Here is a 71,482-nt window from a genome sequence, read left to right on the forward strand (position 1 = left end):
TAAGAAACTCTCACATTAATTTCCAATAATTTAGTGAGTAAATTACTTATGTGTGCCAATCCATCAAAGTTCTCTCTCTCTCTCTCTCTATATATATATATATATATATAATTTTTTTTCCTAGAGCTCTCTTATAATTACATATGTACGAGAGTGAATAAACTATTAATTATTAGTTCCGTTCCCACATTCAACTGCGGGATTTAATTTATAGATTAAACCTAGTCAAATATGTCTTTTTGAACCGAGGGAGTGGAGCGTTTTTCTGCATTTTAGTTTTCGGTTTTTATGGAATTCTCTCTGCATTTTAGTTGCAAATTAGATTATATGACTTGTACCGTTATACGACTTTTTTTTAGGAGAAAAAAGAAAAGACTAAGAAGAAGAATAGAGAAGGTTGTTAAAGTTGACAAATTTTCTGAAATTTGAGTTGGTCAAATACTATCATCTCAGGCGCAGTCGCCATATAATTGAACTTCAACGAAACCACTTTAGCCTATTTCGAGAAGCTGAAAAGAAAAGTAGAAGTTTTCCTCGCCTAAAGAAATTTTCTTCGTCTTATTCTTCTCGACTCAAATCTCCTGTCTAATTTTAATATTTTAATTAATATTTAACTAATTATATTATAACACGTCGTGTAAAAATTTTAAATTTTTTTTAACTAATTTTTTTAATTATCATAAAATAATGTGGTGTGATTTAATCAGTTAGACACCATTTAAAACACTAAAAATTAAACAAATGATTTCGATCCATTATTCTCATTATTTTCAAAGTCAAAGCTTAATAGTTTTTCTTGAGCTTTGTCAATTTGTGTGGCTCTTGCCCAACCAATAACTCTCCTCTCTCTTTTTTCTCTTTTTTATTTTTACGTTTTTTTTTTCTCAACATGCGTGCTAAATTGCTAACCATTCATTTGGAATAATTTGACGTCCTATTTAATATTTAATTCCAACGTTTTATTCTTAAAAGAATAAGAAGAAGAAGAAAGTTTTCAAACTTCCACAATTTTGATTGTTGTCATGGTGATAGGTAGCCTTATTGTGATATTTGATGTGTGACTTTCTTTGTGTTCCTTAACGCGGTAATGCTAAAATGCAAAATAATGCTAGCTTCAACTCAGCGTCATTAGTCAAAGATCACCACACATTATTAGAAAATGAGTCTCACGATATAAAATTTTACAAAAATTAAAGGATATTGGGTCTAATTCAACATAATAAAACCGACTTGTTAGGTAAGGATTGTCCTCACCTTATTAAGCGGATCATCCAATATCTCCAGCCAATGTGGGATTCTAATATGCCCCCTCATGCACAGCGTGGACCATGACAAACCGCTATGAATAAGTCGATATTGAGGGACCCAACATTGTAAAACTGAGCTTGCTCTGATACCATTTTATAGAAATCAAAGGATATTAGGCCTAACTCAACCTAACAAAACCGGCTTGTTAGGTGAGGATTGCTCTCACCTTATTAAGTGGATCATGTCAATATCTCCAGTTAATATGGGATTCTAATATAAAATTTACTTACATATATCGCCTACTCTTTATTAGTTACCACTATCGGTAACTCCACACATTTCCCTAAAATGCTTTGAACTTGACTGCTAATAAAATATAGTAAAATTCATTGTTACACCTTAATTTTTGTTTTTTTCATTTTTGCATAATACATCCCGACCTTTTAATTTTGTCACGTGCATCACATGAATCTTAAAGTTAGTAACAATTGAATTTGATAGACGACAACCTTATTAATTGACGGATTGGAACACGATATTCACACATGACATGGTTTGAAAAGTGCTGAGCATTTGTCTTTATGTGTGAATTCCATGTTTCAAACTGTTAATTTTGATAATGCTCCTTAGTTATTGGATCTCAATTTGCACTGATTTTAAATTTAAGAGCGCAACTGGTCAAAATTGTAATTTTGAGGCGTATTATGTAAAAAAAAAAAAAAAAAAAAAAAAAAAAATTGTAAAGGACAACAGTGTAATTTACTTAATTTTAATAGAAGTCGAGTTGAAAGCATTTTAGAAAAATGTTTGGTATGCTTCTCTTTTTTTTAACGTCTCTCATCCATTCCATTAACGGATGGAGTAGAATGGCATATTTTTTTTAGTTCAAAGACTAATTTTGATACAATTGTCAACAAATATTACACTGTATCAAAAAGGTTAAAGAAAAAGAATCTAGACGTTTGGTTTAAAGATTCAAAATTATTTTTTATTTACGTGTGTTTTTTATAAGAAAAAATACTGTAACAAATCACGAACTATAATTTAAATCATGACACGAATACACAAACTAAACGCTTACCTTTCATGATTTTAATTATACTATATTATTTATTTAAGGCCCCGCGAAACAATTTGCATGTGATCTTCCCACGGTAAGGCCACAGGAAACTTCGAAGTAGTTCACAGTTTTTTTTTTTCATTGCATTGTCATTTTTTAAAAGGTTAACGGAACTGCAATGTTTGGAATTAGTTTACAGTTGATTCGATTGCATATTAATTGAGCCAAAATCCAGTCAACTGTTCTCTATTATGTGGGTTTTTTAATTAATTATTATTATTATTATTATTATTATTTTGCGTTGAGTGTCTTTACTTTAGTTATTAGCAATATCTATAAGATATTAATTAGTCCAGTTGTCAGATACATTTCGTGAATAAAAATCTTATAATAGGGGCTCTATATCTGGCTAATCATTAGACATTAGCTTAAGTTAAACCTAAGCATGTAAATAATCTCAACCGGCCTAAGCTCCGAGCCTTAGATTTCTACATTTGTCGTAAATAAATTGGACAGAATCAAAGATCCTGTTGGTAAAGTATTAAAGTAAGAAAAAAATTATCTTGGATATATATCTTGTTATTTTATGGATCATCAACTTTATGCGCATCCTCTATGTCGTTTGGTCTTTGCTTGTCGTTAAAGGACAATATTTAAAAATGATGCAAAATCTTTCGGAGAAGGAGATCAAACTGCCATTGTAAAGATCTCCTGATCATGACATCTATTATCCCATTGAGCGGTTGAAAAATCCAAGGTAAATGGAATGGTAATGAATATAATATTGCACTACTAGACATTTATATGTATATATATATACACACACACATATGCATGTATGTGTGTATGTATATAATCAAATATTGTACCACTTGTGTATTTAATTCAATCGACGACAGCTGTGTGACATATAATTGAAGGTGACAGAAAGTAAACCATATACTGGATATGATCGACTTATTAATTTATTTGTACAAAAGAATAACATTTAAGAGTCATGACTCTCAATTGACCTTTTTATTTATTGATGATTATTGATTATATATATATATTGATGTATAGGCTAGTAGAGAGTGATTACGACCTTTCAAATCATGATTCTGAATTCTAGTTCAGAATCAATATTTGTTTACAGTGATTCTGAATCATGATTTTAAATCATAATTCAAGATCAGTGTTTGGTTTGGATGATTCTGAATCATGATTTTAAAATCACCATTCATCTTGATTCAAGGTGATTCAAACCCCTGATTCTGAATCATTGTTTCATAATCATGATTTGAACCCAAAATCATAAATCATGGTTCATGCTAAATGAACTCTTAACGAATCAGCATACTAAACGAACCCTTAATGAATTATATGTGTCCAATAATGAGATTTTTGCAATAAGAAATGAAAAAAAAAAAAATTTGTAGAGTTTTAACTCGAACTGTTAAATATGTATTTGCTTCTATAAGTTTTGTATATTCTTATATTTTGATGTAAAGTTTACTAAATTTAATATTTAGAAACACGCACTATAATATCTTCAAGAAAAAAGAAAAAAGAAAGACTACAACAAGATAAAACTTCAATAATGAATTTTTTCGTCCTGCTCTGTTTTATTTCAATCCTCTATTATTTTATTTATGAATCGACAATTTTAAATACCGAATGTTAAGCTATACGTTAAAAAAAAAAAAAAAAAAAGATCACGTGTAGTGGCTGATTTGCCTCTTTTCATCCAAAGAAACAATATGATCCAAGCGAATGACAGTTTTTATTTTTATTTTTTTGTTTGACACGCCAATGATCAAGGGTTCTGTTATTATAACAGAAGGTTGCTTAGATACTTGGAACTAGAGCCGGTAATATGGGTTACGACACGACTCAAAAATGACACGAATTTTACGGGTTATGATTGAAAAAAAAAATGTTCGGGTCAGAATTGGGTCGACCTGAAATTGACACGAAAAACACGGGTCAATTTCGGGTTGGACCCGCCTAACCCGAACACGACACGAAACTCGTAAAAAATTAAAAAATACATAGATTTTTCATTTCATATTTTAAATTTTATTATGAACTTGTGATATCATGATAGTTATACTCAAATCTTATACTATTATTTTCTTAATTTCAATGGATGTTAATGTAATTTAGTGTGTTATGAATTTTAAGTTATTTTTAATATGTAAAAAACTAATAAAAGTATACAATTTTCATGTCAATTTTGGGTTCCCGGGTCAATTTCGTGTCACGGGTCATTTTCGGATCGTGTCGTGTCAATTCGTAAAGTGATCGTGTCGTGTTCGTGTTGCGGTTTTTAAAAAATTTCGTGTCACGGGTCATATTCGGGTTGACTGTAAATTTAAAAAGAAATGATTAAAATACGACACGAACACGATACGTGACACGAATTGTCACCCCTACGTAGAACTTTTGTTGCTTGACGTTTATTAATGAAAAAGTTTCTCTGGTAAGTTAGTTTCATTGATAATATTAATTTTTTATCGCTCAATCAAATTAAAATTATATTATATTAAAAATATATATATAATTTTTAATATATATTTAACAGTTAAAAATTAAAAATTTATTTATAATTTTTGTTTTTCCGTCTTACTGAGAAACTCCTTAGGAGATCTTTCTCAATGGTTGCACCAAAAAAAACTAACTTTAAAGTGACGAAACTCCCTGGGAGATCTTTCTCAATCGTTGCACCAAAAAAAAAACTAACTTTAAAGTGACAGTTGATGTTGACGTAATCATATTGATCAAGTTTGAGTGCTCGACTTTACTTAAATTAAGAAAATGCTTTCTTTGTGTTGTCTAATAATTATGGCGTCTTTGGCATTACACTGTCCTTTGAAACACTCCATAGGTCGGATATATGGCCTAAAGTGAACCCATGTTGTTCATGCCTTGTCGAGGAAGAAATAAAGCTCTCCAATTTTAAAGTTTGATGGATCCGTTTAATTTGTTAATTCGAGTTTTTAATTGAAGTTAAGATGTGATTTTATGTAATAATTTTTTACTATAGTAAAAAAGTTAGATGTAATTGTTTCTGAGTGCTTTTCACTGTAACAAAACTCGAATCGGTGAAATAAACAGGATCATACTTTTTTTGGCTTTCTCATAAATCTGAATTCAAGCAACGTGATTGACTAGAGATTGCCATAAGAAATTAGTAACATGAGTTCCTTGTAATTGATTAATTATACATATACAATCTGGTCGATTAACTAGGTGACATTATGTTAGTGCATAATCATAATTTACTATGTAAATAGGTAAGTATACAAACTTAAGCTTATTAAAACTTCGCATTTATGAAACAAATTCAGCAACATTTCAATATATTTTTGATAATCAAACTGCCAACGAACAAAAATAGAAATCCTAACAGGATACATATCTCTCTCAACCAAAACCGGCAAGCACTTTATTTCAAGCTTTATGGATGCGTTTTTAATTCCATAAATATTTAGACCAATACTTTTCTGAAAAGAATAAATTTTGGTGGTTAAACAGCCGGGTTAGCTTTATACATACACGCGTGGTTTTTACAAAAAAGGTGGAGGAAGAATAAAATTATATTATAAACAAAGAAAATAAAGGACAAGACTATATCAAAAAAATAAACTATTTAAGTATTAAAGACCCAAAATAGATGGTAGTTGTAAAGGCTCCGACTTCTAAGAGTTTGGTTGGTTGGAGAATAAGCAAAACATAAAATAAAAAGAGAGAGATAATATACATGTAACGTTAGAAATTAAACTCTAATCCTTTATAATAGTAGAGAGCATAAACGAAGAAAAAGGACATTGAAAGATGACATACATATAAAATTTACAATGATTTTATATTTCATTTGAGTATTATCTTATGTACAAAATTATCTCAAAATCTCTTATAATTATTTGAGTGTGAAACTTTGGCCCCGTTCATTTTACCGATTCGAATTTAAAATTTGAGTTTTATTACAGTAAAAAACTATCAGAAACAGTCACATTTAACATTTTTGTTACAATAAAAAGTTCTCACATAAAATCACATCTCAACTCGAATTAAAAACTCAAATCAGCGAACTAAACAGACTCTTTAATTATTGTCATGATAATTATTACCTATGCATAGATATTCGCATGTTTATGTTTGTATGTTTTACTTTTTGCGATAGAATTAGATTTTTTGTGCTTGACACAACTCAACAACATGTAAACCGTTCATTAATGACAAAGGACGTCGGGAAAAGAAAGCATTCATAATGCTAAGATTCATTTTTCCTGTAAAACTAAATCCATACGATCAGTTGAGAACTATTAAGGTAGAATGTATATTATTTTATGTCTCGTTTATTTTATTAATTTAAATTTTTAATTTTAGTTTTGTTACAGTTAAAATTTTTTATAAAAAGTCACATTTAATTTTTTTATTACAATAAAAAATTTTGACATAAAATCACATTTCAATTTAAATTCGCGAACTGATCGAGGTCTTAATTGCAAATTGAGATTTTTTTAAATGATTATTTTGGGATTACAACTTAATTCTTTCCTCAGACTGTTCCCAATCTGAATGACGGGACCATAATGAAGCCAACCAGCACGCTGATTGTGATTATTATTTATAGTTTATTTCACCACCTCGGCGACAACGTACGTTAATATTTTCTTTTTTTATATATTTTTTTATATTTAACAAAAGACAATACCAGAGTATATATCAAATGCAAATTCACTATAGTTTTATTGTGGGGGGCCAAACCAATTAAAATGGTCATCAAGAAATTAATATCATATGTTACACTGGACTATGACTAGGATAAGGATAATTTATCCCAGTTCCATATTTGGTGCAATGGCCCGTTTAGTTCGCTGATTTAAATTTTTAATTCGAGTTCAGATGTGACTTTATGTGAGAGTTTTTTACTGTAGTAAAAAAGTTAGATGTGACTGTTTCTGAGAGCATTTTACTGCAGCAAAACTCGAACTCTAAACTTGAATCGGTGAAATGAACGGAACCTACTGATAACTCGTAACTGATCCAAAAATTCCAAAATAATCCAAATCAGGTGGGATAAATAATCCCAAAAAAAGGGCGGGATAATCAATCCAAAGCCTTGGATTATAATATTTCTCTAACTCACCCTAACACACACAGCCAGCAGCCCCACCTCCAGTGCCAAAGTCATCGTTGCGCCCCACGTTCCGTTGTCAAAGTCGTTGTCGCACGACCAAGCCCAACATCGCCGGCCCCCCTTGCCAGATCTCCGTCACCCACGGCAACCTAAGCCTAAATCTCCACCGCCCATGACCTGTAGGTCCCCTAATCTCCATCGTTGGTGACCCCATTTTCAGCGACGAAGCCAAAAATTTTGCTAAGGGGGCTAATAATTATGCCAAATATTTAACCAAAATAAATAGTTATTGGACAATACAATTGTCCCCAATATCTTTCCATACCTAAAAAGATATACTTTATCGTAGGCGCCATTGAATATATATTTTTTAATATGTACAAATAAATTTTCATTCATCCATTCATTTGTCTTTATCATTGTCTTTGGTACGTCCTAACAATATTAGTGCTTAAACACTTTATCTTTTTTTAATTTAATCCTGTAATGCACCAAACACATGCTAGGATTCAACAAAATACTAAGTCAAATCAAATCCTAACTCCATAATCCAATCCAGCCAAGCGCCCAAACCAAGTAAAATGGTCACCAAGCAATTAATATCGTAAAGTTAATTGCTTAAAGGAGCTATTTCTTTCTTTCTTTCTGTCATTTTAACGGCATTGTTTTAAAACTTGACCCGGATCGAACGTGGTCATAATTGCATTGAGAGGATCACTGCCACAAACATTTGCAAAAGAGAGGATCATTTTCCAACTCTAAAAAGTGTGCATTATGTCTCTGAGGGCATGCTTATGTTAAAATAAATAAATAAATAAATGGTGTATACATATAGATATATATGTGTTTATTAGAAATAGACACTGTCCGTTAATTTTATCGATTCGAGTTTAAAATTTAAGTTTTATTACAGTAAAAAGCTATCAGAAACAGTCACATCTAACTTTTTTACTATAATAAAAAGCTCTCACATAAAATCACATCTCAATTCAAATTAAAAATTCAAATTAACGAATTAAATGACCCCTAAACTAGCATTTTTTGTTTAGAGAGAGGCATAATTTTTTATGCAATAAAAGGCATAAGTTGGTGCTTTTGCTTTCATGATCGTTCACATGTTGGAGAATTAAATCATTAATAGGAATTGGCCAATTGGGGGCCCCAAAACGCCCAAAGTGTCTAAAATTTATAATCACATGGGATGGTTGTCGTTAGGGTGAACTGCCAGCTAGCCAGTTAGTAATATGTTTTAGCTTTTGGAAGCACATAACGCAGTTTTAGGGGTTGTTTGGTTAGAAGATTTGTACCCTGATTTGAATCATAGTTCATGATTTGTTATAGTATTTTCTCTCACAAAAATTACACGTAAATTAAAAATAATTCTAATCCACGAACCAAACATCTCTTTAGTCTTTTAGCATTATTATTGCTCTTGATTTTGATTTATTTCTGCCATAACGTTGATTTAATAAATTTCAAATTTCAAAACTCATTACTCATTATTTATTGTTAAGAATTATTTCTTGTTTTGATGCTTAATAACAATGACTTAATGTGAATATTTATTTACATATAGGAGCATGTGCAGACTCCCCATATTTTCTCTAAGAAGAGCTCCATATTCATTGTACATAAATTGCATTAGCTGTACTTTGATGTAAAAAAGAAACACCTCATTTATTAAAATAATACAAATGGCAACACCACAATTAAATAAAATACCTATAATTCCTTAAAAAAAAATAATAATAAAGAGATCCATTTATGATTAACTTCTGCCCCGCCACTTCTTCTTGCCTTTTCTTTTTTGTAGTTACCACTTATTGTCATAACTATAGGTGCGTTTGGAATTTATTCTAAAATAATTTTTATTTTTTGTTTGAAAATAAAAATGAAAACGTTTTTAATTTAGACAGAAATTATTTTTAAAAATACGTTTAATAATTTTATGAAGAGATTGTTTTCAATATAAAAAAATTCATTAATGTCTCTCTCTCTCTCTCTCTACTCGAGAGAGGAGAAAACAGAAACAAAAAATGAAAGTCATTTTTCATTTTTCTTCCATTTTACACTAAATTAAAAAATCGTTTTCATTTATGTTTTTTGTCTTTAATTGTGCCAAATACCGTTTCTCTCCCGTTTTTATTTTTTCTTTCCTAAAAAACGTGAAAAATAAAAATAAAAACAACTCCAAACACAGCCTATAATTCGACCTACTGTTAAAAATGGAGTACAAATATGTTGTCTTTATCTGTTCCTACAATAATTATTTATTATACCATTTAATTTATAATATGACCACATAAATAAGAATAAAATATTAAAAATACTTGAACAATTCATAAAATGTCAAAATTTAATTTGAAAGACAACTACCAAATCAGAAATATTGAAGTATTACACAACCAATCTTGATTCATGTCAAAAGAGTTTAAATCTGCTATTCTCTCATTTGTCCGTATTAGTGGTTGTTCCTCCACTAATTATCTGCCATGTAATTAAACATGCCTTCATATGAGTTGCAACAAACCCACGAGAAGATTTGCATGCATGGACTGTCGTTTGTTAATTTATGATGTCGTTTAGTTGTAAAGAGTGGATTCAGACGCTCCTTCATTCTAAAGAAAGAAAGCAACAAGCCGCCAAACCAACGTGGCTGACGACGGCAGCATAGCCAAAATGACGTTAGTCCCTACATCTTTCCTCGACCCCAAAAAAAGAAAGAAATCACAAAAAAAAAAAAGGGAAAAAAAAACTCCATAACAATAATCATTACAAACATAATTCCCTAAAAACATCCAAACACTTTTGTTTTTTTTTCAAGTTAATTCATGAACAATGCTATTAGACACCGATAGTGTTAAGCACCCACTCATTAATAGAATGTAGGTCCTGCAATTACTCAAAAACGGAGTCTACTTTCTATTAGTGGTAGTGCGTGGCCGTAAGCATTTTTCCTAATCCTTTTCGGGTTCGGAGTGATGATCATCGGCCATGGATTGCCTGGTGTAAATACGGTGTCGCCTTTCTCTGGAGTAGATGACCCAGAAGATGAGGGACATCATAACAGCCGTGGAAACCATGAGCAAGCCAACGTAGATCCATTTGCTGTAACGTTGAAGAGCAGGGCAATGTTGGGAGTAGATTTGGCTGAAAGTTTCTCTAGCGAAAGTGCAGTCTTGTAGCTCCACAAGGAAAGGCCCGTAGCTGTGCAACGCAATGCTCATGCTCACTCCACTGCTCATTTGGCTGTAGAAATTTGGAGTCAAACGACCTGTCGTCGTGCAAACCCCATTGGCTGCCACCTGGCACACATACTTCTCCCACACCTATATATATATATATATATATATAGAAAAGGAAAATGATATGTTTATGTAATCATTTCCGTGATAGATATCATGAAAATATAGTTTCATAATACATCCTAGAACTAAAATATAATTTGTTAGGAGTCAAAAAAAGAGGGGGGGACGGAGGGACAAAGCAGTAATTGTTATTTTATTCGAATTTTAACACATATATTAATGATAAAATTTTTCCAGATGTTTATTATTATTGCTCTGAATGAAATATAGCGATTAATTTTAAGCTTTTTTTTTTTCCATGCTTAATCAAGGTCTATGGTGTCATGCCATTCTTGAGTTTAAAAAAAAAAAAAAAGTATAACTAAGTTAATGTTCTTTAGGATGGGAGCACTGTCGTCGTCCCCATTGGCTGCCACCTGGCACACATACTTCTCCCACACCTATATATATATATATATATATATAGAAAAGGAAAATGATATGTTTATGTAATCATTTCCGTGATAGATATCATGAAAATATAGTTTCATAATACATCCTAGAACTAAAATATAATTTGTTAGGAGTCAAAAAAAGAGGGGGGGACGGAGGGACAAAGCAGTAATTGTTATTTTATTCGAATTTTAACACATATATTAATGATAAAATTTTTCCAGATGTTTATTATTATTGCTCTGAATGAAATATAGCGATTAATTTTAAGCTTTTTTTTTTTCCATGCTTAATCAAGGTCTATGGTGTCATGCCATTCTTGAGTTTAAAAAAAAAAAAAAAGTATAACTAAGTTAATGTTCTTTAGGATGGGAGCAAAATTGGTGCAACTAATCTAAATTTATCCAAGTTTTTCGTGAGGCAGGTTACTTCTCACACAAAATTACACAACCAAGGTAATGAGATCTTCATTCTCCTAGGATCTAGCAAAAGACAAAAAGGCCTCCAAGTCCTTTGCAATCTAGCTCTTGTTTGTATAAGCAAGTGGGCATATTCTTTTTAACTTTTTAGCAATGAAAAGCTAACCTCTTGTCATTATACTATAATATAATGTTTCATCCAAGAGTTTCCATGTAATTTAGGCAAGGCTGAGCTCTACTAAATGAGTGTGTACCTGTGTAGCATTGTTCATGTCCACTTCACCAGCAGTGCATACTCGATCAGTCAAGTCATGGTGGTAAGGGTTGCAAAGGATTGGCACCAGTGGACCAGACTGGTTGAAGTAAAACGGAACGAATTGTGGGGCGAAATTGATGTTAGACACGTTGGTGATAACCTCGTTGATCAATTCGACTATCTGCAATGTAACTTCCTTGCTTCGCAGTACTGTTTCTTGCGCCATTGTCTTGTCCACGCAGGGCATGATTTCATCTAAGGCTGTGTGAGCAGTGGGGTTCAGCACCCATTGGTCCATTGCGACACAAGTATCCCCAGCCACACTAGTGTATTAAAGAAGACACTTTAATCAGTCACATAGAAATGGTAAGCTCTCAGTGAAACTAACTGTCAGTTTACCAATCCATCCTAAAAACTTAAGCTGTTAAGAGGTGGGCCAACAATCGTTGTATACTTTAACACTCCCCCTCACGTGTGGGCTAGACAATGGGCAATCGTGTCGGTAAATTAATTAGAAAGCCCAACACGTGAATATTTAAACCCGAGATATATTAAATACCCAACACATGATGACAATTTAAATGGGGATAAAGAGTGTAATTATGGGGGGTTTGAACTCAAGACCTCCCGCTCTGATACCATGTTAGTTTAACAATTCATCCCAAAAGCTTAAGCTGTTAGGAAGTTGGCCAATAATAGTTTTATACTTTAACACTAACCAAACCTTTAACCTAACTTATGCTATTATAAAGGATCAATCTGATTTTTAGTCCCCAAACTTAGGAGGGAGTCCCAGTTTCGTCCTTGACATACAAAATGTATCATAACCAGCTCTCTATCTCTAAAATTGTCTCGTTGAAGTCTTTCGGTTAAGAATCCGTTAAAAGTAGATGGAAAATGGCATGTGAGAATCTTGACCAAAATGGGAGAAACGAGATTATTCCTATTAAAAGACTTACGTATGAAGAATAAGGAATGTGCCGCACAGAATGAATGTTCCAGCAACAATAATCCATCCGGTGATCACAAGGCTGAGACAATTGTGTGAATCAAATACCATGAGAAAAGAATAGTAGAAACAGTTTAATAATAATAATAATAACAATAACAATTATAATTATAATAAGCTTACTCACATGTAGACCAGAATTTGCATCCCAAAAAGTGAAAATACTGGCGAAAAAAATCAGAATTCAGAAATGAGAAAAACACTAAAACGAATGTAAAAATGAAGCATTGTAAGGATATCAAAGGTGCTTACAAAGTCCCAGAAATATCAATACAAGCATGATGGCAGCTACTATGATGAGCGCCAACCTCCTGTATGAGCAAAACAAACATATCAATATTATAATCAAAATGTTGTTAATTAAGAAGAAACACAAATGATGGAAGGCTTCATAGTCCTCCACTCACACAGAATCTAAGAGATCCCTCATGTCATCTGCATTCTCTGCTGTTTTGTCAGCGACGTTGCTTGCAGAAGAATTTATCTTTATTTGGATCTGGTCAATATCAGTCTGAACATTGGCAGGTAGAAAGATTTGGTCCACTCCAAGCTGCTTAGCTTGAGAAAGATAATCCGACACATTCCTTAGTTCCCCAACTGTAAAATCCGCCTGACTTACGACGTAGTCCAGCGTATTCGTTGTGCTATGATGAAACTTATCCTGACCCGCATACAACACAATGCAGCCAGCGCTGCGACCACAAAGTTACACATTGAGAATCATCCAAACATGTGAAGAAATTCAAAAAGTAATGAGGGAGAGAGATGTACACTGCGGCAATGGAGAAGAGAATGAGGCAAATAAGAGAAAGAGTGTACGCTGTTCCCGAATAGCCATAAGACCGTCTTCCACAACAGAAGTGGCAAAGACAGATGAGAGATAAGCACAATCCAAAGGCCACAAACCAGATGGCAGCAATGGCAAACAATGGGACTGCAGTGAAACCAACAGACTGCATGCAAAAAAAGATTTCGTGATGAGGAATAACACTCAACAAATGGAAATAAACAGTCTAAATTGAACACTAATTGAAAAGTTAAAAAGTAAGACCCGTACAGGATGTTAGTGAGACGAATGCATAATCCGAGTTTTTTTTTTTTTTTTTTTTTTAAATATTTAAGGGATCACTCGAACTACCTTGCTCGAATGCAGCACTAATGGTGAGTTACAATATTGCATACTATCAATAACTATGATGAATGATTATGATTCAGCTAATGTACTAAGTTTGAGGGCTTTTCTATCATTTAGCTATTTTTGACGAAGATACTTGGAATCAATTGTCTAGATGATTTATGTTGGAAACATTTCAAGAAAAATCACAACTTGGTAAGCAGCTTTTGAGATTTCAATCGTGTATGCTTATGAGTTCCCAAGTCAAGACTTCAAGAATGCCCCTCTCTCCTTAATTTCACATGTACTTTTTGTTACATTACTAATAAGAGAAATACTAAGATCACTCTCTATCAGTGGAATTCACGTGTCAAACAATAAATACAAATAACATATAGTGACAAAGAGAGTGATACTAGCATTTCTACACCTCCTCAACTACCGGCATTGCATTGATAGACCAAAATTAATTTGACTATCAAGTATAAACTTAGTCCTGGTTCAGCTGAAATTAACCCCCAAAAAAAAAAAAAAAAAAAAAAACCCTATAAAAGACACGTTGAGCGTTTTATATGGCAAATATCAAACGAATGTGTAATGTACTTACTGCCCAGTAATGGCGTTCACTGATATTCCATCCTCCAATGTACCGTTTGAAGCCATTAAGAGGGTCTTTCCTCTGTGTCCTCTCCGCAGCTAAAACAAGTGAATAGTATTGAACAGGTTGGAAATCGGGTCCCTCCACAAAAGACATTTTGGTCCCCCACAAATAATCATGTTGCTTCTCCGATAATTCCCACTCTAAGAAAAACCAGAAAGAAAATAAACAAGAAAATAATCAAAGGGGAAAGCACTTGACAGAATTTTCCATGAAATGTGAAACAGTAGTACTACCCAAATGGAGAAGTTCTAAAACTACAATTTTGAACATTTGTTGGTTTTACTGGGAGCAAAAAAAGAACATTGCCCAAAGTGAAGAAAACGTGAGGTTTGAGTACTTATAAGAGCAGTGTACCTGAAGATGGTGTGAGTGATGTTTGTGGGGCGTGTGGAAAGTGGGAGTTTCCATCCGAGAAGGAAAGTGATGAAGCTTGAGAAAGGAAAAGGAGAAGTGGAAGCAGAAGTGAGAAGGGGAGTGACATGTAACATGACATTATCACACTTACTCAGAGGAGAGAGAGAGAGAGAGAGAGAGAGAGTGGCATGTGGTAACGGTTGGGGAAGTGGGAATAGGGAGGGAAGAGTAGCGTTGGATACTCATTTCCCACGGTCAATTTTTCTTTTTTAGTGCTGTTTGTAGGTCCTGTGTCCCAATTTTTTCTACCAAAATACCCTTACCGAACTTCTTATTTTTCAATTTTCAAAACAAAAAAAACTTTTATGCATAATGGATGATCGAATTTCTGGCCGTTCTTTATTTTTCATTCAAGTCATATGTACAAATGAATCTACTCTCAGTTCTTTCAAGCTCAAGTCTCATCTCATTTATTATATGTCATTTTACTTAGTGGTCATTACATATCGTATGTTGTTTGACGTAATCTTATAACATATTTTGTCTATCTACTGCATGTTGTTAGAGTTAAATAGCATTTGAAGTAAGGATTCGTGTTATAGTTTGTGACTCATTATAATATTTTTTTTCATAAAAAATACACGTAAATTAAAAATAATTATAAACTCATAAATCAAACGTTCACTCAGTAATCATTAATAATATCTTTTCAATTAAAGTGCTATTTATTCTCTTTTTCTTTTAAAAATTAGTTAATGAGCTAAAAAAACATATATATTCACTAGAAAATATAGTAGTCATTAATAATATATTTTCAATTAAAGTACTATTTGTTCTCTTTTCTTTTAAAAATTAGTTAATGAGCAAAAAAATATGATCTCGTTCACTTTGCGGATTCGAGTTTTTAATTCGAGCTGATATGTGATATTTTTTTAGAGCTTTTCACTGTAGAAGAAAAAGTTATATGTGACATTTTCTGAGAACTTTTTACTGTAAAAATTTAAAACTGAAAACTCAAATCGGTGAAATGAACGAGGTCTATATATATTCACTAGAAATTTCTTATCTCATTGTAGAATGCCTTTTGTGTTTTTGAGAATTTTTGAACAATCATCAGGTATTCATTAGGTTTATGCTAATAAAAATATACCCTACTCATACACGCAGATGAAAAAAGATAATATACTCTTTCTGGAGGGAAAAATGGTTTCTAGCTCAGCCACAAGTACAGTTCCTCGTGTGAAACTGAGACGTGGAGATATCACAATTTTCAACTCCGCCGAAAGGTCCTTTTAGCCTGAGGAGCAGTGCAAAAAATAATTCATGGGAAAGATGTCTAGTCTGCTCATTCAGAGAAGCATTTCAAAAGAGCAATTGATCAGCAAAGTCGCTGGGTCCCATAAACCGTGTCTGCCAGTGGCTCTCTCCCCAATAAACTTGAAAATCTCAGCCACTTTCCTCGGTTGTCTGCCCTTTATTTACTTCCCGCCAATCCCTCTCTTTTTTTATTTTTATTTTTAAATTTCTACAATATATATATTTTTTAAAACAATGAATCGGTGTCAAAGTGTCCGTTTAATTCATTAATTTGAATTTTTAATTTAAGTTGAGATATATTTATAAGTTTTTTATTATAGTAAAAAATTAGATGTTACTGCTTCTAAAATTTTTTTACTGTAATAAAACACAAATTGATGAAAAAAACGGTACTAAAATATCTCTAATTTAACAGTTAGATTTATATCATAAATTATTTATTATACATATTTTTTTTATTTTGATATGTTGCTGATCAAATTTAACAGTTGTAAAGGCCCCGTTTACTTCGCTGATTCGAGTTTAGAATTCAAACAGTAAAAAGCTCTCACAAACAATCACATCTAACTTTTTTGTTACAGTAAAAAGCTCTCACATAAAGTCACATCTCAACTCGAATTCTAAACTCGAATCAGCGAAGTGAACGGGACCAAAACATATATTATAAGTAGAAAACTCTAACACAGAAGCTCGATCTTTATTTCTTAAAAGATAATAATTGTAGAGTTTTTTTTTTTATGATAGGAGGACCTTAAAAAAATTTGTTGGTAGAAGTTTGTTTTAAAAGTTGTGATATGTTTTAAAAAAAAAGTATTTTGGCTATGTTTATTTCACCAATTTGAGTTTAGAATTCGAGTTTTATTACAATAAAAAGCTCTCATAAACAGTCACATTTAACTTTTTTACTACAGTAAAAAACTCTCGCATAAAATCATATCTCAACTCGAATCAGCGAACTAAACGGGTCATTTATATAATTTCATTTTGATTTGATTTTAATAAGATTTAACAATAAAAAAGTACACTACAGATTTAATGCCCTAATATAAAAGTGCCAACTAAGTTTAGAGACTTTCTCCGGTGTTCTTTTCTTTTTGATAATATTGATATTTTTTATTTTTTAGCCGTCAGATATGTATCATAATCTATCTATTTTACATATTTTTTCAATTTAACTAAAAAAATAAAAAATAACGGTATTTTCAAAAAAATGAACACCAAAAAAACTCCTATAAGTTTAATAATAATGGCACAACGGATTACTAATTAAAAAGCATCAATATTGATTATACGTTGAATTTTTATTTTTAGTTTCAAAATTTTATTTTTAAATAATATTTTTCATAGTAATAGTTTTTAACTTTAAAGTTAAAATTCAAGAGAGAGAGTTTTCTTCTTTTGTTTTTTGATTGGATCATGAGAGGTAATTCCGAAATAACTCACGATTCAAAATTGTTAAAAAATTGAACTCGTAAACTAAACATGAAAAGTACTTTGATTAATTTCACAAATTCCCCATTTTTTGTATTTTGATTCAACATGCCCATTAAAATTTAAAATAGATTCATTTTAACCCATAAAGTATGAAAGGTGATTCAAACTATTTCTTATAATGGTATTTCATACCTGCCTTATAAATTATTAGTTTTATGACAATTTAGGCTTTATGTAGATGAGTTGTAGCCTAAAATTCGAAATGAGGATGAGTTTTCGAAGTTAGCTCACCCTCGCGAGATCGCAAGCCTTTGTCCTGACCATTATAGAGATAGAAGACCGGGCCGGGCCCATCTTGAATCTTGATACAATGTCAGGCTAGGTCGGTCTTGCACGATATTGTTCGAGACATGGGCTAGACTATCATTTCTCAGCCTATGGGTCAGCCAAGCAAGGCCCATGAAAATTCATGGGTCATGTCGTACTAGCATGAACAGGCTCAACATGGGCCAGAATGAGTTGGCACGTGTAAAGCCCACTTGATTCGGCCCATATAGGCTCACAATGGGCTAACTCATGAAAGGTCCATTGTAGCCCAATTTCATATATATATATATATATATATATAAAATTATATTTTTTTTTTGCATTGTTCACTCGTGGGTGAACACAGCCTTGGATAAGCCTTCCGCAAGGCTTGGCATATCAAGGTTTTTATGTTTGTTGTTTGTTTGATTTTTATCTAGTAATTTTGTAAATATCTTATGTATGATTATTCTAACTATACTCATTTTTTCTTACCGAGATTTTGTCCTACTGAGTTTTTCTTAGAAAGGATTTTAATGAGAGAAGTAATTAACTATTCATACTTTTATTAACTTGTTTAGAAATTTAAAAACAAAAATTTTAAAAATTTAAAAATTAAAGACTAAGATGGACTGGCTCATCTAAACCCACAATGGGCCAAGATGAACCTACCCATCCTAACTCATTGATGGGCTCAAATGGGTGGGCCTGTTCACGGCCCAACCTGACCCACAGAAAATTGGCACATGGTGGGGCTGGGCCGAAGGTTGCTTTTATATGGCCCGACCCACCAAAATTATAAGTTGGCCTGGCCCACTACCCACACGGGCCTAAGTAGAATGGGCCGGCCATTATAGCACGTGTGTCGCTCAGGGCATAAGGAGCATGATGACTCGACGTCATCTTCACCTTCCTTCGGCTCATCACCGGTAGTCTGCTTAGGGTTCCAAACTCAACGGTAACAATTAAACACGAGAGTTGCGCTCGTTAAAATACTAGGGTCAAGTGGACATACGATAATAAATAATAATTTAGGAGGTAAAGTGACGTAAAATAATAATTTAGGAGTAATTATAGAGTATAAGTAATATCATGTCATCATCTGTCTTAGTTTTATAAATATATGGAGAATTTTGAATGAGCCTTTTCAAAATTTTGAGGATATATCAAAACAAAATAGAAAATTCAGGAAGTATTTATAAAAATTAATCCAAAGAGCTAGCATAACTTAATAATCCAAAAACTAACTATACTAAAAATGCTTCATTTCAAAGAATTTAACAAAAGAAGGAGGCGTCCACGGCGAGAGTCCAAGCCAGAGTGTGTTTGTCAAAAAGTATTACAAACAAATATTAATAAAATGCTCCAGTCCAAACATAGTTTTTGCTTTTATTTTTTTTATTGGCCAATGGAGTACTGGAGCATGACCTTTGGATTGTCTGGGATATAATGAACATTATTAATTATAATTTAACATCTCAAACGGAAGTTTTCAAATTACAGACTAGTTTCTAAACAGTACTAGTACTCATTATTATGGGCTACAGGCTCCTATGATGATCAACTTGTTGAATAATAATCTATAGCCGCCTCGTACGTTTGGTTAATTTTGTATTCAGTTTTTTTTTTTTTTTTTTCCGGACAATGTTTAGAAGATGTTTAGTTGGAGGATTCAAACAATAATTTAAATTATAGTTCATGGTTCGTTACAGTGTTTTTTCTCACAAAAAATACACGTAAATTGAAAATGATTCTAATCACATGATTCTAATCCACGAATCAAACTCTCCTTAGTTATAACTTATAATCGATCAGCTTGATATATTGATACGTTGAAGCAATTAAAAAGGACGTAACACAAGTGTCGATTTGTTATACGATGAAGCTATGTGATGATAATGATCATAGGATCCATATGAATGATATATATATACAATAATTTAAATTATAGTTCATGGTTCGTTATAATATTTGTTCTCATAAAAAATACACGTAAATTAAAAATAATTATAATCACATGATTCTAATCCATGAATTAAACATCTCCTTAATTATAACTTATAATCGATTAGCTTGATATATTGATACGTTGAAGCAATTAAAAAGGACGTAACACAAGTGTCGATTTGTTATACGATGAAGCTATGTGATGATAATGATCATAGGATCCATATGAATGATATATATATATATAAAAAGGACGTAACACAAGTGTCGATTTGTTATACGATGAAGCTATGTGATGATAATGATCATAGGATCCATATGAATGATATATATATACAATAATTTAAATTATAGTTCATGGTTCGTTATAATATTTGTTCTCATAAAAAATACACGTAAATTAAAAATAATTATAATCACATGATTCTAATCCATGAATTAAACATCTCCTTAATTATAACTTATAATCGATTAGCTTGATATATTGATACGTTGAAGCAATTAAAAAGGACGTAACACAAGTGTCGATTTGTTATACGATGAAGCTATGTGATGATAATGATCATAGGATCCATATGAATGATATATATATATATATAGCAGCCGAGTAGCATTATCACGTGCTTAATTCGAAAAATATATTCCTATAACCAAACAATAAAAAATGAAACAATGAAGAACAATTACATGTAGAGATGACCGTGCATATATATCGCTACATTGTGTATTTATTAATTTATATACGCAGTCTGTAAGAGAATTGTACGCCCCGTTTAGTTTACTGATTTAAATTTTTAATTCGAGTTAAGATGTAATTTTATATGAAAGTTTTTTACTGTAATAAAAAAGTTAAATGTGACTGTTTTTTAAAAAAAATTTATTGTAACAAAACTCAAATTAGTGAAATAACCGGGACAAATGAAAGTCTTGAGTTTGTCATGCCGCATGCGTATAAAGTTGATCTTGATTCGTTGCTTGTAACAAACTTATTTTACATTAAAAATATTTAGAATTCAAATCACCAATCTAATTTTTATGTACACAATATATCTAATTAATCACATCATTTAAAAATTAAAAACGTTTTTAATTGACTTTTTTTTATAGCTGTTTAAATGATAGGTCGTTTCAATCTCACATTTTGGACCCGTTTAGTTCGTTGATTTGAGTTTTTAATTTGAGTTGAGATGTGACTTTATGTGATAATTTTTTACTATAGCAAAAAAGTTAGATATGACTATTTATGAGAGTTTTTTACTGTAACAAAACTCGAATTCTAAACTCGAATCGGTGAAATGAACGGACTCTTTATTTATTAGTTGTGTATTCTCTTTGTCTTTTTAGATGTATTCCCTTTTCTCTCGACAGAAAAAAAAAAAAGATAAAAGGAGAGAAATTATATAATATGTATAATTTTTAATGTCTTGAATAATATCTAACCAATCATATAATATAAAATTATTTAATAAATAAACATAAAATTTAAATTAAAAAATATTTTAATTTTTAAAATATTAATATAACATAATATAATTAGTTAGACATTATTTTAAACATTAAAATTAGACAGATAATTTAAATATCTAAATCCCAAATATATGGTCGGACGTGTAACATGCATGCATGTATGTATAGCGTGCCGAACAACTACGTATGCGTTTTTTAAAAATATAAGGAATTATATTTTATTATTATAATAATTATTATTATCAATATTATAAACCAATGTTCCTTCTCCCTCCCCTAGTCTCTCTAAACTTCAAGATTGTTTTTGCGGCTACCATCAGAAATTTAACTACAGAATTCTTATAAAAAAAAAAGGAAATTTAACTACAGAACGAATAAGTATTAATTAATTAAGGTTTTATTTATTTCACTAATTTGAGTTTTTAATTTTAATTTTATTACAGTAAATTTTTTTTAAAAATAATCACATTTAATTTTTTTATTATAATTAAAATTTTTTACACAAAATTACGTAATCTTAATTTAAATTAAAAATTTAAATAGACAAATTGAACCTGAACCTAACCTAATTATATTGTGATGACAATTACTTGCGTGGTTATGATTACTACTTCAAATGCGCTGATATTTTCAACCAAAAGTTGATTAATCATTGCAAAGTTTCACGCTAACTTTTTTTTTTTTTTTGACGGAAGTTTTACGCTAACTTTAACATATTCAATTTTGTTCTCTCAATGTTAAATATAAAGAATACGAGAACATTTTTAAAATATACTAATTATAAATAAAAAGTAAAGGACATTATTTTCGCGTGTTGTAAATTGTAATGACATGTTTTTGATAGTTACGAGTTGTAACATGTTGGTTATATTTTTGTTATTTTCCAGCAAACAAATAAATAGTATTTGTTATATTCTCATTTCCAAATCAATTATCTATAGTGATTCCATGTTCCCTTACGAGTGTTTATTTAGTTGATGATGAGCTCGTCATAGACTGTAATGTAATCACTTCATTAGCCACATGTTGTAACGACCCGCACCCCCAATTCTTTGGAACTTGCTTTAATTTTCAGAATTCTCACGGTTCTGGTTGGTGTGGTTCTTAAAGGCTTCATTTTGGTGGGTTTATTTTTTCTTACGTTTATTTAAGTGGTACTTAACACAAATGGCACCTTTGACACATCCACCTATGGTGGTAGGTGGAGTGATTCCATTGTTAACAATTAATGCAATCTCAGGTCTAGGCATAATGCCAAAAAATGATAAGTTGTGCAGTCTCACGTCCCCTGAAGATGAAGATGGGTCCTGATTTATAAGGAATGACAACACCTCCTAATGGTATGAAGTCTTTTGGGGTGAAGCCCAAAAGTAAAACCATGCGGGCTCAGGCCCAAAGCGGATAATATCATGCTAGGTGGGGGTGCGGGTCATTACGTATGGTATCAGAGCCTCTACCCAACTGGAAATGTGGCCAACGAGGACGTTGGGCTCCCATGAGGAGGGGTGATTGTGACAACCATAAATCCTTTGAGGCACAATGCCAATAAAGGGTAAGTTGTGCAGTCTCACATCGTCTGAGGATGAAGATGAGTCATGATTTATAAAGAATGACATCACCTCCTAATGATATGAGGCATTTTGGAGTGAAGCTCAAAAGTAAAATCGTGCAAATTCAAACTCAAAACGGATAATATCATACCACGTACACTTACATTTGTTTTTGTCCTTAAGTTAATTATCGGACTATTATTACTACTAAAATTTGAATATACAAAAATTTCTTTCCCAACTAATTAAACTGAGAATCAAACGGTAATTCCACTTGAAGCTCAAGTCGTTATATTGCTTGCTATTAGCCTTATTCTTTACCCATTCCTTAAAATATACAGTCGCTATTACCTTTGTTCTGATTTATATAAAAATAAAAAAGATGTTTTTCTTTTTTTTTTTTGCATGCATGCAATAAAAATAATAAAGGTTCATTCCACAGATAACAAAAATTTTAAAATAATATTAGAATAGCAAAATTTATATCGATAAAATAATAACTTTATAAATATATAGTATAAAATTTGATATTATGATGATAATTATTTTGTCATTTTTTATTTTCATAATAGTTTAAAAGTTTTGATAAATTTCAACTTAACGTATAAAACTTTTCCATGTATTATTATCTCAAAAATAACTGTAGCTAAGTAGCTAGGAAAATCTGGGCTTAAGCTCCTGATTCGTACAGCCCAGCTATGTTTGGGTTGGGTTCGTAAATGCTTCAGTCTAAACAACGTGGTACAAACGACAAACAAAGAGACCTCAATTCATTTGAAAATAAAATTGAAAAAGAATTTGGTTTGAAAAAAAAAAAAAAAAAATATATATATATATATATAAACCTGAGACCTTTTTTTTTTCCTCCTCGAAATCATTGTAGTTTTATGTATAGATAAAACTTGTATAAACCCAACCATCTTTACTTCAATCAATTTTTTTTTTGTCCGCCGTTTATTTTTTTCTCTCATGGTTGTTTCAAATATGAATTCATTTGATAAAGGTCCTCTTAACTTTATAACCTAATTCGCCTTCAAACTCTGAAAGACTAGGACGTGTTCGGCTATCTAAAAAACTCAAAAAAAAGACAATTTGAGTTTTAATTTTATTCAAGTTCATATTCTTTTAAGTTTGAATTCGAGTTCGAACTCGAGTTTGAACTCGAGGAGTTTGAGACTAAAACTCGAGTTCAAGTGTCTCATTCAACTCGAGTTCAGAAACTCGAACTCAAATTAATGAACATTATTTTTTCTATTCTTAAAAATGTTATAACTTTTTTGTTTTAATCCTGATTGAGATGATTTTTTTCTATGCGTTGACAACGAAAAGACGAATAAAACCCCACCCATATATCCTATTAAAATTTTCATCACCATTGAGTTTTTATTAAAATACTATATAAATACAAATTTAAGTTTTGACTAACTCAAACACAAACTAAAAAAAAGATTCTTATCTCAAACCATAACTCAAATGTACACAACCAAACACAAACTCAAGTTACAACTTCAACTCAAGTTATAACTCAAATTTAACTCAAAAACTACACTCAAGCACACTTTAAAAGAACAAACCCAAAACTAACTTGAGTTGCAGTTGTAACTTGAGTGTAGTTCTTTTGGAGTGTGACTTGAGTGTAATTTTTGAGTTGAATTTGAGTTATAACTTGAATAAAGTTAAGTAAAGTTGAATAAAGTTGGAACTTAAAAGAACGTGAACTTTAATAAAATTGTAACTTGAATTTAAATTTTTTTTTAGTTTTGTTGCAAAAGAACAACGATTTATGTTGAACTATAACATATATAATGTTGCATTATATATATATAACTATTTTCAAAATAGTATATATAATGTCACATTATATTTATAATTATTTGATATAATTTAGAGGGTGAACTAAACTATTTTCAAAATTTAGAATCATGTCGAACAATGGTATATATTTAATGGATTTAGTGGAGGTTTATAATTAATCCTTATTAAGTATTGTATTAGATTAGAAACGACGACCCTTAAAATAAAAGGGTAAATAAAAACGACGAACTTAAAGGGCAAAAGAAGAAAAACGGGTGGTCAGTAAAGTCGTCCCAGATTCGATCAACCTTGTAGATCTTCCGAAATAAAGGGCAATTTAGTCATTTCGATAATTAGGGCTGGCTCCCTATATAAGCTTCACAGCATCGCCCTCTTGCTTTCTGCTGGACAGCTAGGGTTTTTTGCGCTCGTTGCCTCCGTTTTGCGTCTTCGGCTTGGATCAGTCTACCTCAAAACCCTAACAATGGCGGAACAGGTTTTCCATCTCTTTCTTTCTGATACTTCTGAACACGCTCATTCTCTCTCCATGGGAAACTAGATTCCGATCCATACAACTCTTTCTGAAATTTTGTTCATTTTTTGTTTTGCAGACGGAGAAGGCATTCCTTAAGCAGCCCAAGGTGTTCCTCTGGTAAGCAATTATATGATTCTTATTGACTCATTTCTATGTTCACTTAAAAGTTTCTAAGAAAAACCTCTTAAGAATCGAGAAAATGTCTGAGGAATTCAAGAATTAGGCTTTTCGGTATTTTGAAATCTAGGAAGTGATCTTTTAGTGTCTGATTTTGGGATTCGAACTTGTGTATTTGCTGTTAAACTTTGTAGCTCGAAGAAGCCTTTGAAGGGAAGGAATCCTGGAAAAGGAGGAAACAGATTCTGGAAGAACGTCGGATTGGGGTTTAAGACACCCAGGGACGCTATTGAAGGTGTGAAATGAGTATTTTTTTGGTTGAATTGTTAGTATTTGTTTTTCAATAGTACCTGTACAGATTAATTCAGTCTTCTTTTTCTTCAGATGTATTGACTTATAGATTTTCTATCTTAATTCGGGAATGTGATACTAGAAATTGTAGAGATCACACATATGCTATATAGTGGTTGCCTGACAATTTGTTAGATAAGGAGTATAATGTACGTATTCTAGGGATGGTTACTCAAGAAGAGTTTTGGTATTTGCGATTCTGAATGGATATTGCCTTTTTTTTAGATGGTATTTTCAATGGTTTGCCATCGTATTGCTGTTTTATTAGATAGCTTTTCTATTCGGAGAAAAATATGGCTTTTGTAAGGTAGTCCCCATTTATTTCTTTAACCACTGTGTCAATGTAACAATATTGGCGTCCTAGTCTTCACTTGTTATTTTTTCATTGTTCTGCTTGGATCTTGGTTTGTTTGTTTATTTGTTATTCTGTTTCGTTTCATTGTATACCCAAAATTGTGGTTATACGAAATGTGGGATTACTCTCTACAGAATGTTCTTTTAGGATATGTTTACAGAATGGTATTTAAGTAGAATATGTGCTACAACAGTAAAATGATCCTGTAATCGAACGTGGTCTTTTCTATCAATATATAGTTTGTGTTAGTTTGAATGCTATGTGCATTAGTTAGTTGCTGTTGTTATTTTTTTTTGGCTCTTGTCCTGGACAAGTCCCCCCTTTTTTTTTAAGGTAAAATGTAACAAGAAATATTTTTGTGGCCAATCCTTGCAGCTACATACATTGATAAGAAGTGTCCTTTCACCGGAACTGTCTCTATTAGGGGTCGTATTTTGGCTGGCACTTGCCACAGTGCTAAGATGATCAGGACAATCATTGTTCGCCGCAACTACCTCCACTTTGTTAAGAAATATCAAAGGTTAGATTTGTTAACCTTCCTGAAATGTGTGCTCTTCCCTTTTCTTTTGACAACAGTGTGGTAATTTTTAACATATGTCACCTATTAGATACGAGAAAAGGCACTCCAACATTCCAGCACATGTTTCCCCATGCTTCCGTGTGAAGGAGGGAGACCATGTCATCATTGGTCAATGCAGGCAAGATCTTATGCTTGGCTATGTCATTTAACCTTGTTTACAACGTCAAGCTCCATCCTTAGCTGACGTTTCTACCTATTAACTTTGTTTTAACAATATTGCAGGCCATTGTCAAAGACAGTGAGGTTTAATGTGTTGAAAGTTATTCCAGCTGGGTCTTCTGGTGGTGGCAAGAAGGCATTCACAGGAATCTAATTCCATTGCTATAGATATTTCTGTTAGCGCTATATTTGAGTGAGAACGACATTAGATTGGGGCGAACTTTTTTTTCCCCTCCTTTTTTGTTGTGTTCTTAGTTAATCTTTGTATGGTTGAGTTTGAACTTTATGAACTGAGTTCTTGAATTTTGCAATGCAAAACTAGTTTTTTTCTCTTGCATGATGGTACACTCTGCTTTGGTGTTGTATCGGCAAATTTGCGGTAATGGTATTACAGTATGTTACGGGCGTGCAGTTTCTCTTATACGTACCCGTTTTGGTTTATATGCTATCGATGAACTGAGTAGGAAATTCCTTCATCCGAGTCAACTTGTGATTTGGGCCGAGCTTTGGTAACTCCAGGGCCGGCTCAATGTAGGTGTTGATTTTATAGCTGGTATCGTGGGTTATGATGCTGGGCCTGGGTGACCCAAAAAGAAAAAAAAAACGTCGTGGGAGTTTATTCTACGAGGCATTGATGTGCTTTTAAAGTGGAAGGACACGTTGTTATTTGCCCTGGAAGGACACGCTTTTCAGAGGAACTAAGGTCTCGTTCACTTCACTGATTTGAGTTTAGAATTTAAGTTGAGATATAATTTTATGTGAGTTTTTTACTGTAGTAAAAAAGTTAGATATGATTGTTTGTGAGCTTTTTACTGTAAAAAACTCAAATTCTAAACTCGAATCAGCGAAGTGAACGGGGTCTTAATGAACAAACACTTGTATTTTTAGTTAAAATGACATGAGTGTGAAAGCGATGACTTTTTTTTTTTTAAATATTGCACGTCATTATTTTTAAATGAAACATCTTTTTAGGAAAATTGCGTCCAAGTTGATTACCAAACGTGTCGTTTATTCAGCATTTTGCCTTTTTTCAGTCATTTTTTAGGATCTATTTATTTCATATATTTAAATTCAAATCAATAAATTTTATTACAATATTTTTCTCTTATAAAAAATTTAAAATTTAAATATTAAAATTAAAAATTATAATTTAAATATACATTCTAAACAGTGCTTAATTATATTGAGGAGATAAATTTCAAAATGGCACAGCAAAAATATGCAATAAAGCAGCCACAAAAAGTTTCTACACTGTCATCCACGGAATGTTAAAGTTAAAGGGAGACTTTAGACAAAGAATTATCCACATTAATGCATTACAAAGTCAGCGGGGAGGGAGGCTTTCGAGGCATTTGCTTTCCTCGATTGGGACAAAAAACACACCGGATTAGTTTTCAATGCAACGTGGATTTAATAAATTTATTTGAATGTTGACAAATAACGGAAACTACACCCAAAATTTCGCATTTTCGGCAACATTATTACACTGCGCTTCATTAATAATAAAAAACCATAACTTGTACAATCTTCTACATATACCGAAAGGTTCAAAAATATATATAATTTAAAAGATAATGAGAATATATAATTGATCTTTGTACTATGTGGTAGCTGAACAAATGTTAATTTGGAAAAATTATGTGGATTAAGATGAAGAACAAAAGTATTGCATCCATTTGCAACCTCTATCTACAGACTTCAGAGATCATGCAATGAAACCTACAAAACAAGCCAAGCACACATAAAGTACGTCTTAATCTCAAAACTTCAAAATTGGCCAATTAGTGAAGGGGTTTTTTGGGGCTGCTGCAGATACAAGTTACAAACAATCGAACATTGCTCGGCCATGATACCGTGGTGTTTATCCTCAATCGTCACATTATACGGGACTCATAAATAGAGTCCGTCTTTTATTAGTTGTAATCCTTAAAATTAAACGTGTTACAGAGCACTTTTCTGAACAACCAAGTCAATATATTCATACTTGAATTTATTCTGTTATCATTTATAATTTGATTCATGGTTCTTAAAATTAATTAGAGTGTGTTAGGTTTCATATAAGAGTACTTCTAGATCTAGATGAAGAATGCTGTGTGAAAATATATAAATACAAATTATACGTCACAATTATTCGTTCCTATCTTTATATCATTCCCAACATGGTTATCAATGCGATATTGGCTTCTTCTTTTTTTTTTCCGCTAAAAAAGCTTTAATTCAAAGAGAAATCGTCATTACAAAAGGCCACCTCCAGGAATCAAACTGATGAGACAAGGAGGCAAAATAATCCACTGTACAAAAAGAATGGCTAAGACCCCACCTAGCAGCTTGGTGAGCTGGCAAGCTGTATTTATTTGTTCAATAATTGGTATAAACTTGAGAGATATTAGTCAAGTTTTTGACTCTGTTTATTTCGCTGAGTTGAGTTTAAAATTTAAATTTTATTATAGTAAATAGTTTTTAAAAATTGTTAGCCAATTGCCGACACCAGACTCAATTTGGACCTAATCTCATAAAAGAAACTAACAAAAACACGATTAATTGTTTGACCGAGGTTCGGACAAATAACTTGTCCTAGGTGAATTAGTCAAGTTTTTTACTCTGTTTATTTCGCTGAGTTGAGTCTAAAATTTAGATTTTATTATAGTAAAGAGTTTTTAAAAATTATTAGCCGATTGCCGACACCAGACTCAATTTGGACCTAATCTCATAAAAAAAACTAACAAGAACACGATTAATTGTTTGACCGAGGTTCGGACAAATAACTTGTCCTAGGTCCCCGTTGAGCTCTCCCACAGCGAGCTCTATTCCACTATTAGAGAAGAGATTACATCCTCACAACTCACCAACACCAAAGAATCTCACACCCGATTACAAGTAATGAATCCTAGAGGAGAGACCCAAATGTTTCCCTCAAGAAAATACCCAGTGGGAGATCCTAGATTTTCTTGGAACCCAAACACGCTTACAAACCCTCCCTCTCTCTTTCTCCAATGGAGTCTCTGGTTACACAACTGTGAGCAAATGGAATTAATTCCACCGATAATATAAGCATCCTCTTTTATCTAACCCATTACAGCATTAACCTAGATCTAACGGCTGGCTGGAACTCCACGTGTAGAATGGGGATCTTTCCTTCAGAAGAAAACAACTGTACCGTATTCTTTAAGTGACTTGTCGTTTTTTGTGAATCCTTCTCTAAAAGGGATTGTCGTTTGTGGAATTATTCTTACAAAAATAGTAACATTTAAATTTTTTATTATAATAAAAAATTCTCACATAAAATCACATATCAATTTAAATTATAAATTCAAATCATCAAATTAATCGAACTATTTATTTGTCATCTCTTTTTGTCAATGAAATGACCGAGAGGCTTGAAATTTCCAAAACTTTCAAGACAGGCTTGTTGTCTTTCTCAGTACAGACATGCCTGCTTAGATAATATATACGTAATATATAGTCATTATATATATAGGCGTTTTCTGTAGACCAACATCATTTTTGTGGAGAATATTTTCCCCACTCATAATGAAAATGTGGGCATCACGAGATACCTTTTAACCGGTTTTTGCCGGTGTGAATAATTGTTTTTTACCTGTGCACGATATTACATTGATAAATTATTGGGGAGGACATTTTCGTAATATCCGTGGAATAATATATTATTTTCTTCAGTTATACAAATATCTTTAGAGGGCAGAATAGTAAAGTTCCATTTTCAATTGTTAAAAATTAGCGTGTCCCATCTTAATCCGTTGAAAAAATAGTATAATTTTCTTATTATGAGTCGTACAATTAATATTTTGGGCGTCAGAAATTATTTTTAAGCATGACAATAAACTATCATCATTTAACGAACATAAATATTATTGTCGTAAAAGATTACACTTATTATGTTTTTTTTAGTCACATCTGTCCATGTATAAACTTTTATTTAGAGCAGATGTCATCATGACATCAATATACAATTCGATAATTCTTAATCTAGAAAGAAGGTTAACATAATGAGATAAGCATTTGTTGTTTAGCGGAACAACAATTTAGGCCTCGTTCATTTCGTGGATTCGAGTTTTTAATTTGAGTTAAGATGTGATATTTTTGAAAATTTTTCACTATAGCAGAAAAAGTTAGATGTGACATTTTCTAAGAGCTTTTTACTGTAGAAACTTAAAACTGAAAACTCGAATCTGTGAAATGAGCAAGATTTTAAATTATAAAAAGACATCCTTCTTTGAGATCAAATCTCTCCAGCAACCAATATATTAGATCCCTGGCTGCAATTCTTCATTCTCAACAGTGACCCAAAACCCATATGCCTTACCAACTCCTTCATGTCCTCGCCTAGTCCCTTTACTATATATAGAATATAATCGTTGAGGAGAACACCTCATGTCAAATTTCTTGCATGCCCCACCATTGTTTCCGACTTAAACTCATCCGCATCTTCTCTCCTCTCGTATAAAGAAAATACTAAGGTCCCGTTCCTTTCGCCGATTCGAATTTTACTATAGTAAAAAATTTTCAAAAATAGTTACATTAAATTTTTTTTACTACAGTAAAAAGACTCTCACATAAAGTCACATTTTAACTCAAATTAAAAATTCGAATCAACAACCTAAACGGATCCTAAACTTATTTAACTTTGTATCGGCTGCTCCTTACAATTTGACTCAACGCTAAAAGAACTTACATTTATTGGGGGATAGGTCCATTTATTTACAAAACGGGAAACTATAGCCAGGTCCATATATATATATATATACACACATTATATTATGTATAAAAGTAGTACGCATAATATAGGAGTAACATGGGATAAATTTGCTCTCTGGCATATATATATAAATCGCGTGGTGTGTCACATCAGGAGTACGTTCATGATCATTTCGATTTTAGTTTTTTAAGTTCACATTGTTTTGGTTGTTTTTGGGTTTTGCCAATATTAGAGGATATATGCTATGATGATTTGTATTGTAGGGAAAAAGACGGACAGTTAGTCGGACCTTAATATTTTCCTTTCATAGTATTATATCTAAAAATTCCTCCAAAATTTGTATATATTGTCGTTAATTTCGTGGCACAGCATATAAGTAAGGCTGTTAGATTACTTCGAGAATGTTTGGTTGGAGGATTTAAACTATGTGATTTGAACCATTTTTAATTTACGTGTATTTTTTATGAGAAAAAATATTATAGCGAACCGCGAATCATGATTCGAATCAGGGAACGAGTCCCTCTACCAAACATCACTTCCTTAACGTGATTGTGAACTATGACAACAACAGGCCTAACCTTTTACTTCGGTGAAAAGGCTCTGCAAATAAACTCCAAAAGTCAGTGTAAATCACATGCAGAAATAGCCTAATCAGATCCAAAAGCTAAAAGATTTGACGTGTTTGGAACTCATTTTAAAATAATTTTATTTTTTATATGAAAATAAAAATAAAAATATTTTTAATCTCAATGCATAAATTATTTTTAAAAATGCGCTTGATAATTTTAACAAAAGGTTGTTTTTAGTGTAAAAAAACACATTAATGTCTATCTTTTTCTCTGTGCTCAAGAGATAAGAAAACGCAAAAAAAAAAAAAAAAAAAAAAAAAAAAAAAAAAAAAAAAAAAAAATATTTTTTTTTTTCTCTCCTTTTTATAAAAAATCGTTTTCATTTCCGTTTTGTATCTTTATTACGCCAAACGCCGTTATAAAAACGTTCTTATTTTTTCATTATCAAAAAATGTGATAAATATAAACGGGATCAATTTCAAACACAGTCATTAAAGCAAGCCAATGTGCGTGCTTCGTTTACTGATGTACAGATAATGGAATTTTTTGAACTTCTATTACTATATATATAAGATCGCGTTGGACACTATTATTCAATGCGCTATTGTCAAGTTAATAAGCGAAAATGATATTTAAAAATCAATGGGCCTCTATAGAGGAACTAGCTAGAACATGAAATTTTCTCAAATTTTTGTTTTTTTTTTATTTATACTAACTGAAATTTTCCATGTTACTTTATTTGTTTAGGTATTAATTTAAGAAGGATAACATTTTAAAAGATTGACACAAACTGGGAAAAAAAAAGGGAAAAGAAAAGTTTGGGGGCAGATTTGACTAATTTCCTAAACTATAATAACTTCTTCATTTACTTCAGTAGACCTATATGTTTATTATGTACATGAAAGGAAAGATATGGCTTTACTTAAAGGGCTAACGAATAGTGTAAATGTAAATATATAGGGCTCGTTCATTTTACCGATTCGAGTTTTCAATTTTAGATTTCTAAAGTATAAAGTTCTCAGAAAATGTTACATCTAACTTTTTTTGCTACAGTAAAAAACTCTCAAAAAATATCACATCTCAGCTCAAATTAAAAACTCAAATCTATAAAATGAACGAGGCCATAATATACATTTTTTCCAACGGAATGTAATAAAGATTATGTACATGAAAGTCATAAGTAAATTTATCATGTCGCCCAACTAGTTAGTCCAGCTCAGCAAAAAAAGTCATAAGTAGAATCTAGAAGTTTGTTAATTAGTTTTAGTCATGTAACTATAGCTAATTACTCATTACTAAGCTCGAGAATTACAGGATTAATTAGAACCAGTTGCTAGTAATTAAGCATTATCAATATCGTATTACTGTACACTTGATGACCAATAGAAATTGAGCTGAGAGTATTCTTTCTCAAAATTTTCCCGTTCATTTTCTCTCTCTAAACCCTAGTTAGGGGTTTGCATACTAACTAAATCGTTTATTTTAGGTGAAATACAAATTAAACCAATTATAAATTGGTTTAGAGATTTTCAAACCAAATAAACCAATTAAGAGATATAATCCAATTCAAACCAAACTGATTGTAATTAGTTTGGTTTGATTTTTCTAATTGGATTAAACTAATATTTTACAATCTCTTCTCAAATCTCAACCAACTAATATTTCGTGTGATTTTTTGTCTCTTTCTCTCTCTTTTCTAAAGTCAAAATAAAGTCAAAACAATTCAATTATAGATATATTTCCATAATACAGTTTTGACTCATAATTGAATATTATATTCAATTTTTCTATATATATGAAAGAAAACAAACATAAGCAAGTTAAAGACACTTTATTACAAATATCATATTCACGTTAATAAAGAAGCAAGACTTTAGAGAGAATCACGATCATAGCCCATAGGAGTAGAGAATGAGAAAAGAGGAGAGGAATTGCAAGAGTTTGAGGGTAGACTGCTGAAACAGTGTTAGTACCGTATTTATAAGTTATGATAGAAAATTATAAGGTTATGACCATTTAATTTTGAAATAAATGAGTTTTTTAAATATAAATAAATTATAGATGTACAAAATATAGATAATTTTAAGAAAATTATATAGATAGCAATTAGTTTGGTTACACAAACTAAACGAATTTATTGGTTTTTTAAAAATTTAAACCAAATCAAATCAATTATCAATTGGTTTGACTCGATTTTATTTTTGTTTGATTTGACTTGGTTAGTTTTAATGGTTTGTTGCACATTACTACACGCAACTTACTTAAAGGGCTAATGAATGGTATAATAACTATAATCACTTACACACGAAACTCGGTTATTAATATTATCATTTTTTTTAAAAAAATTTTAGGATTCATCATACAAAACAAAGTCTTCTGAATTAAGAATTAAGATAAATCAAACCCCGGCCGATCGACAATTTCGAAGCAAATGCATTGTGATATTATTAAGTTCAAAAGAAATAAAAGGTTTAAACAAATAAAATAGCACAAAAATAAAAAAGTACAAGGATTTCCAAGAAATTCTCTATTAAAAACTAAAAAGGAAAGAAAAAAAGAAGACACAAAAAATTAACGTGATTAAGATAATTTAGTAATTACTTACCCAAGGCCATCAAGATAGTCTATGTTGATGGTAGATTTTCGTCAACAAAAACCGTGCTGGATTACCCACGGTGGTCCGTTGGGTTACCGGTTCGGAACTTGTGTTTTTAGTAAATATTTTGGAGTTTGTAGTTGGATTTTTGCTAGATTATGAAGGAAATGAAACTGTCCCTCCGTAAGTAAATGCACACAGGAAATTTTATAGTAGTTCACCCTGTTAGTCAAGGGCTACATCCACTGTGCTTTTATTTATCTTGATTAAGCTCTTAGAAATTACGTGCATGTAAGGAACAAGATGTTCATCTCTCCCCCCTCTCTCGGGGGCTCTTCCCTTTTATAGTCCATGTTGCCTCAATTTCTGCCCAATGGTAGGCAGCTTGGACCAGTGGATCGTATCATTCATGGGGCCCGCCCACTTGAGTGGCTTATGGTGTCTTCTGTGCAGACTGTAGCCCACAATTACCTTTTAGATTGTTCACTCATCCAATTTGTCCCTCTATTACGGCTCTGTAAATCTCTGTAATAGCTAGTGATCCGTTCCAGGCGGTTTTAGAGGCTTGTAATCATTTCTTATGCAACTGACCTTCTCCAAATCCAGACGCAACCTTCTCTGGGGCCTTTCTTGGGACGCGGGTCCAACTGCTTGCAGTCTGCCGTCTGCGCCTATGCTGATCTATGCCGAGGGTATCTTTTCTCATGGCCGACTTCATCACCCCATTTAGCATCTGATCTCGCAGACCTCGACTGTGTATACAGTCGACGGTCTCGGTCATACATTGGGCTCTCCTGTCATACAAGAGAAACCCAAGAGGCTTGTGCGTCGAGAGCTAAATGACGTGGCAAGAATGGAGCCACGTGTGGCCTGGTCGCTGTCTGACGTGTCGATGTGAATTTTCTCACACAACAGTTTACTAATTAGTTACCCAAATGACCACAAATAACAACTAATAATCAAATTACTAATTAATTACTTACTCAATATTATCAAATCTTCTAAAAATAAGAGATTTTTAAATTTAAAAATTAATACAAATAAATTTAAAAATGCTAATCTTTATAATTATCTATATACATACAAAGGTCGTTCATTTGACTGATTCAAGTTTTTTATTTTAATTTTATTACAATTAAAAGCTATCATATAAAATCATATTTAAATTTTTCTGCTATAATAAAAAGCTAATATATAAAATTACATCTCAACTCAAATTGAAAACTCGAGTTTCAACTTTCAGCTCGCTAATATTCGCCTAACCTAAAATCATTCCTGTTCGGTTCGCTAATTCGAGTTGAGATGTGATGTTGTGTGAGAACTTTTTATTGTAACAAAAAAGTTAGATGTGATTATTTCTGAGAGTTTTTTATAGTAACAAAACTTGAATTCTAAACTCGAATCAACGAAAAGAAGGGCCTAAGATTTCTTCCGCTCTAAAGCCTACACACATGACACACCCATATAAATACGTACATATATTCCTACGCTGATCACGACGTCTAACCCCTCCGTCGAAACCCAAAATATTTTCCTACCAGCCAAACAGTCAATTTTCTCTCAAAACCAAACAACCATGTATAGGGTCGCGAGCGCGTCGGAGTACCTGGTGATAACCGGAATAGGAATCCCCGACATTAAGCTAGCGAAAAAGGCATGGATCCTCCCCGGCCAGTCGTGCACGGTCTTCGACGTCTCGCCGGTGAACTACACGTTCGAGGTGCAAGCCATGAGCGCCGAGAAGCTGCCCTTCATCCTCCCGGCGGTGTTCACCATCGGCCCCCGCGTCGACGACGAGAGCAGCCTTCAGAAGTACGCTAAACTCATCTCCCCGCACGACAAGCTCTCCCACCACGTCAAGGAGCTCGTCCAGGGCGTCATCGAGGGCGAGACTCGCGTCCTCGCCGCCTCCATGACCATGGAGGAGATCTTCCGCGGCACCAAGGAATTCAAACAGGAGGTTTTTGAGAAGGTCCAGCTTGAATTGAACCAGTTCGGGCTGTTGATTTACAATGCCAATGTCAAACAGTTAGTCGACGTCCCCGGCCACGAGTACTTCTCCTATCTAGGGCAAAAAACGCAGATGGAAGCCGCCAACCAGGTTAGTTTGCTTAATTTATGTCAATCAAATTAGTAACAATTGAAAAGAAAAAAATACGCTTATGATTTTTTTTTTCTTTTTTTTTTTACGTTTATTTTTTGGTGTTGTTGTTGCAGGCGAAGGTGGATGTGGCGGAGGCGAAGATGAAGGGGGAGGTAGGGGCGAAGTTGAGGGACGGGCAGACGCTACAGAACGCGGCGAAGATCGATGCGGAGACGAAGATCGTGGCGACGCAGAGGCAGGGAGAGGGGAAGAAGGAGGAGATAAGGGTGAGGACGGAGGTGAAGGTGTATGAGAACGAGAGGGAGGCTGAGGTGGCGGAGGCGAATGCGGTGCTGGCGAAGAAGAAGGCAGCGTGGACGAAGCAGTCGCAGGTGGCGGAGGTGGAGGCCGGGAAGGAGGTGGCGCTGAGGGAGGCGGAGCTGCAGATGGAGGTCGAGAGGATGAACGCCTTGACCAGGACGGAGAAGCTCAAGGCTGAGTTCCTTAGCAAAGCTAGCGTTGACTATGAGACCAAGGTAAAGCTTATGTGGAAAATCGATTTGGTTGGGTTTTGAGTGTTTTTGTTTTCCACGGTTTTTTTTTTAAATAAAAATGGGAGAAAAATAGTGTTTGACACAATTAAAGATAAAAAATAAAAATAAAAATAATTTTTTGATTTAGTCGTTTTTTATTTTTTGTTTTCGTTTTCTCATCTTTTGAGCATAGAGGGAGAGAGAGATATTAATGAATTTTTTATACTGAATACAATCTCTTAATAAAACTACCAAATGTATTTTCAAAAATGATTTATGTTTGAAATTGAAACCGTTTCCATTTCCATTTTTATACAAAAAAATAAAATCATTTTAAAACGAATTTTAAACCCTCTTTATTTTTTGCTTTTATTAATTTTTTGAGGCTTTTTTTCGGTGATTATTATGCTCATAATCTCATTGTTAGAATCAATGGTTGTTTTTGTTTGTATGTTCTCTATTTTCAAAAGCACTTATTAGTAATTCTGAACTGTGAGCGCGTTTGCTAATAGGAATAGAACCAAAAAATAGGAAACAAATTCTGTGGAATTAAGTTCTAGAATCCAATAAACTTTAATGGAGTTATTCTACTCTTTCTAGTAGAAGTTTCGATTTTAGTGAAGAGCTCGAAGAGAGGGATTTGCAGAGGAAAATATTATAATGAGTTACGAATCATGACACGAATTCTCATACTAAATACTTCATGAAGATTCTAATCTCTAGGCTAAAGTTGTACAGCAAAGAGGGCACTTGTCCTGTTTTTAGATTAATCAATAGTTAATCAACCGACTAGAATTAACCACAATTAACTATACTAATTAGAGGTGACGTTTGGTTCATGGGTTTAAAATCATAGTTCATGATTCTGATTTCTGAAATTTAAATTTTTTGTGAGAAAAAAACTCTGTTGCGGAATTAAGAACCATGATCATAAACCAGATAGAACCCTTAAAACAAACGTCACTAGAATTATTTCTAATAGTATATTATAACAACAATTATATAATATTAAGAGATTCTCTAGTACACTTGGTGTACTAGTAGACTAAGTGCCTGTTTGGAATCATTTCTAAAAATATTTTTCACGTTTTTCAAGAATAAAAAAATGAAAATGCTCTCACAAATGCGTTTGGCACCCCATTTCCTGAAAAATAAAAATTGAAAACGTTTTTTACTTATTCTCAAAAAGTCAGCAAAACTGAAAATGATTAAGCATCGTTTTCGCTCCATTTTTCTTTCTCCGACTGCCCCCCCTCTTCATGTATATAATGTTTATTTAATGTATTATTATTTAATATTATTATTTATTTAATATGTTATTATTTTAAATATTATTACATGTTTTTAAAAATTAAACTACCAAACACAAGTTTAGTTTTTTTTTTTAAACTGAAAACAATCTCGGAATAAAACTACCAAACACATTTTCAGAAGTGATTCCAAAATGAAAATAAAAATATTTTCTTTTTTATTTTCATACAAAAAAACAAAACGAGTTCCAAACGCACAAGTTTTTTAACCATTAAATTTGTACATTTTTAACTTTTACATGATTTTATATAGATTTAAGATGTACCAAAAAGTTGGCGTACCGAAAAAAGTTCTTATAATATTTTAAGTTTTGTGAGTCTAAGTTTTTTCTTTCTTTTTTTTCAATTCAAATAATATCATTATTTTCTTACGTAATTGATATTAGTTGTTGCAGCACTATATACTATTGCATACTACGTACCATTAATTTCTTGAAAATAACTAAGTCCTCTTAACTTCTTCTTTCTCTAAACAATACACATTAGGTGCAAGAGGCGAATTGGGAGCTTTACAAGAAGCAAAAGGCAGCAGAGGCAATTCTATACGAGAAGGAAAAGGAGGCCGAGGCACGAAGGGCGATAGCGGAGGCGGAATTCTTTGCGCGGCAACAAGCGGCAGACGGAGAATTCTACGCCAAGAAGAAAGAGGCTGAGGCGCTGGTGACCTTGGGGCAAGCCCAGGGCTCGTATCTGCGCACTCTTCTCGATTCCTTGGGAGGCAACTACGGCGCTTTGAGGGACTTCTTGATGATCAACGGAGGAATGTTTCAAGAGATTGCCAAGATCAACTCTGAAGCTGTGCGTGGACTTCAGCCCAAGATTAGCATCTGGACTAATGGTAATGATCAGGGCACGGATACTGGAGCTGCGATGAAGGAGGTCGCCGGAGTCTACCGCATGCTGCCGCCGCTGTTTAAGACGGTTCACGAGCAGACCGGAATGCTGCCGCCGACATGGATGGGTGCTTTGACCAATACCACTTCCGACTCTTGAATCCAGTACTTGATTTTTTTTTCTTCTTTTTTAATTTGGTTTTTGCTGAAAAAATCTAGTACCTAATGTCCAAAGGTTTTGAAACATGATCATTAGCTTGAGTTCGAAATTTTAATGGAGTTGTTGGATTTTATAGAATTTTTATTTTTATTTTTATGAATGACATCTTTTAATTTGATTGTAGTTTTATTTTTCTTAAAGTTTTTGTTAATTTCTTAAAGTTATAAAAAGTCCTAATGATTTGACAAATCAATTCTTAAAAAAAATGATAATTTAACTTCTCAATTTGAAGATGTGTGATAACTAATTGATCATAAAATGTCACAACTACTTTTATCTCCTCTGTTAAAAAAGATTAAAAATTGATGGACTCCGTAAATTTACATCCTCCTTCAATTCCCAAACTACCCAATATTCTATTTTCTTCTCCAAAATTCCTCATCCAATTTCTCTCCTCTCCATTTTCTGCTATACCAATCACAAGCTAAAGTTCAAGTCAGATTATTAGCCCTCTCTTTCACTCGGCTTCTTTGGCAGAACTAGCATCCATTGTCCTTGTAATTTGTCGGCGTAGATTCGTAATTTACCACGGCAAATACGGAATAAAATGTCTTGTAAGAGGAACAAGTGGATAGAAGAACTGATTATTTCCATGCTTTTTGATCTTGACTGGTCCGATCTAGTCCCACTTTCGTTATCATAACGGAAGCTCTTCACCTTAGGCTCTAATTGGCTTTGTTTCAATGCTACTTTCTATTTTTCAAAAAAAAAAAAAAAGTAGATTCTCATATCATCAATTTCAGCGTGAAGAATTTGTGACATGAATGTTCTAATTCTTCCATAATAGAGCATATATACCCCTTCTCACTTTTAAACTGACATAAAAGTAAATTTTTACAAGTTTGGAAATTTAGTTTATAAATTCAGAATTATAATTCAAAATTATTCTCGACTTATGTGTATTTTTTATAAAAAAAAATACTATAACAAATTACGAACTATGATTCAAATCATGACACAAATTTTTGCACTAAACACTCTCTAAAATATGCAGCTCAAATCCTCTGGTAATGTTTGGTAGAGGGATTTATTTCCTGATTCGAATCATGATTCGTGGTTCGTTACAGTATTTTCTCTCATAAAAAATTCACATCAATCAAAAATAATTCAAATTATATGGTTTGAATCCTCCTACTAAACAGTCAAGTTTCGGTTTGGTTTCAATTTCTCTACATTTACGTTGGATTCGTTTTTTTTTCCCACTAAAATAAGGCGGCTACCCGGTACCTTGTCATGATGATTTTTCATTGAAACTCTTTTTTTCCCCGGTGAAGTATTTTATATACCTCTTAGGCAATGTAACTTTAAATGTTTTATCCTTTTTAATAAGTTCTAAAATCTTGTCCCCTACTTTCTGATATGTACTCTTCGAGTTAGTAACTGTCACGCTATTTCCAATTGAGTCTTGAGCATAAAGTTCACAAAAAAAATTATTTCAATTGGTGTCTGTTGAGAATTAAACAAGAAAAATATGTTTTTTTTTTTTTTTTGGGTTAACACAAAGATGTGATTTTGCTTTGTTTAGAAATTTTTTGGTTTCTTTTTTTTTTTTTTGGCTACGAATAGAAGCTTTTTTGGTTGGTTGACTTCGAACAGAATCAAACCGTTCACCGTCGTTTCTACAACTTCCAAGGACTTTCTATAGTTTTAGAAAAAAAAAAAAAGGACATTCTATAGGATAAATCATAATAGTAGGAAGCTACTCCATAATTAAATTAAAAAGAAATGCACTATCCGGAATTGGAATTGGTTACCCAAAATCGGAGGGGAAAAAATAATTGTACTTTCACTGGAATATGCTCCCCAGGACCCAAACACCCGATCTTTTTTTTGGGGGACCCCACCAGTTCATTACCACGCTTGACACAAGCCAGTTAAATCACGCCACGCAACCACACCGCTCCACTGATCGAAGCACCAACTTGGGCCCCACCCTCTATTGTCTTAATGGGTGCTTGTGACGACACAGTACTCTCTGACCAACACTTTCACTTTTCCAAGCAAAAGCAAGAGCAGCGAAGCCAAGCTGTATTCACAATCGACGGCTCATAAGCTCCGTTGATCACCAACTGGCGCATCCGACGGTCATAATTTGCCCAATCCACTACGCTCGTCAACATGTCCATGTCAGTGTCCCCTCGGCCCTTGCCTCGATATACTACACCCGTCAGGTGTTCTCTCTTCTCTCTCTCTCTCTCTCTCACCACTGTTTCTCTGCAACTTTCTCTCTCCTCACTCTTTCTCCCTCCTCACTCTTTCTCTCTCTATCAAACAGAAACAGCATAATCCTCCCTCTCCCTCTCCCTCTCCCTCTCGCCGTTGAAAGCCAAAGATTCTCTCTCTATCTCTCTCCTTTTCGCTTTGGTAGAACCAAAATCGAGTGTGATTATTGGAGGTATCTCTCAGTGTGCGAAGCGATGGGAATTGCGAAACCGTAATGCTGTCTGACGGTTGATTTTCCCTCCAGGAGAGTTTATTTGGCGTGCTCGATGGTTTTTGTGGAGGGAGATTAGGGTTTTCCGAGCTCTTAGAGGTATGGAGAACTCGTGGCAGGTCAAATGCGGTTCGACATTGCAGTCTTCGGCTCCGTCCCTGGCTTCCTCGTCGTCGCAGGAGCTCCGTAATCAGGTACTTCCATGGCCGTTTTCTTCTTTTTCATTTCCCTCCTTTTTTTATGATGATCGTTTTGCACGTGCTTAACTTGAGTCTCTTCCTCTAAAATCAAAGCGTATTGCGGAAAATACAGGACGAATGTTGCAGAAGTTAATTGGATAGATAAATGTAGTACGGTATTCGTTGAGGGACCGTGTTAATTGTACTATCTTTTTTGTTATATTCATCATTGTGTGTTTGTGGAGAGAAATCTTCGGTTTTCTTCTTCTTCTTCGGTACTTATATGATAGGCATTTGAGTGTGAATGCGTTAATTTATCAAACACACACACACACACACACACACACACACACATATATATATATATATATATATTGCCATTGTGCTTCTATTTGCTACAATTTGAAGTTTCCAGGATTCCGAGGGGTTTTCATAGCTTTGAGGAAAAGGTACAGGATTGATTTTGGGGTGTTTATAAAGTATGATAAGAATCTCCTTCTAGTTCATAAACTTTAAAAGTGGCAGCTCCTAAATTAGTAAAAGAGTTCTTCTGGACTACGATTAAGCTAGTAATAATGCCATGTGTCTCTTCATTCCATCAAAGAGGAAGGAATAGGTGTGCTTGCTTTATAATTTCTCTGAGGTGAGAGGAGCCTGAGGATGCCCCTTTTGCTGCAAGGAGTTTTCAAGTTTCACCTCATGGTAGTTGCAAACTATTGTGTTCTCTGCAGAAGCCTTCATTTTTGTACAAATTTGGCTGTCTGTTACTTTATTACATGATTTTGTTGCATGCGGTGTGAGGACATCTCGTTTCAGTTGGGTAGTTGTTCTAATCACCAAGTAGGTCGAAAAAGAAGAAACTTTTTTTTTTTTTTTTTATATAAATTTTTTCCTCCAAAATGAAATGCGAGTTTCAAAGTTATGGATGTTTATCTTATCTTAATTTTTTTTTTTGGTTGCTTTATCACATTTCTTGTCATGGTCCTTTATTTTCATGTTTAAGCCATATTCTAACCCGAATTCTGATTTTCATTTTAAATACAGACGGAAAGGAATGCAGGATATTACTCCTATTCACATGATCCACGTGATTTAAGTCTCAAAGTGCTTGGGACGGTGCAAGATCCCCTGCTTCCTAATTATCCAGATTTAAGCTTCCAAAAATCAGGACATGTAAACCTTGGAAATTCTTTTCTGGCTCTCTTATCAGGGCCACCATCTCTCTTGCAGTGTGATTTTAAGGAGTTATCGAATTCAAAACTTATGAGTGATGGTAGTAGTGTTATTGTCAATGCTATTGGAAACGGGATCCCACTGAGATTTAGTGGGTCACCATTAGAATATATGAGTGAGCAAAATTTGCAACCTGGAGTAGCTTTTAGTCCCTCTAACTCAACAAGGGGTGTAGAGGCTTCCAACTGTAATACCAATTCCGTTCTGCCTGGACTTCAGAGTCCAGACGTGGAAACAACAACCGTCCATTGCATGGTCCCTAGTAGTGAGAAGGCAAAGGGTTCCTTATCCATAAATGGGGAATGGCATGGTGCAGTCGCTCCAAATACAGGGAAGCTTTCTAGCACAAAAGTGCAAACTTCACAAATGAAGTCTCTAGAAGAAAACTCTTCCATTTCTAATCAGTATCAGTCATCCAAGGTTCTGAGTGAGTGTCCCCGGGTTTTTTGCTTGGGTACTGGTGAGTGCTTCAACCCCCTTTGTTTTATCAATTGTAGTTTGCAGTATTTGCATGGTACTTTCTGATGTTTGATTTGATGGTTTTATCTTTCAAATAGGTGGATATCTACTTATCAGTAATACCGGACTTCTTGGGATTGTTTGCTCATGTCATTCTCTGCACATGTCTGTCTTAAAATTTTGTGAGGTTGGTCCGTGATTTTTATGCTACTAAGAAGGTTTGGTATAATTCAATCTCGTCCATGTAGCTTAGGCACAAATGAACTCTCTAACTGTTTTTGTTTTGTAGCATTCAGGATTATGTGGTGTTAACCCTGGGGATGCTGTTTGTATGGACAATGGTCAAACCATTGCTCAGTGGCGGAAACTCTACTTCCAAAAGTTTGGGGTATGATTTTTATGTTAAAATAATGTAGTTTTGTTTCATGTTCTTTTTTGCATGTTATTTGAAAGGTGTATGAATTTCTGGTGTATCCATGAGCGTACGTGAGAAAGCATGGGGTATATATTGCAGATAATTTGTCCTTTGGAAACACACACACACGCACTCACATGTATGGATGTATGTACTGCATTCCCGAAATATATGTCACCTTTGCTCATTATAGGCATAGGGATCAATGATATCCCATAACTGTGCATATAATTTCATATAGGTGCTGGTAAGGGTCATATGAGACCATTATTACTCCCTTTATTTTTAATCTTTATTATTTCTTAAGTATAATTTCTTTGTTGATAATAAGGTAGGGTTTTGGAGAATTGTTTGGTCTTGGTCTTTCCATGATATAGCTTCCTTTCTTACCTTTTGGTTCTTTGGCTCTTGGCTTAGGTGGTGAAGGAGTGTGGAATGAGCATGAGGGTGTCTTTTGTCTCAAATTTCTCAAATAGCATTGTGTTCAACTTGAGCATTTCCTTGTAGTCAGTCATAATAGTTTTCTATTTAAACTGTGTTTTCTTTTGAATCGTGAATTGAATTTTTGATTTGCATGTGTTTGAAGCAACGAGAACACTGGATGGTGACGTTTTTATGATGCTTTAGATTAGGGTTTCAGAAGAGCAAATTGATTGGGACTGGCCGGAAGGATTATCAGCAACTTCTGGTTTGGTGAAATCTAGAACGACTTTGCCCAATATTTCACATTTGGCTCATTCATCTGGAGGTTTATCAAGGTCTGGACAACTTTCAGATAATGCAATGTTATCAAACCTTCATACTAACCAGAGTATGGTTATTGATGCTTCGCAAAATAAACAAAAGAGGGATGCTCAGGCCAGTAACATACCTCTCAAGGGTTTAATTGACACTTCTCAGAGCAATATGCACCCTGCAGTAGGTTCCCGGGTAACCAATTCAACAGTATCCAAATCTGTTGGCAGTGGTCTACAAGATGGTTGTCAGTCCATTTCTGCTTATACTGATTTTATTTTGAAGAACAGAGATTTGTCCATTACCCGTCCTTCTATGCAGGATTTGAGAACCATAAGTCAAAAGTCTGATTTCACCATGTTTAAAAATGCACCAAATAGCATCTTTGTGGGCAGGGATGCTGCTTTTTCAAATATTGAGTTGAAGCTCGGGCAACCATATCAATCAAGTCAAAATTCAAAAATTTCAGATCGACAAGCACTGGGATCACATTTATTGGACACAGTCATTAATCCTTCAAAGTTGGTCTTCCCTGGGCAGATGATACACAATAGTGCGTCAAGATGTCTTCCTTAAACAAACCTCATTTTCTATCTTCTATAAGTTATTCCTTTATTTCCATTTTTGCCTTAATTTGATTAACAATTTGTGTGACAAATACTTTTATAACCTTGCTGCATTGCAGGCTGCAGGGGAAAGGTGGAACTTGGGCAATCTCTGTACTTTGCTACTGGCTCATGTAGTCCCAACATGAAAAGAGAACAAAACCAGTTGAACCTTGGGAACAATGGATTTGAAGGTAGCAATATCAACAGTGCTTCTATACTAGAGAAATCCAGAGGCAACCTGGTGCAGAGTGCAGTGGTTCCACTAACCAATTTCAACCTTTTAGCTGAGAACAATGTGCAAATAAAGCCCAGCGATAATATTCTCAATTGCTTAGAGCACACTGCAAACCACACACAGTATTATGAACCTCGCTTTGCCAAGTGTGATTCATCCAATGTCCTGTGGAACAGTGGAAATGGCTTAGAAAGGCAATTAAACATTAATGAAATGAGTTCCCATGGACTAATTGACAAGGGTAAAGGGGTGAAACTTATTTCAGAGGGATCTTACTTGAAGGATCCAGGGAGTAGAATTCACAAAGAATTTGAGTTTTCAACCTCTCGTTCTCAGGTTCCAGCATCACAAGGAAGCAGCTCTGATTTATATCAGTGGTCTACTGTACCACTTGAGGCACCTGAAGTCAGAAAATTATGTAATTATCCTGAGAATATTCCTTCCTTTGGAAATTGTCTAAATGTTGATCATGTCAGTCAGAGATCTTTCACTTCATCTGTTGGATCTGGGATAATTTTACCATCACAAGTCGTTACAAAGGGCCACCCTTTGGCGACATCAACTCATTTGTTAGATCAGACTCCATCATTGCACAGAGAAGAGAGCATTGGTGTTAGCCCCCATCTCCTTGATGATAATTTACGAATGCTTGCACTGAGGCAAATATTGGAGTTATCTAAGCAACAACATGCCTTTCCTTCTTTTGGAATGAACAAACGGGATGGAAGATGTGATGGTGTTTCTTATTTACATCATTCCTTTGCTGAGTCTCCAGCAGCTGGGGAACAATTTAATGGACCCGGTCCAATCAGTAGTAGGGAAGTTTCTGAAGCCACTGCAAAAGCACGCTTAGGCCTAGCTGGTGCTACTAGTAAGTTTAGTGGCGATGAAGGTTTTTCTTCTTTGATTGGCAAGTTTACAGTTGCTTTTTGACTATTAATTAAAAAATTTTCTTAAAGAGTAATCTTATTTTTATTGTTGCATTCTGGAATATTCACAATAATTTTTGTCTTGGAACAGGCATGACTGGCTGCTGTGATTTGTCGACACTGATAAGAGGAATTCCAATACATACGAAAGAAATTGCTGTTCAAGGTCAACGTTCTAGTGAGCAGTCCTCAATGAGGTTGGTGTAGCAGCCCCCATAAATAACTCTTGGCATCTTACTCTATAGATTTTGTATCACATTTTCTCCCTGAAAGGATCATATCAGCTTTCTTTAAGTCTGATGTTTTTCTTTTTCCTTTTTCCTTTTTTTTTTTTCCTTTGTAAATGTTTGAGACATCGTAGAAATGAAAAGAATGTTGCTGGACCAAGTGAGCATGAAAAACGCTGCAGAGTACCTTCTATGTGTTCCCAGCGCAGCTGCAATTGCTCAGTACATATGAATTGTTTTACGACGAATTTGGAGTCAACAGTTGGAAGCTGTCCTATTGCCTTAAAGGAGCAAAGAGGATTGGTAAATGGAGAAGCATCTGTCATATTTGGTTCAAAGTTTGCTAAGAATCATATTGTTCAAAATGATGAAATCATTTCTTCAGATCAAGGAGAAAAATTAAATGAGAAACTACCCAACAATATCGGCGGTCATGCTTCCCAGTGGAGAGATGTTCCAAGCAAGGTGAAAAGGGTTTCTACTACGATGTGTAGGGATAGTTCTGCTGAATGCATTAATGTTACGATGCAGACAAAGAACTCCTCTAAAGAGAATGAAACTTCTAATATCTCTTCTGGATCTTCTGCCCCTGCGGTTACTCAGCTGTCAGTTGAAGTTAACAAGACGGATTACTCTTGTGCTGATGCTGGAAATACTGGGTGCGTTAGCAATCTCGTAGTTGATGAAGGATCAGGCATAGACAAATGCTGGTCATCAGATGATGCACGTGGAAGTGAAAGAAGCGAAGATTTTCATGGTGATAATTGTAAGACTAGCTTTACAGAATCTGGGTCTTCCAAGAATGCAAACTGTAAGTCGTCAAGAAGTCTTCTTGATGAGCTTAAGCTCATAAATTCTTTAACATGGAAGAAAGGTCCAAAGCAAATCCAAACCGGAACCTTCCTTAACGAAGAGGACCATCTTTCCATTAAGTTGAATAGATGCCTAAAGAAGGGGAAGAAGAATAGAGATTGTTCTTCTCTAGTACATGATGAAAGTAATGAAGGAACTAATTCCGCTGAATTTCCCTCTTCTGCATCCCAACAGATACATTCCTTATCCAGCCACAGGAAAAATTTTGGATCCTGTTCAAATCAGCAGAATTCTGAGCATAGATTGACTACATTTTCTACTATGAAGAAACCTTCTCGTAAAAGAGACATATACAAAATTTACAATGACAAAGAGGAGAAAGATGTTTCTTCGTGTGAAACTCCTGAAATATCAGCTGCAAAGAGATACAAAAAGGATTGCACTTCTACTTCTAATGGGCGGAGTCTCATTGAGGAGCAAACTCATGGTGGCTCTAGAACAAAGAATAAGTACAATTCAATAGGTTGTATGAGGTCATCTCTTAACTGCCAGGCCAATACTCGTCATTGCAAGTCTAAGCCAATAGTATGTGGGAAATATGGAGAACTATCTGATGGGGAATTGGTTGGAAACATGTCAAAACCAGCAAAAATTGTTCCACTCAGTAGGGTTCTTATGTTGGCCAGAAGATGCACACTTCCCAAGAATGAAAAACGTACATTTACTTCTATTAGAGGGATGAAGACCCACAGTGATGGAGCTGATGGATTCCACCGTTTAAGAACTGAGAAGGAAAGCCGAAGCCATGATGCTGCAGTTTCTGGTAAATTAAATAATGAAACTTTCTTGGAAATAATGAAGAATAGATGCTCCGGCAGAGATGATAAGTTTGCTGAAGATTTGTCCATGTTGGAGATAGAGAGACATGAGAACGAGAAAGCTTGTGGAAAAGAAGATAGTATTGCTCATGCTCGGTTGAAGTCAAGATCTAAGGAAATTCGCAAGCGCAGTATTTATGAACTGGCAGTTGATGGTAAACATTCACGTGCTTTCTATATATATAGTATCTATGTTGTTTTACTCGGCTCACTGAAGTAGTTTACTGCCTTCAAACTTAAAGAGTGCTTCCGGTCATACTAAAAAATTAGCCAAAGTTACTTCTAGGGCAGCTAGTCCTCAGTCTTTGTGCAAAGTTAGAGAGAGAGAGAGAGAGAGAGATCTATTCGTAGATAAGGTAACAATTTTGGTATAGTGTAAAAAGTGGCTAAATATCGTTGCTGGGACTTCAAGGTGGCAACAATTCAATAGGATGTTAGTTTCCTAAGTAGTACTTGCTGCTGGATTAATCAATGACATACAGATTGCTTGAGCCTTGAAGAACAATTGGTGCCTGCTTTACTATCTAGAACCGAATTTAATATCAGTCGGTTCAAAACTCTATTTATCTGCATGCATTCTTTTTTCTGTTTGCCTCTCACTTTTAGTTTCCTTTTCTTGTAATTTTTTTTTCTTAATAATGACATTTGCTTATCACCAGGGGAGGCTCCTCATAACAAAACTCTCTCTCTTTCAAAGGCATCAAAATGCTCTCCAGAAGTTTCAAAGGGTACAATTTTGGGCAATGGTGAAGATGGGACGCATGGATTATGCGAAGTGGCTCAAAAGTAAGCTGAGAAATGGAGTTATACTGTTATCTTATACATTTTCGACATAATTATGGACTTTTGGTTTAGCATGTATTTTATTTTTTTATTTATTTTATTTTTTGAAAACAGTTTAGCATGCAGTTAAAGTATAGCAAATTGGTAGCTTATTGTGTGTGCTTTTCGTTTAACAAATTTGTGCAGATCTCCAGACCAAATATGGTCATCTCTTCCGGTTTCAGAATCATTCTGCTGTGTCTGTGGTAGCTCAGACAAAGACGATACTAATAATTTACTGGAGTGCAATATATGTTTAATCAAAGTATGTGGCTAGTAAGATACTGTTCAAACCGAGAGTTCTTCTTAGTTTCTTTGTAAAAATAGATGCTATTAATTAGCTCATGATTTGCAGGTGCACCAAGCTTGCTATGGTGTTTCCAGAGCACCTAAAGGCCATTGGTATTGCAGACCATGTCGGACGAGTTCAAGAAACATTGTAAGCAAAAGGGTTTTGTTTCTTTCTGTAGTTTAATCCGTATTGTGGCCTCATTTTGTTTGTTTATCCTGCGTGCCTTGGTATGCAAGTCTTGTTTTATGATTTTTTTTTGTTGGATTACTTTCTCCTCATATAAACCTTACCTTAAATATAATCGTGATGAAATTGGTTGCTTTAACCCCGTTGCTCCTTGGAGCCATCAAACCTATTTTTTTTTTTATATATATATATTTAATGGAGCCCAATGTTGTAATGGAAAAGTTAATAAGAATGATATATTTGTGGGCAAAATATAAATTAATACAAAGCTGAAGTCGGAAGGGCTATTAACTGTAGCGAGACATTTAATTTTTTTGGACATGAAGATGACTTTTGTTAAAAGAATATAGGTTACCAATTAATATGGTTCTGATATTATCTTTACCATGTTGTCTCGTTCTTCTTTTCTCCCTCCAGCCTTTTGATGCTCTGATAAATTTATGATTATTCCCTCTTCTAGGTTTGTGTTCTTTGTGGTTATGGAGGTGGTGCAATGACGCGAGCGCTGCGGAGTCGCACAATTGTGAAAAGTCTTTTGAGAGTTTGGAATGTTGAAACAGAATGGAAGGCTTTGTCTGTCAAGGATTTGGAAACACTGACCAGGTTGAATTCCTCTGGTCCTGAACGTGAAGAAGGTACCTCATTTCCTATGTGTCAACCTGAAAATACCAAACCATTGGCATCGGTTGTCTGCAAAATGGATATGCCATACAATGTGGATGTTTTGCGGAATTCCCTTTGTGTTAAAAAGTTAAAGGTGGATAATAGTATCACAGCAGGATTTCTTGATTCAACAACTAAGCAGTGGGTTCATATGGTTTGTGGGCTTTGGACTCCTGGAACTCGATGCCCAAACGTTGACACTATGAGTGCTTTTGATGTATCTGGTGCTCCACATCCCAGAGCAGATGTTGTAAGTACTGAACAAAATAATACTTTAAGCAAGTACAGATATTAAATAGTGGAGAAATAAATTGTCTTTTTGATAATCATGAGCTCAGCTATTTCCGATGGTGGTTAATTTTTGGGAAAACTTGTCTTTTATAGTGGAGAAATAAATTGCACCTCTTTTCAACTTTTATTATCACCAAGTTAAAGTTAGATTAAGAGATTCTTCCTTCAAGTAACAATCGTTGCATATATTTTTTTCTTTTTCTTTTTTCCTGAAATTTGACGGGTTGTTCATGTTCTAATCCTTTTATTCCTTTTCCAGGTGTGTTCTATGTGTAATCGTCCTGGTGGCTCATGTATAAAGTGCAGGGTTTTAAACTGTTCTGTTCGGTTTCATCCCTGGTGTGCTCATCAGAAGGTCTCTGCTCTTGTTATGTTGAGGAAAGGGATCAGTATTGTTTTTTGTTCCTACCGCATTTATGACCTTTGCAGGGCTTCTCTCACGTCTACCATAAACTTTGTTCTTTGTCTGCAGGGTCTGTTACAAAGTGAGGTTGAAGGTATTGATAACGAGAATATTGGCTTTTACGGAAGATGTGCACGTCATGCTACACATCCAATGTGTGAATCTGATTCTGACCCAGCTGACACTGACAGGGTAGCTGGTGGTTCAGCAGTAGAGGAATTAACGTGTGCAAGGACTGAGGTATATTACACGTTGTTTGAGACTACATCCTTCCTTTACCTGCATGTGTTAAAAGGTCGAGTATGGATTCACTGGGTTACCTGAGGTTGAAATGGATTTGTCTGTTCTTTGTTCTTTTGGATTTCTGCAGGGTTACAAGGGCCGTAAACGTGATGGCGTTAGGCATAATTATTGTCAATCAAAGGGCAAAGTTGGATGCTATGTTCCTCAGGAGCAGTTAAATGCTTGGATTCACATTAATGGGCAGAAGTCATGCATACAGGGGGTTCATAGACTACCCACATCAGACATTGAACATGATTGTCGGGTATGTTAAAACGCTTTTTTATACATTGCCTCAAATAGACATGTATGCAGAACGTGCTTCTTGTAGAAACTTGGGGTGTCTTTTATTATCGGCATGTACATTTGCTTACAATTGAATAAGATTCCTGCACATAAACGCAGAACTCTGCCTTCTGGTTTTGTTCTTTATTTTGTGAAAGTTTAGGAGAAAGTTTGAGTGTTCATATAAGCTTGCAAATTCCATTTAAAAAGTTCTTTTTTGTTCATTCATTATTTTAGCAGAATACTGTATTAATTAGATTAAATCCATGCTATAGCTGTTTTACCATGTTGCTTTTGCTATCGCAGAAGGAATATGCTCGTTACAAACAAGGAAAGGGTTGGAAACATCTGGTGGTTTATAAGTCTGGAATACATGCCCTTGGCCTTTACACATCTCGGTTCATATCCCGCAGTGAAATGGTTAGATATTCTCAAGTCTATGACATGGAAATTACTGTTAATATAATTGAGTATGTGGTGCTGTTTTTTTTTTAATTTTAACTGCAAGTACGATGTATTTTTATGCCTTTGTAGGTTGTTGAGTATGTTGGTGAGATTGTGGGGCAACGTGTTGCTGATAAGAGGGAAAATGAGTATCAGTCCGGAAGAAAACTTCAGTATAAAAGTGCTTGCTACTTTTTCCGGATCGATAAAGAGCATATTATTGATGCTACACGCAAAGGAGGAATTGCTCGCTTTGTTAACCATTCATGTCTGGTAATGTTGCTATTCTAGATTGAGTTCAATTCTTGTTTAGAAAGTATTATCCTTGGCTAATGTTATATATCCCCACTGGTGATCATCTGCACCTTTTTAACCTATCACAAATTCGCGTGTTAACTCTAAAACTCACTGATTATGATACAGGGTCAAGGTCCTAGACAGTCTTATATGTCAATCTTTAATTGGTTAAAAAACCAATTGGTTTAAACAAAGTGGTCAATTATTTTTTCTATTTTTATTTTTTAACCACATCAAATCAAATGAATAAATAACTTTTTTTGTCTTTTTGGTTAAAGCACCTCTGACTTCGCAAGATACATGGCGAAGTGTTCTATGTTTGCACCCATTATATGCTTCAACTCATTTTTCTTGTTTATCGTGTCCTTTTTTGATCTGCATGCTTTAGCCCAATTGCGTCGCCAAAGTGATATCCATAAGGAATGAAAAAAAGGTAAGTTTGAACTCGTCATCTTTCTTTCTTTTTTATTTTATTTTATTTTTATTAAGATTAACACCCTCTCTTTTACCCTTCTGTGCCTGTTTAACTGTCAAGTAAATCTTTTTCTATTCCTTGCTGGGTTCATAGGTTGTCTTTTTTGCGGAGAGAGACATTTTTCCTGGAGAAGAGATTACGTACGACTACCATTTTAACCATGAGGATGAAGGTAAGAAGATACCATGTTTTTGCAATTCAAAGAATTGCAGACGCTACTTGAACTAAGAATACAACATTTGTTTCTCGTGTAAATGGTATTGGAGAAGATGCGGGTCACGTGATTGTGGGTATCTCATCATCAAGTGTACCCTATTTTTTACACTCAAAAGTGAATAGAAAGGAAGCTAGTCACCATGGTAATACTAATGTGTATATAAATTTGCAGGTTTTTTTTTTTTTTTGGGTGAGAAATATGATATTGACAAGCTTTCGTGCTAATATTTAAATAAAAGCTATTTAAAGTGAGAACCTCTAATTTCCCCAATTACTGATTCAAGATAAAAAATAAAAAATAAAAAAAAAATCACCAAACGAGTTGAAATTAGTGCATGAGAAATGATAGCATTTGTTTTTCTTAGCGAAAAATGTGTTTGGATAAGCTGCCTCTTTACATACGTCTTTAATCCATTTAAGCCTCCTTTAATATTATCGAAGTCCTGAAACTATTGAAGAACTTCGGTCTGCTATTCGATCGAGGGGATCGAAATGGGTAATTTCATATAGACATTCTCTATGAACTAATACAAGATGACATGTTGACAGAATCATCGACCAAAATGCAATCTAAGCTACAAACATCAAAGGAACTCGGATGCGGGATACTAGAGTCCGTTCAAGATTCAACAACATTATCCGAGTATTACTTTTAGCCAAAAAAAAAAAAAGTATTACGAACCAAGAAAATCCTTCCATTTTATATAATTATAGATTATAGATTATAGATTGTCAAAATAAAACCGGAGGGATACATTTGTGTATACTTATGTGCATAAACCGAAACAAAGAAGGCTCTTTGTCCAACACAGTGGAATGCATATTTACGAAAAAGTCGAGAAGCCGCTCATACAATATAGTTAGTCTCTACAGCGGCTTCAGCCCACTCGTCTATGATCCCCAATTTGGAATGTTTGCCGTGGCCTCATTGACCATTTTCACAAGAGTTACCTGCCAACACACAAGATAGTTAAATTTATAGGTTTCTACTTGCCCCAGCTCAACTTTTGAAATTTCTTTACACAAATTGTTTGTTTTTTTTTTGTTTTTTGTTGGAAAATTTCAGATGTGCCCCCCACATTACGAGAAAAATTCTATTCTCGCCCCACTCAGTAATTGAAATTCATAACTATGTCCTTAGCTAATAAAGAATCCATCGCTTAATTTTTTCAGTACTGCGCCTGGCAAAATATTCCGGCTCCGCCACAAGTAAGGGTTTTTTCTGTTCCCATAGCCTAGACAAATTGACTCAACCAACAACACCCTTACGCCAATTCTCTCACCCTCCATAGTTGTTAGCGCGTCATTGAGAGTCTGAGACCTAGTCCAGAAAGGGCTGTCCTAAAAATAGTAATTACAAACTGTTAACTTTTAGACTCTGCATATCTACCAGTATTCTTCTCTCCATCCCTATAGCTGGCAAGCATGTTCTCACGTCCCAGTCTAGGACCACAGATATTTTATACTTAATAAGCAGCCAAACTTAAACCTACTAAAAACCTAGCCATCCTCCAAGTCGACATTATATTGACATTTTGTCTATTGATAGTTCAATGGGGAATCTTTTGACTAGACGATACTAACATAGATCCAAAGAAGAAGAAAGAACAAGGCAATAAATAATGAGACAACGGAAAAAAGAGTCGGCCTTGACTAGTTCCTCTGGATCAGCTAATCGGATCCACATAGATGGCCAATATATCATATAAAATAAATCTGACAAAAATCCTGGCTAAAATAATAATAATAATAAAACCAGATTGCCAACTAACAGGAAAAGGGTGGACCAAACGACAGTACTGAAATTTATGTAAAAAATCAATAGTATATTATTATCTTATTAATAAAGATTCTCCCTCAGACCCTCTTTATCTCTCTCTAAGATGTGAACTTATGATCATGACCTACTCATTTATCCTCATTCCCCTCCTTTTACTTTCATCCAAAAACTCAATGAGCTGATGAGCACTTGTACCAACTCTTATGCAAGTCACCCCAGTTCTCGCCCGTATCTAAAATGTTCAGGGAAGAAAAGTTTCTGAACAGAAAAACTTAACACTATTCATAGAGGCAAGTGGTCGAAGTGATATTTTCGTTAAAGATATTACACCTATATTTTATGGTACGCGATGACATGATAGGACTACAAGGTAGAATGAAACATACCACACTTTCTGCAACACCAGGTGGAGGTAGAGGAAGGTTTCTTGGCATAGGAACCTGGGTAAAAGACCTTTTGTCGAACCTCCATTCTCCAATCTTTCCATAGGTTAATTCACCCTAAATATCGGAGCAATGAACAAAGACAATAAATTAACAGTTCTTTTCCGGCTAAATCGAATGCAGACAGCAAGATGCGATGCCTGATGAGTACTACCGCTTCCATGTTGAAAAATAAATCAATAACAAAGTACCTTCAAATTGTAGTCACATCCATAAGTATAATGAATTATGAACTTGTTCCCAACTTCTTTATCCCATGGAGGCTGACATGCACCGCAAAAAAGCAAGAAGTATTATTTTAAGACAAGTAAAATAAAATACAATTAAGAAGGCTGAAAATCATGGGAAAAAAAGCATATTTAAAGGGATTTCCAGTAATAATTGGAAGAAAAAGTATGTTGGAACTAGGAAAATGACAAATCAACAATAGTTTTACTTTCCGGAAAAGTTCAAGATAGCGTGAAAGTAATGCATGTATGGCATTGGCGGGAACGGATGAACTTATTGTTTCCAATCTCTAAATGACTAGGAAAATCTCTTAAGAACATGAACAGTAATATGCGATATTATTACGAGGCGCACATAAACAAATTGACGTTTTAGATATACACATGATAAAAGTTTAATCTTTGAGAAATGTTAAGAACTTCATGGAAACACCTTAGTGTTGCGTGTAGATTGTATAATCGACAAAGTGTGTGATAGTTTCAATAGATAAAATATAAAACGTGATAAATATTTCATTAAGTTGAAATCATGGTATACTCATATTGTAAACGAAGAAAGAAATGATAATCCAACCAACCTGAATCATGAAATCCTTGTATAAGATGTTACCAACGCCGTGTAGAGCAGACGAAACAGCATAAGCATACCTATTTCAGGATACAAAACTAAGTAAGACGTAAAGAACCAAATGTAAGGCCATTAAAGAAGAGGAGTTCATTATAGGGCACACATTTCAAGAACCCAACCAAAAGCTTTGTCTGTTTCGGGATCCTTCTTCATTGCCAAGGAAACATTCATCCAAGTTGGAGCAATCTTCTTGAGAGATTCCTGTAAATATTTAATTGAATATTAGCACACAACTAAAAAGAGGATTAAATTCATAAACTGCCACTGCATGTTTAGCATTGTAACAATATGCCCCCCGAGTTTGCTTTGAAATTGCACCAAATTTTCTGCCTCCGCTAACCTTCTGAAAAGATAAAATTGCATACCTTTCCAACAATGACAGGAGAATTCCCAATTGGGTCGATTCTGGTTATTCGTCCTTTGTCCTCGGGGAAGTACTTCCTGAGGACTTTCTCATATTTTTTCGGTTCAATATAAAAAAAGGGAAATGCAGCTCCAAGCCCATCTGTAGATAAGTTGGGTATAGGCTTAACAATAATATGATCTGGCTCCGCCATCAGTATGTAACTGGATACACACAAGAATAACACATACAACGTCAAGCCAAGCAAAAGTAAAGACAACGGACAACCAACTCATCAAAAATTGGAACTAAGAAACAAATGGTATCTCTTACTCTTCCTTAATGTCAGCTTTCTGAAGCCATTGGACAAATGCCCATGGCCTGTTGAGAACTATATAACCCTGTGTGGAGAAGAAATGAGGTTAGCAACTGTTAGAAAGTAATTTCTTATAGCACATACAACAACAGTCAAAAAGACAGTAACAACTAATTTGATCCACTAATGTGATAATCACACCCAACGTGAGAGCCATATACACTTTCAGTCACCGCAAAATTTCATTATAACGGAAAAGAAAGAAGATTACAAGAGAATCGCAATCCTCGCGCTTCTCACACAACAGTTAATACACTGATCAGCAAGTCATTGGCAACTCTAAATTCTTATCATGTAGCTCGAATGAAAGGAGAAACAAAAAAGAAGTCTATATCAACAACGACAAGAATTATAAAAACAATACATCAAAACAAAAAGGCATGAAACTAAGAGCTAAACAAGAGCACGAAGTCAACGCCGATTCAAACGACGGCACTAAAACCACCAAGTCCGAAAACAATGCAATCCTCAGCTTCTTTTTCACTCACTCGAAGAATAAAAACCCAAACTTTCCATTCACCGCCCCCCCCCCCAAAAAAAAAAAAAAAAAAAAAAAAACTTCCCCATTAGAAATTCGAAGACTTTTTTTTTGGGTGAAAATAAAAGGGTATAGATGAGAAAGATGAACCTGATCCATTCCAGCGGGCAAAGGCTGAGCGACGAAGGTGGGGATCTCGTCCGTGAAGTTGTCGGGATTGCCGGAGTGGAGGATTCTGGTGAAGCCGCCCATCTCGGAATTGGGAGAGTCCTTGAACTTCTTGAACCAGTAGTACATGATCCGGCACTGCCACGTGTTGTAGACGGAGTCCGATGCCGTCACCGCCGTGTGGAAGAGCCGCTTCTGCTTGGAGCTCGCCTTGGAGCGCTCTAACGGCATCTTAATAATGGGGTCCACCGAGATCGACGAATGCCGTGACGGCCCCGGGAAGTCCTGCTTCAGAGGGGCATTCGCCGATATTATTATGTTGTATGTGATCAGAGCTACCGAGAACGTTACCAGTGCGCTGAAGAACAAATTCCCACAACCCATTTTCTCTTCTTTCTTTCCCTTTTTTTTTTTTTTGGGTTTTTTCTTTTCTTTTTGGTTTTTCCCCCTCTCTTTAAGTATCAACGCCTATCTCTCTCTCTCTCTGTTTCTGTACATATATTATCCATGATTCCATGAAGTTGTGTATGTCAACTATACAGAAAGAAAAACGTTTTTTTTTTCTTTTGCTACTCTCTCTGTGGGACTAAAATATAGAGTGGAGGCCCCTAGAGGGAAGGAAGATAATTGGCGGGTTCGGGAAGTCGTCGCCGTCTGGCTGGTGAAGAAATTTGGCTGGCAATTTTCCCTTTAGATTTTGCATTCATGGGCTTGTTTCTCTACTACGTGGGCCTTTTATTTCTTATTGGGCTTCAGAGAAATTGAGCCTTGAACAAGAAGTGAACCAAAACAGAAGATTAGTGTTGGACTTGGATCCGAAGGAAAGCAGCGTAAATTACGCTGCTCTACTGTGTAGTCAACACGCTTAAGGCGCTCCTTCCCTAGTGCATCCTCCCTACATGTTCTCTGATGGGAACAGGGAATAAACCTAACGATCATCTCCAAATAATAATAATAATAATAATAACAAAAACAAAAACAATAATCTCTGGAGCAAATATGTTATCACATACAGGGTATACTTTAAAAAAAAAAAAATCATCAAGTAAACTAAATTTCCTCTTATTCTCTTTTAAACAAAAGGAAAAAAAAAAACAAATTTTCTTCGTATTATGAGAATACCTATGATAAAAGCAAACTTTAATCCCGTCATTCAACGCAAAATGTCAAGAGAGCATCAACGGAGGACAGTGGAATCCTCAAGCACGAAAATATAATAAGAAATGTGTCGAATATAATTATTATTATTTTTCTTTTTTTTAAAGAAAGTGTGGAATTAATTCTACCAAGCTAGACTGAAAAGTAAAAAGAAAAGACATTTATTACGTATATTACATAATATTACAAAATTAATGGAAAATATATATGACAGTCATACAGGTAGAACTTGCAAAAACAAGTCAAACTCTTCAACTCATTGCGTTAATATAAAACCTGCAACCATGAGCTGTTGCGCCTTCCTTCCGTCATTGCAGATTGTTGAAACACAAAGATGCTTCTCTTGCTTCCCTCTCTTTCATTGTCCGTCTGAAAAAATCCCAAATAAAAAATAAAGTAAACCAACCAGATATCCTTTTATAACATCTTTCTAGTCGGACAATATGCCATTTGATCTATAGAAGAATATACAAAGAAAAATACGAACTTCAGAGATATAGCTAGCTACCTTAAGAAGAAACAAAGAGCCTATGTTTTACTTTGTTATAAATTACAGTCTTGAGTTATCTCTCAACAGCCTCTCGAACGTGAGGAAACCGAGAAGCCCATCGATTATATCCTAAAACACGTCGACAACAGGGGAAAAAAAAAATCAACGATCTTACCAAGAATAGATTTTATGTCATCTGAAATAATCAACGCTCGTAACTATACTCATATCAGGCAAACCTGCTGTAACAATCTCTAGAAGATCCATATTTGCTTCGGCATCACTAGACATACCCTGCAATAAATGTGAAAGGAAGGATGAAAGTTTCTAGCATTTCAACACTAGTTAAAATAATCAAAACAAAACTACAGTTTGATGAAATTAGTCATAAACATATGCACCAGAAGGCATGTAAGAGATAAAACATAATAATCCAAACGAAGTATAATCCTCAACATTTTGGAACACATCAATAATCCAAAAATTAAATTTTTGGCTAAATGTTGGTCCTGTGCCTCAGTTTCCCTTCCTAGAGACAACAAATAAAAATGATGTGAAACCAAACGTAACAATACCTGTCCCCAAGAAGCCATACTTCTAGCAATGAGCCGACAGAGGCTGTTAAGAGTGCTTTCATCGAAGTTTGAATGACCGACAAGAGCATCCTCCGATGTAAAATCAAATAGCAGTGAGCAAATGCTTGATGCCATCATTGTAACTGATGGATCATTGATGTTCTCTGCATAACACGTACATGAATTTCAATGAAGACGCACGACTAGCAACATCATCTTTTGTATTTTAATTTTGAAAGCAAGAAAAAAAGAGAAGACAGTCAAGATGATGGCATCATAAACGACGTCACATCAGATGAGGAAAATGATACTTCTACACTAGGAAGTGTAATTGGCTTCCAAGGAAGGCAATCAGTACGTGGTACCTGTCCAATATGCCAATGCCTTCAAGAATTTAGTAACAGTTGATTCATCCAAGGGGAACAGCAGTTGCTCTTTCTGCTTATCAAAACAAAGAAGGTTAAATGCTTCAAAAGGACTGATAAAAGAAGTCACATGGCTGCATATAATTAGAATAAGCTACCTTCAAAAAAAGATTCAGGATTGTGTCACATGCCAAAAAGATGCTGCCATTATCCTCAACCATACAACTGTCTCGCCCAATCAAATTTACAAGGCAATCAATAACCTGCATAGACTCAACAGGAGTGTTAAATTGCTTTCAGAGAAAAAAGATGATTCATATTCTCAATCCATCAACATGACCTGGAATCATAATGAAATTTAACTCACTTTACAGCTTTTAACCAATCAAATTCCATTTGATATGCTTCAGAATAACATAAAGTCAAGTGCAGGATAAAACTTGCAAAGAATAGAGGTAAAAATGGCCATGCCCAAACATTTGATGAATGGACACAAAAAAGATAAGATATTTTTCATACTGACTTACAGCTTTATGCCCTCCACAAGAAACCAAGGCTTTACATCCTTCAGTCTTCATTGTCAATTGACACAGCATTGGAAGCAAAAAGCATACCGAGTAGAAGGGTCTGTCATTAGAATGGTTACAAACCACGGTCATACTTCATGTTTAACATAAACTAATATTGATGTATTTAATGAATAATATATTGAAACAATATATTGAATCATGAGATTCAATACATCCTGTTTAGTAGAAAGACGGATATTCCTTGCTCATTATCAAACAATCACTTATTCACAAACATCCTATGGGGCTAATAGTTTTCATTTCCCATCTCATGGAAAAAAACCCTCTCACAATGGGAGAAAGAATTCAGTCCATTAGAGAATCGTAATAGCAAAGTTACAAACCTGGTTTCCTCTTCACTTTCGATAGAAAGCATAAACCCCAATAATTCTCTGACCTTCTCTTTGCATGCAAGAGGTGTTTCTGCAAGATAGCTGAAACATACACATGTTGACACGAACAAATCAACTGCCAAGTTCTAATAACATACACAGACAGAACATTATGACCTCTTCACTGTAGCATCATTAAATAAAAAAAAATTAAAAAAAGAAAGAAAAGAAGAGCCACCCCCAAAAGCTAATATGGAACTCTTATTGTAATTTGTTCCAACTAACCTTCTGTAATAATAGGAGATTTTATGGTTCTTTTTTCTTTTTTCCTCACTAGAGCAATTTAAAATGAATTTTATGAAACAATTTCTCATGTAAATATGCACTGAAAGACCAGATATAGTCTTTGGTAATGCATGGTCGTACCAAACCTCATATCACAGAAGGATATTGTCAACGAAGGTAAGAACATATGCACACATAGAGGGTCTTCCCAATCATCAACAAAGCTTGAAAAGCTAGTTTAACATAAAGAAGCAAGCATACCTCCCAATAACTCGCACTGAAGCAAGAAGATCATCTCCTTTCCTTTGTCCATGTTCCTGTAAGAATCAAACGTCAAAAAAGAAAAAAGAAAAAAAAAAGAAAAGAACAAAACATAATTTTCAATACATCAAAATCACTGTCATTACCTTCGCATCTCGTAAGTATTCTAGAACTACATCAATTGTCTCATTAAGTCCCTTGATCACCTTTGTAGAAGTACTATCATCAAGAAGGTCCCCTAATAGGGTAAAGAAGATTAACATTATCACAAAAAAAAAAAAAAAAGATATATATATATATATATATAGAGAGAGAGAGAGAGAGAGAGAGAGAGCTTAAGCACACATTAGACCCTTCAGGCGCACCGTTTCAACAAGATCATGCATACTCATTTGTTACTCCTTGACTTATAAAAAAAGAAGATGACACTCACGGGTTCAAATATTTGAGAATTTACAGCATACCTTCATTCTCGCTCAAGTTTGATATAAGTTTAATTATCTTTTCAACTAAGGAGAAGGCAATGGCGACATTTCGTTGCTTGAGATGGATTGTCTCATCAAAGGATGAAGAACTCTTCGATGCTTCATATTTCAAATAGGCAAGCTCATTCAGAAGAACAGCGACTTCAACACGTGATTGCCCTAGAACAAGCAGTAAGCACCTGATAAAATACACAATGCACCAAGTAGATCATCAGGCCTTTCCTCGATACATGCACAAATATAGATAAAAAAATCACAATCACATGCGTGCGTTAACTACCTAGAATTACCTAAACCTGTAGTATAGAACAAACACATGCACCACGACCACATAAAATATGCAGAGAGAAAAGATTCAGTGACTCTGTTAGCTTACCTATCAGCCGAAATAGGTTCTTCCAAATTGGGTAGTTGTATCGGACCTATTAACCACTTCTCTCCTATTATGGATATCATAGCCTTGGCCAGAATTAATGCCTGAAACTTTTCAGCAGGTGCTGCCATTAAATGACAAGAAAATTAAGTTTTTTCCTTCTGCAAGAAATGAAGACCACATATGACAAAAGACCGTTCAAATCAGTATACTGATTCCATCTATTACAAAAAATGGAAAACATACGTGACCTAAATTAGTTCAACATACCAACACGGTTCTGTAGAATAGCAGCAATACCGTTGCGCATAAAATTTGTCCAATTTTTGTTGGGCAGTACACGAAGAGCATCATAAAGTGGTGCCTACATAAAAGTGACTAAAAAATTAGCAAGTAAAAAGCATATCGCTGATATAACACTGGTTCTTCAATTAAGATGTCATAGGAAAAATTAAGTAGATGCCTCAAAGTATAAAAGCATAGAAGTGGCCAAAGACTTAAACATTTTCCTTTTGCCTTTGGAAAAGAAGTGATGCAACCAAGAGCAAATAATAGAAAACGTAGCAAAAATTTGCTAACAAACCTTTCTTAATTTAAGTTAGCATGTTTCATTAGCTAAATGTCTTGTAAATAAAATATGAACAATATTGCATACCAAATAGTTTGAGGAGAATATGGCAGACAATAGGTGCAGTGCTTCAAATTTGACAGCATCGTGCAAGACAGCAAACTGCCTTGCAATTGTGGCCACCTAAATTTAAAGGAAACACTAACTAAATCAGATTATATATATATATATATGTATATTCGACAAAAAGATGCTTATTTTTATGTGCATGGAATTAAATATTTGAGAAGAATAAAAATATTCTCACGATCAAGGAGAGCTCTAGGGGATAGCCGTTACAAACAACGTCCAGAGACAGCTTTGAAAGTAGTACTTGCACAAATTTCATAGCAAGCTCCATCTGATGTGAACCTACACAGCAATCACATCTCGTGAATTCTTTGCAATTGAAATTGGTAAGCACTTGTTGTTTAAAGAGTAAAACCAAAAACAAAAACAGGCAAAGAAAACTTATTTCAAACAAGAGGGGGACACATAATAGATTAATAGCAAAAGAACTCATCACACTAACACAGTTTTATAACAGAATAACATTTTTCCAATAGGTCTAGATATTTCAGTTTCCTACATGGCGTATAATGTCATACAACAAAGAATTGAATAACTACATAAAACAGAGCAGTAATAGTGCAACAGGCCAGCAACTAGAAATTACCATTAGAAAATAAAAGTAATTACCATCTGGAAAGGTAGGCATGTGAGAAGCCAACACTTTAATGCCTCCAGATTCATAAAATGTAAGAACTCCATCTTCAGAAGCAGATGATACCAGATATAGAAATTCATAACATTCTTCAAGTACAGATGACGCAGATCTGCCCAAAAAAAAAATGATTACGGTCAATTTGAGAAAGAAAATGATTACTGGATCAATCAACACTAACTATAAAATTCTTCCAAAAAAAAAAAAAAACAGAGCACGTGTGAGTATGCAATAACAGCATTTTTGGATTAGTAGTATTCTAACATTTTCCTAAGCTTCCCCCAAATTTCAACGGCTATCTAAAAAAGAAGACGAAAAACAAATTATAATAAGCTAGACAATAGTTTTGTTTTTTTTTTTTTTTAAAGTTACGCAATACTTTTTTTCCCTCCTCTGGTTATCACAAACTTTATCAACAAAGTTTCAACCGAAGAAGCTAAGGCCTCATTCAGTTCACATATTCGAGTTTTTAATTCGAGTTAAGATGTGATTTTATGTGAGAGCTTTTCACTGTAGCAGAAAAGTTAGATGTGACTTTTTGTGAGAATTTTTAACTGTATCAAACTCGAATTGATGAAATGAACGAGGCCTTACTCTTTGGACAGAATTTCCAAAACCAATGGAATCTTTGAAACCATATCTTGTGAAGCAGCAATATCGGGGACGCGACAGAATGCAGCAAGAACAGTAACCGACAATTGCAAATATGCATCCCGGTTGCCACCTGCATTGCCAGTAACGGTTCCTTTTCCAGCTCCTGTCAAAAGAGGATGAGAAAAAAAACAAAAGAAAAGAAGAGGAAAAAAAAGGCAAACGAGAATTTAAGGACAATGAGAATTAAAAATAAATATAATAAATTTGAAGAAATGAGGATTTCAAATGTCAAGTTACATGTACAGATGTTCTTTACTCACTCCAACTAGATTTGCCTTGAATAATTTAAGTAAGATACTATTACTCTCGATGATCATAAAAAAGATACTTAATGATTCCAAATCTTGATTTCAACTTCAATAGTTAAAATCCATACAAAATTTCGGACATTTACAAACCCTAAACGCAAGCCAAAAAAAGGCCAAATAAAGCTGAAATCGAGAAGCAAATACAAATACGATTCCATTACTAACTCCAAATTCACATTGTCACTTTGCACGTTTCAGACGAAAAGCAGAAGAAAGGTCGTGAAAATTTACCAGTCCAAAGAAGGCGATCAAGAAAGCGAACACCGACGCAGTCGTAGATCCTGCGGAGGGAGGGGAGATCGTCGCCCTTGCAAAATTTTGTGACCAAAAGAAGACCGGCGAGGCGCTGTTCGTCTCTCTCACCTTTCAACAGCTTCAAGCAATCATCAAGCGCAGGAGACGACTGTTCTTGTTGCGACTCCTGAAACGCAGAGGCACCAAGAAGTTTCGAGAGGGAAAAGAGCAGAGATTGAGGAAGGCGAAGAAAACTGCATAAAAAAGAATGGAAAAGGAGAGAGAGGGGAGAGAGAGAGAGAGATTCTCACCATGGGAGGAGAGAAATCGGGTGCTACCGAGTTGAAAGGAAATCGAGTTTCTGAGGAGTTCTTGGGACCGTAGCGGGGAGATTTTTGGAGGGTTTTTTGAACGTTGGAGAGGACTATGGACAATATATAAGATGCTTCCGGATGCCTCCGTTTCTTCTTTTCTTTTCTTTTTTTCCCCTGAAAATTCGAGAGTTCGCCCGGAAAATTAGAGAATTTTTGGCCCAATAAATATTCCGCATTATTCTAAAAAAACATATTGAGATTTATACACTTGATATATTAGTAGATCATTTTTTTAATTATTAGATGTGCATAATTTTAACGAGAGAAAGTCTATGTATTATAAACTACTAAAAAAGATTTCCATATCTTTCTTTAAATTAAAAAAAAGTCCCTATCACACATATTATGGCATAAAAAGGACAAAATTGAACATAAAAATAAACATAAGAACAAAACGACAGATAAGTCGAAGTACAACAATAATATAAAAAGCAGAATAGATACTAAAACGACAACAAATAAAAGAAAACGACAATATCTAAGAAAAAACGGCAATAATTTTCAAACGGACAATATATTATAATTATAATTATAATACTAAAAGGCAAAAAACGATATGATATGGAAACGACAATCAGCTGTACATGAGAAGAAAAAAAAAATCAATAACGACGCCAACTGAATATGAAAAGTAATGTACAAAATGGCATAAATAGCAAAACGATCAGAAATGTAAACAAAGTCCGGTAAAACAACGATTGAAAATTTGAGCCAAAAAAAAAAAAAATTAAAACGACATTAAGTTATAACGACGCTAAATGTTTATTGCACAACGTCTAATATTCTATAAACGACACCAAGTGAAAATGACGCTAAATATTTAATGAACAACGTCTGAAATTCAATAAACGACAATAAACATTAAACCCCGTTTAGAAAAAATATTATTGATACCCAAAATTTTACAAGGTATCGGCCCGGCCCACATCCAATGAATACGACTCCATGTATGGTACGTGGACCCACGCCACGTTCGGGGACTTCTATGTGGGCCGTGGTTTGGCAGGCCAAGGAATGTGACCGGGCCTATTTTATCCGGCCCAATTAGAGCCTTGGCCCACTTGGGGTGGTCTTGGGTTTATGAGGGAATTATGATAACGTGGGTTATGGAGGAAATTAGACAGAGTAAAACAAATTACCTAAGCTTGCAGTAGAAAAGCCTATTGGTCCATTACCTTGCACTAAGAGACAAAGTGGCATTTTTTCACGTCTTTCCTTTCTTTCCCGGGAGGCAAATGCAGTCTCTTCCCCAAAGAATAATAAGGAGCCAGGATATACATAAATAAGAGAGGGCAAGCTCTTGATCGTGTGGCTGCCACCCTCTGACCTCACCCAAAATGGCCACAGAACCCCATTTGGCTGCCCAATGACCTGCTTATTCATCTATGGGGTAAACCTTCCTCTGGGATCAACGAAAGTTGCCCCTGAATCCCACTGGAAATGTCTTACTGACGGGGACCTTTGGGGGGGATTTCAACCAAAGTTCAAAACGGCTGGCGGGAAAACTTCCCTCCCCTTTACCACGATCCTGGTCTATAAATACTGTTGTCCGAACCTCTCAAAGGGGGATGATGAGACAGGGGAAAGGAGGAAGAAGGGCATATCAAAGTACTCTATTCTAATCCCTCTGGATTTCTGGTTTTTATCAGAGCGACCGACGGAGAATCATATTCTCCATAACTTCTGACAGCGTCCCACTAGAACAAGTTTCTAGGCGTTCTCCCCATTGGAAGTGGTAATAAAATCTCCCGAAACATCGAAAGCCATTAACCATAGCCCAACACCTTGAGATTGACTGTTTTGCTACCTTCACACACTACGTCCGTCGGAATCATTTTGTTCACAAATAGAGAAATATAACCCCGTTACCCACTTAGAAACCTCCTCCATAAACCGGTCACATCTCTCTCCCACACTATATGCTCACAGGGAGATCCCCATCAGAGATTCTTCACCGTCACTGAGCCAAAGCCGCAACGAGTGTCACCCTCGAATACCGTCATCCTCGGGGTCATCTAGGTTTTGCCTACCCCAGCCGGGGCCAATCTCATCCCCTCGGCCACCGTCGACACCAAGAAGTGCCCTCGGCAGCTCTCCGACCACATCAGTCAACGTGAGTACAGTCCTCATGAACCAAAAGGGGCCACGCGTCCCCTACCTTCCACGTTGACAGGCCCCCACCAAAAGAGCCCCAACAAATATCAAATCAAATTTTTTTTCCTCTGTAAACATTAAAAAAATATGTGAAATACGTGCATCCTTATATATTATACACATTAACTGTTTAAGGCAATATGAAATCTATTAATCAGGTCACTCGAAAAATGGAAAATTACCCCATATCTTCTATTTAAGTTAGAAAAAAAAAAAGTTGATTATACACCTAAAAAACTAAGTGGACGTTTAGTTCATGGATTCAGAATCATGATTCAAAATTATTCTCGATTTACGTGTATTTTTTGTGAGAGAAAATACTGTAGCGAACTATGAACTATGATTCAAATCATAGTTCGAATCCCCTTACCAAACAGATCATTAATATCATTCCATTGAGAGGACTTATGACATTTAAGACTTATGACGTGTAAATGTCAGGGAAAAAAAACAAAAATAAACAATGTATTGTATATTTTAGTACTCAAGATGATAACGCGTGTCTTGTTTCAAGTGAAGAAGGGGATACTTATAAAAGAATATGGAGGCATTTGACAGTTTGCTTCGTACAGTGCTCTGATGAAGACCTGAACACTCAATATTGTTTGGAGTAAGGTTGTTAGCTACCTTTCTAATTTTGAGAAAAAGATGGTTTGAAAATAGAATTGAATATTATTAAGTTCTGTCATGGAGGAAAACTGACAGCGTTTTGTCGGAGCATTTCCATTTGAAGTAAGTGTGTCAGCTTACTTTTTGAAATTGATAAAAAGACTCATAAAAAATGAGATGAAAGGCTTATGGGGTTTTGTTCTGGAGGAAAATCAACGGCACTTTGATGGAGCATTGCACACACAATTCCATTTGGAGCAAAATCTGAACTACCTTTTGTAACACCCCGAAGAATAAAATGAGATTAATTAAGGTAATTAAGATTTATTAGTGTGTCTAATCTGGTTTAATAAATTAATTATTGATTCATAAATGTTTCTGACGTATAAATTTAAACAATTCTAAGGTATTTAAACATTTTCAGTAAAAATATTTTACTCCAGAGGTGTGTGTGGGCACATCTCTGGACTGTCATTTTAAATATTGTGACACATGTCCTTTCCTTTTCTTTTTCTTTTCCTTTTTCTTTTTCCTTTTCCCTTTTTCCTTTCTGAGCACTCTTTCTTTCTCTATCTCTCTCGTTCGTTGCTCTCCCTCTCTCTCTCCCGTTTTTGTCTCAAACCAACTGAATCTTGAACCAAAGAGAGATTTCAAAGAGTTTCCAACATCAAGAGAAGGATTTGAGGTAAGATTTCTGGAAACCTCTCTTGAATCTCAAGATTTTCAGATTTAAAAACTTATTTTTTGGTTCGAAATGGATTTTGATGGATTTTGAGTAAAACCATGGTAGAAATTGGAGATCTTGGGTTCTTTGGACTTGATTTAGTACTTAGAACCTGGATCTAGTGGTTTTCCCTTGAGATATTTTGAATTGGAACTGAAGTTGCAGGTTTTCAGACTGATTTTGGTGAGTTTTCCTCGCCCTGCTGATCCCACCGGTCGACCAGATTGCACTACATCAGGTCGACCTGTGCGGTCAACCGAAGTGCACACCACCGGTCAACCAGTGGTGTTGCACTGCTCTGTTACCTGTCAACCGGTGTACACTGGATTTGACCCTGTTTTGACCTCAGTTTTTTAGGAGAACCCAAATTAGCTTTATTTGAGGACCTAGAATGAATGGATTAGCTTCTTTAATTCGTGTTCTGAGATTGAAAACCCTTGGAATGATGATTTGAAACATGAAATGGTTTATGAAACTGGTAATTGATTAAGGCGCACTAATAGGAAATCAAAGGATATAATTGAGATTGAGTTGCTTTAGGAATGAGAATTGGAACCTAAAGTGTTGTTTTGTATCAGTTCTAGCTGAGGACTCGGATTGAGGGGCTTGAGGAAATGAAAGCCAGAATAGAGTAACGCTAGCCAGGTTTGGTACTTGTGAGGTAGGATTTCTTACCCATTTCTTTGGCAGCCTGATTTTAAAAGAGTTTTGGCCTTGCAAATGTTTTAAAGAAAGGGCATGTTTGCAAAAGAAAAGCATGTTTAAAACCATAGCTTGATTTTAGCTATTGGAATTATAATGAACGGTTTCATAAAGTTTAATGAATGATTTCTTAAGACAAGAGATCTTGCGAATCGGTAAACCGACTGATGGCCTAAATGGGATGTGGAGAGTACATCCTTGGGGACAGAACCCGAAACCCGGCCCGGGGGTGATAGGCTTGTGCATGTGGTTGTATAAGTAATTTATCATAGTATAAATTACTTGTTGATGCCTGTAATACGGAGATTTTTAATTATATTTCCTTTGAGAAAAATGATGTGAGGTTCCAGCTGTTGTGTTGGAACTGAATGTCTATATTTATTTCATTGTTTATTCATTATTTATTTACTCATTTATTTATTTATTCATTTATAAAGCTATTTCAAAATATATCCTACTGGGCCTTTCGCTCACGTTTTATTATTTTATAAATGTTAAACCCCTCCCAGGCGATTCTAGAAGCAGGACGGAGTAGTTGAGTTGCTACCACCTGATTTGGAGAGGATTGTGATCATCCTCCCTGTGTACAAATGTAAGAATTTGTAAACTCTGTACACTCTGATATTCGGATTTCTAGACTGCGGTTGATATCTGTAATGTTATTTGCATGTTCATGTATGTACAATACTGCATATCCTGTAGGTGAAGCCCTAAGTGATGTTAGAAGTTTGAGTTCTAACCTCATCCTTGGAATGTACCTTTCAATTAATCAGGATGCTTGTTTAGGAATTTTCTAATTATTTTATTCTTAATCACGCTTAACCTCTAAACGAGCCTCCACGTCACCGACCCCTGTCCCGGGGCGTGACAGAGTGGTATCAGAGCCACCACAGGATTATACATGCATGTGTGACATCATGAATCCACTAAACAGTCTAGTTTCTTTTTAGCTAAAGAAGATGTCACCGCGTCGTAGGTCTATTAACAACCCAGCACCACAAAATTAAGAGCTTATGGATGCCATGTATGTCGCTTTCCAAGGAATGGCCACTCGAGCTCAGAATGAGCGACCGACTGAGGATAGGAAGCAGGGTTATTTCTGTGAGTTTAGGCGTGCACCTATCCCCACATTCAATAGTGAGGGAGGACCTTAAGAAACGGAGTATTGATTTGACTCCATAGTTAAACACCTGAACACCATGGAAATACCGGAAGAGTATTGAGTGGAATTCGCAGTGTATAAGATGGAAGGCCAAGCAAGTACTTGGTGGAAACAAGTGAGGAGAAGGCTTGACGTTGCGGGAATGACCTAGGATCAGTTTGAAGCTCTCTTCAATGACTAATACTTCCCTCAGAGTTATAGGGATGAAAGGGCAATGGAGTTTATGTCCTTGTTGTAGGGTGATTTTTCGGTGAGGGAGTATGAGGCAAAATTCAATGAGTTGTCCCACTTTGCACCATCTCTAGTGGAGTCTGAGCATTTGAAATGCCTTAAG

The 71,482-nt window shown here is 34.6% G+C and overlaps 6 protein-coding genes across 6 annotated transcripts; 3 read left to right on the plus strand and 3 right to left on the minus strand.

Annotated features, from left to right (window-relative positions):
- Positions 1 to 9,977: 9,977 nt before the first annotated feature.
- LOC21391888 lies at positions 9,978 to 15,260 on the minus strand. Its single transcript, XM_024167841.1, has 9 exons — positions 14,987 to 15,260; positions 14,579 to 14,772; positions 13,629 to 13,810; positions 13,265 to 13,549; positions 13,110 to 13,168; positions 12,985 to 13,021; positions 12,808 to 12,879; positions 11,847 to 12,171; positions 9,978 to 10,762 (listed from the first exon to the last, which is right to left on the minus strand). Exons 1-9 carry the CDS (start codon positions 15,123 to 15,125, stop codon positions 10,391 to 10,393), a joined length of 1,665 nt encoding a protein of 554 aa, XP_024023609.1. The 5' UTR covers positions 15,126 to 15,260; the 3' UTR covers positions 9,978 to 10,390.
- A 9,954-nt stretch (positions 15,261 to 25,214) lies between these two features.
- On the plus strand, positions 25,215 to 27,294 carry LOC21391889 (40S ribosomal protein S11). The gene is made up of 6 exons (XM_024167836.1): positions 25,215 to 25,297; positions 25,413 to 25,453; positions 25,648 to 25,748; positions 26,535 to 26,679; positions 26,768 to 26,857; positions 26,962 to 27,294. Exons 1-6 carry the CDS (start codon positions 25,286 to 25,288, stop codon positions 27,050 to 27,052), a joined length of 480 nt encoding a protein of 159 aa, XP_024023604.1. The 5' UTR covers positions 25,215 to 25,285; the 3' UTR covers positions 27,053 to 27,294.
- A 9,062-nt stretch (positions 27,295 to 36,356) lies between these two features.
- LOC21391890 (flotillin-like protein 4) lies at positions 36,357 to 39,699 on the plus strand. Its single transcript, XM_010101566.1, has 3 exons — positions 36,357 to 36,881; positions 36,998 to 37,399; positions 39,193 to 39,699. The coding sequence occupies exons 1-3, from the start codon at positions 36,357 to 36,359 to the stop codon at positions 39,697 to 39,699; spliced, it is 1,434 nt and encodes a 477-aa protein (XP_010099868.1).
- Positions 39,700 to 46,480: 6,781 nt separating this feature from the next.
- On the plus strand, positions 46,481 to 53,695 carry LOC21391891. The gene is made up of 14 exons (XM_024167840.1): positions 46,481 to 46,928; positions 47,078 to 47,183; positions 47,348 to 49,059; positions 49,564 to 49,690; positions 49,874 to 49,991; positions 50,082 to 50,165; positions 50,665 to 51,117; positions 51,418 to 51,513; positions 51,631 to 51,801; positions 51,932 to 52,108; positions 52,435 to 52,548; positions 52,663 to 52,845; positions 53,258 to 53,302; positions 53,438 to 53,695. The coding sequence occupies exons 1-14, from the start codon at positions 46,703 to 46,705 to the stop codon at positions 53,570 to 53,572; spliced, it is 3,747 nt and encodes a 1,248-aa protein (XP_024023608.1). The 5' UTR covers positions 46,481 to 46,702; the 3' UTR covers positions 53,573 to 53,695.
- A 544-nt stretch (positions 53,696 to 54,239) lies between these two features.
- LOC21391892 (hydroxyproline O-arabinosyltransferase 1) lies at positions 54,240 to 58,883 on the minus strand. The gene is made up of 8 exons (XM_024167832.1): positions 57,986 to 58,883; positions 57,315 to 57,382; positions 57,004 to 57,205; positions 56,742 to 56,839; positions 56,589 to 56,658; positions 55,975 to 56,046; positions 55,727 to 55,840; positions 54,240 to 54,511 (listed from the first exon to the last, which is right to left on the minus strand). Exons 1-8 carry the CDS (start codon positions 58,385 to 58,387, stop codon positions 54,452 to 54,454), a joined length of 1,086 nt encoding a protein of 361 aa, XP_024023600.1. The 5' UTR covers positions 58,388 to 58,883; the 3' UTR covers positions 54,240 to 54,451.
- A 423-nt stretch (positions 58,884 to 59,306) lies between these two features.
- On the minus strand, positions 59,307 to 65,954 carry LOC21391893 (neurochondrin). The gene is made up of 19 exons (XM_024167833.1): positions 65,735 to 65,954; positions 65,421 to 65,610; positions 64,822 to 64,984; positions 64,203 to 64,339; positions 63,772 to 63,875; positions 63,552 to 63,647; positions 63,167 to 63,260; positions 62,900 to 63,020; positions 62,503 to 62,702; positions 62,185 to 62,276; positions 62,039 to 62,094; positions 61,505 to 61,594; positions 61,119 to 61,218; positions 60,750 to 60,854; positions 60,592 to 60,664; positions 60,227 to 60,390; positions 59,891 to 59,945; positions 59,670 to 59,780; positions 59,307 to 59,530 (listed from the first exon to the last, which is right to left on the minus strand). Exons 1-18 carry the CDS (start codon positions 65,735 to 65,737, stop codon positions 59,725 to 59,727), a joined length of 1,899 nt encoding a protein of 632 aa, XP_024023601.1. The 5' UTR covers positions 65,738 to 65,954; the 3' UTR covers positions 59,307 to 59,530; positions 59,670 to 59,724.
- Positions 65,955 to 71,482: the final 5,528 nt, after the last annotated feature.

Source organism: Morus notabilis, unplaced genomic scaffold (assembly GCF_000414095.1).
Source record: "Morus notabilis unplaced genomic scaffold, ASM41409v2 Scaffold1028, whole genome shotgun sequence".
Classification (NCBI taxonomy): domain Eukaryota; kingdom Viridiplantae; phylum Streptophyta; class Magnoliopsida; order Rosales; family Moraceae; genus Morus; species Morus notabilis.

Coding starts and splice junctions, on each gene's coding strand:
- LOC21391890 (XM_010101566.1), top strand. CDS start 36,357: ATGTATAGGGTCGCGAGCGCGTCGGAGTACCTGGTGATAACCGGAATA. Junction 36,882..36,997: donor AGATGGAAGCCGCCAACCAG/GTTAGTTTGCTT, acceptor TTGTTGTTGCAG/GCGAAGGTGGATGTGGCGGA. Junction 37,400..39,192: donor GCGTTGACTATGAGACCAAG/GTAAAGCTTATG, acceptor AATACACATTAG/GTGCAAGAGGCGAATTGGGA.
- LOC21391892 (XM_024167832.1), bottom strand. CDS start 58,387: ATGGGTTGTGGGAATTTGTTCTTCAGCGCACTGGTAACGTTCTCGGTA. Junction 57,206..57,314: donor AAAGCTGACATTAAGGAAGA/GTAAGAGATACC, acceptor GTGTGTATCCAG/TTACATACTGATGGCGGAGC. Junction 56,659..56,741: donor TTTGGTTGGGTTCTTGAAAT/GTGTGCCCTATA, acceptor ATCCTGAAATAG/GTATGCTTATGCTGTTTCGT.
- LOC21391891 (XM_024167840.1), top strand. CDS start 46,703: ATGCTTGCACTGAGGCAAATATTGGAGTTATCTAAGCAACAACATGCC. Junction 49,691..49,873: donor TTATGCGAAGTGGCTCAAAA/GTAAGCTGAGAA, acceptor AAATTTGTGCAG/ATCTCCAGACCAAATATGGT. Junction 52,549..52,662: donor TCATATCCCGCAGTGAAATG/GTTAGATATTCT, acceptor ATGCCTTTGTAG/GTTGTTGAGTATGTTGGTGA.
- LOC21391893 (XM_024167833.1), bottom strand. Junction 64,340..64,821: donor TTGGAAATTCTGTCCAAAGA/GTAAGGCCTCGT, acceptor TTTTTTGGGCAG/ATCTGCGTCATCTGTACTTG. Junction 60,665..60,749: donor TCCTGAATCTTTTTTTGAAG/GTAGCTTATTCT, acceptor TTTGATAAGCAG/AAAGAGCAACTGCTGTTCCC.
- LOC21391888 (XM_024167841.1), bottom strand. CDS start 15,125: ATGTCATGTTACATGTCACTCCCCTTCTCACTTCTGCTTCCACTTCTC. Junction 13,022..13,109: donor ATTGATATTTCTGGGACTTT/GTAAGCACCTTT, acceptor TTTTTTCGCCAG/TATTTTCACTTTTTGGGATG. Junction 12,880..12,984: donor ATGCAAATTCTGGTCTACAT/GTGAGTAAGCTT, acceptor CAATTGTCTCAG/CCTTGTGATCACCGGATGGA.
- LOC21391889 (XM_024167836.1), top strand. Junction 25,749..26,534: donor ACCCAGGGACGCTATTGAAG/GTGTGAAATGAG, acceptor CAATCCTTGCAG/CTACATACATTGATAAGAAG. Junction 26,680..26,767: donor TTTGTTAAGAAATATCAAAG/GTTAGATTTGTT, acceptor GTCACCTATTAG/ATACGAGAAAAGGCACTCCA.